This window comes from Anomaloglossus baeobatrachus, chromosome 1, assembly GCF_048569485.1.
Source record: "Anomaloglossus baeobatrachus isolate aAnoBae1 chromosome 1, aAnoBae1.hap1, whole genome shotgun sequence".
Taxonomy (NCBI): domain Eukaryota; kingdom Metazoa; phylum Chordata; class Amphibia; order Anura; family Aromobatidae; genus Anomaloglossus; species Anomaloglossus baeobatrachus.
In genome coordinates this window covers 766629205-766701293 of record NC_134353.1, presented here as the reverse complement: position 1 = coordinate 766701293, position 72089 = coordinate 766629205, and positions in this window count along the sequence as shown.

Here is a 72089-nt window from a genome sequence, read left to right as displayed (position 1 = left end):
TTTCCCGCCTCCAGGACTGTGAACTCCTCGGTGGGTGGGGCCAACCGCCTGGCCCACCCCCTGGTGTGAACATCAGCCCCTGGAGGGAGGCAACAAGGGTTTGTGTCTGACTTCGGTGTGCCTGACCGGGAGTGTGGGGTGTATAGGTGTTGTTCTCTGTGGCCCCTGGCTTGTCCAGGGAGCCACACTAGCACCGACTCATGATGAATACATCTGTCATAGGACAGCAGGGCTAGGCTCACACTTGCATTTTGAGCTTTTCTCAGTTCTGGTAAAGACTGTACAGGTAACAGATGTGTCTTATGACTGATTGGCACAAATGCAGCCCAACACTGCACTGACTAAAATAGGGACCACTTGGTTTCCTTCAGGCTGGCATTTTAAAAAAAATGAAAAAAAAAAAATAAAACCTACAATAGAACGAAGCCTAAAGGCCGCTTTACACACAACGATATTGTTAGCAATCTCGTTAGCGATGTGACACGCCCAGATCGTTGCTAAGATTTGTCGAGATTTGCACTTTTTCAAAATGCTACTCAGCACTTTATACACCGAGACACCTTCATGCAACTTTGTATCAAACTTCTGGTAATTTTTTTTTCTAAAAAAATCCATTAAAAATTATATTAATGACGCAAACAAAGAGCAACTGCTCTCCACAGATTATATATATATATATATATATATATATATATACACACACATAGCGGCACGGTGGTGGCTCAGTGGTTAGCACTGCAGTCTTGCAGCGCTGGGGTCCTAGGTTCAAATCCCTCTCACACTACAAGAACATACTCCTAAGGAAGGTAGATTGTGTGTCCCAATGGAGACAGTGTTGCCAATGTATGTAAAGCACTGTGGAATTAATAGCGCTATATAAATGTATACATTTTATTATTATATTATATAGTGTAAATCTCGGTAATTGAAGTAATTAATGATGTGATGTGATTATCGCACTGCACTCGGATATTATCTGTGTGCAGTCCGATGTTTAACTCAAACTTATAGATTTGTATGGGTGCAAGTGACACATCTCTCGCAGACAATCGCAGCATGTTGCAACTTTTCTCACATCCACAATTTGAATGAGAAAAAAGCTGACCATCTGCTCTGACTCATTGTATAACATTGGTCCGAGTGCAATGCGAGATTTTCTCACATTGTACTAGTCCGATTCATACAATCGTGTGAGACAGACATGCCGGCTAGTGTGGATAACGTCAGACGCGTAATGTACCCAGGCTTCAGAACAAGGAGGACAAAGATGGCCAAAAGAGGAGGCTCCGGTACCGGAGAATGGAGACACCCATCCGACCATATAAGTAGGAAGAGATTGAGGAATTCACCAGCACAAAACTCCAGGTATCTTGTTCTTTAAAATGAAAATTCTTTATTTACTCATCATTAAAAAGTCCATGCTATAGTGGTCAAGCCCATGTTAGAGAGGACGCGTTTCGAACATCCAGTTCTTATTCAGAGAGACTGAATAAGAACTGGATGTTCGAAACGCGTCCTCTCTAACATGGGCTTGACCACTATAGCATGGACTTTTTAATGATGAGTAAATAAAGAATTTTCATTTTAAAGAACAAGATACCTGGAGTTTTGTGCTGGTGAATTCCTCAATCTCTTCCTACTTATATGGATTGGCTCTCCAATTTTTCCTCCGTGCACAGTCCAGGACTTTTGGCTTCCATCACATAGGTGAGCTGGGCAGAAACTTTTTACTTTACCCATCCGACCAGTCTGCAACACACCGCCCCTTAGGTGAGTATTATAAAGTGATTTTTACATTCTACACAGCGGCCTGGGCTGTTATATGAAGCATGTTAAAATGCTGTATATAAGAGCCCACTGGTGGTGGCCACAGCTTATAGTCGCCAAATCTGGTGACAGGTTCCCTTTAATTCACTGGTAAAATCTGTCTTCAGGGAATGCAGACTTTTCAATTTCTGAGATACTGTAGATGGCAGTTGGTGCTCATCAAGTTCTAAAGAGAACTGTAACTGTGGTTTGCAGAGAACTTACAGCAGAATGTCTGTCTGCCTCTGGCTCCTTCCCTTCCATACAATTAATAAGCACTAACTGTCATCTGCTATCTCAGTAGTGGGAACTTCTTCACCTACAGATTATACCTGTGTATTGAGAGTAAAAGATCAATCCTGAAGTAGAAAGAAGTTCATTTCTGTAATAAGATATGTTACAAAGATGCTTATCTTCATGTGTACTACTGATTTATGAAATAAAAATTTAAATAACAGTTAGGGTACGTGCCCACAATCAGTATTTGCAGTGGTTTGGATGAAGCCTACCTCAGCTGCGTCCAAACCGCTGTGGTGTACAGTACAAGCATAGTGGACGGGATTCCTAGAAATCCTGTGCCCACTGTGCTTTTTTTTTCCGCAGCAAACACTGACCTGCGGAGCGTCTTTCTAAAGCGTCTTTATAGACCGCAGTATGTCAATTGTTTGCTGCGGAATCGCATGCGTCCTCCATAGGGAGAACACAAGCGAGAGACTGCACTGCACTGAACCCTGATCGTGGGTATCAGCAGCCATGTTCTCCTGCGGAGGAGACATGCGGCTCCCCCGGTCAGGACTCGCTGCGTTCTGAACGCAGCGAGTTCTGATTGGGAGTACATACCCTTACTCTTTAAAATGAGCCCTTGATCACTGCTGTAGCTGCGATCCAGGCTGAGAAATGGCGTTTAGTAGCAGGTCATACCTCATACGTCCTTAACCCACCGAGTTGCCACTCTTTAGATATGTATGATATACATCCCTGGTGGGAAAATTTTTAAACTAATAGAAAGATCTCTGGAAATGGAAAACATCTCTTACCATAGTACCAGACATAAACTTGTTAAGTCTGGCTCGTGGAGCTGCCTAAATAAAAAGAGCTGAATTTCATTTATTCAAGACCTTGAAAATGTTCAAGTCTGTACTTGAAAGTCGATTCTATTGTTTTAAATGTACGTTGCAAACTTCCAGAACACAAATCCTCTACATCTAGGAAACTTGTAAAAAATGACTAAAGAGAAACAATAATGGAAGGGTGGTGCCATCTGCTGTACTAAAGTGGTATTGCGGAAAAAATCCCTTGCCTTGTCATAAACCTTTTTTTTACCAAGTAATAATAATATAATATTATTTATTCACGGATATAGCGCTATTAATTCCATAGCTCTATACATACACCTGCAACACTGTCCCTACTAGGGCTCACAATCTAAATTTCCTATCAGTATGTATTTGGAGTGTGGGAGGAAACCTGAGATCCCAGAGGAAATCCACACAAACACGGGGAGAACATACCAACTCCTTGCAGATGTAAATATGTGCATATTTATGCGAACTGTAGTGTGTCTGTAATAATATCATTGTGGTGACACGAGGGTCACTGGGTGCTCTTGTCCGCTGGCCTGACTGCATGGACAAGGGATCATCTGACTGAAGGCTTGCACTCCTTCCCCATGGGCAGAACACTACGCAGACAACAAAGAGGGTGAGGGAACCACACATTGATAAGACTTTATTGGTTCACCAGCAGGCAAAAACATATTGTACATTCCCAGCAAGAACACAAGATGGTACAAGCGACAGAGTCTCACCCTTCCGCTGGCTCACCATGGATTAGAATATTCATGACTTCGGGGCTTCCAGGGCCAACTTTCCCAGCTAGCAGCACCCTGATTTTGGAGGGAACCCACTGAGAGAAGATAGCGGCAAGCAGGGCCGGACTGGAAATAAAATTCAGCCCTGGCAATAGGGGGTGCACAGGCCCACTTGTCACGTGGTGAATGTGTAATATCTTTGTGCACTTGTAATAATAATAATAATAATAATTTTATTCATTTATATAGCGCTATTAATTCCACAGCGCTTTACATACATTTACAACACTGTCCCCATTGGGGCTCACAATCTAAAGTCCCTATCTGTATGTCTTTGGAGTGTGGGAGGAAACCGGAGTACCCGGAGGAAACCCACGCAAACACGGGGAGAACATACAAACTCCTTGCAGATGGTGTCCTTGGTGGGATTTGAACCCAGGACCCCAGCGCTGCAAGACTGCAGTGCTAACCACTGAGCCACCGTGCCGCCCTTGTAGGTTGTGTAACACGACCATATAACATGTAGTCACAGCTGCATTCAGTATTACAGCTCAGGCCTATTTATTGCTCTTAGTAGCAGGACCTGGTGAAGCCACTATTTTCCCTACAGAGCTCATAGATAATGAAGAGGATGTTGCCCTCCATAGTGCTGTGACCTCGTCATATTGCTGATGGGCAGGGATGCAAAATCAGATATTTTCTTCATAAACCATAACTTCAGACCCATAACTTTGCTTTTTTTTGTAGAGAGGGAATGGAAGGAAGCTGTAGTTTTCACTGGTGCTAACTTAGGGCACATGCCACTTAGGGAATGTGCAATTACATTTTTGGGGTCAGATCCCACCATGGATACCACTATGAAAAATCCTCAAATGAATGACCATATACAGTTAGGTCCAGAAATATTTGGACAGTGACACAATTTTCGCGAGTTGGGCTCTGCATGCCACCACATTGGATTTGAAATGAAACCTCTACAACAGAATTCAAGTGCAGATTGTAACGTTTAATTTGAAGGTTTGAACAAAAATATCTGATAGAAATTGTAGGAATTGTACACATTTCTTTACAAACACTCCACATTTTAGGAGGTCAAAAGTAATTGGACAAATAAACCAAACCCAAACAAAATATTTTTATTTTCAATATTTTGTTGTGAATCCTTTGCAGGCAATCACTGCCTTAAGTCTGGAACCCATGGACATCACCAAACGCTGGGTTTCCTCCTTCTTAATGCTTTTCCAGGCCTTTACAGCCGCAGCCTTCAGGTCTTGCTTGTTTGTGGGTCTTTCCGTCTTAAGTCTGGATTTGAGCAAGTGAAATGCATGCTCAATTGGGTTAAGATCTGTTGATTGACTTGGCCATTGCAGAATGTTCCACTTTTTTGCACTCATGAACTCCTGGGTAGCTTTGGCTGTATGCTTGGGGTCATTGTCCATCTGTACTATGAAGCGCCGTCCGATCAACTTTGCGGCATTTGGCTGAATCTGGGCTGAAAGTATATCCCGGTACACTTCAGAATTCATCCGGCTACTCTTGTCTGCTGTTATGTCATCAATAAACACAAAGCCATGCATGCCCATGCCATCACGTTGCCTCCACCATGTTTTACAGAGGATGTGGTGTGCCTTGGATCATGTGCCGTTCCCTTTCTTCTCCAAACTTTTTTCTTCCCATCATTCTGGTACAGGTTGATCTTTGTCTCATCTGTCCATAGAATACTTTTCCAGAACTGAGCTGGCTTCATGAGGTGTTTTTCAGCAAATTTAACTCTGGCCTGTCTATTTTTGGAATTGATGAATGGTTTGCATCTAGATGTGAACCCTTTGTATTTACTTTCATGGAGTCTTCTCTTTACTGTTGACTTAGAGACAGATACACCTACTGCACTGAGAGTGTTCTGGACTTCAGTTGATGTTGTGAATGGGTTCTTCTTCACCAAAGAAAGTATTCGGCGATCATCCACCACTGTTTTCATCCGTGGACGCCCAGGCCTTTTTGAGTTCCCAAGCTCACCAGTCAATTCCTTTTTTCTCAGAATGTACCCGACTGTTGATTTTGCTACTCCAAGCATGTCTGCTATCTCTCTGATGGATTTTTTCTTTTTCTTCAGCCTCAGGATGTTCTGCTTCACCTCAATTGAGAGTTCCTTAGACCGCATGTTGTCTGGTCACAGCAACAGCTTCCAAATGCAAAACCACACACCTGTAATCAACCCCAGACCTTTTAACTACTTCATTGATTACAGGTTAACGAGGGAGACACCTTCAGAGTTAATTGCAGCCCTTAGAGTCCCTTGTCCAATTACTTTTGGTCCCTTGAAAAAGAGGAGGCTATGCATTACAGAGCTATGATTCCTAAACCCTTTCTCCGATTTGGATGTGAAAACTCTCATATTGCAGCTGGGAGTGTGCACTTTCAGCCCATATTATATATATAATTGTATTTCTGAACATGTTTTTGTAAACAGCTAAAATAACAAAACTTGTGTCACTGTCCAAATATTTCTGGACCTAACTGTACCTCTCCTCGCTGTGCACAGGTTCAGGCTTTTGAGCATCTTTTAACCACTTCAGGTTTCTAAAACCACCAAGCAGTTAAAAGAAGTGATCACCCCATTCTTCTGGTGTTTGTCACTCGGAAGATGCTCTGTACTTTACTATGCAGGTCAATAGGAAGGCTTGAAAGATGCCCGGACGTCTTTTGTTGTGTTTTACCATCACTTATTCTTAAAAGCACAGTAAAAACTATGTGACAAAAACAATAGGAAAACACTAAAAAAAACAAAGATGGTCAAAAACAGGAAAAAAATGGCTAGGAAACTACTGTAAAACTACACAGGAGATAGGTCAGGAAAATAACACCATGGTTGTCAGCATCTTCTACTTCATAAACTTGGCGGTTTTGCTTGAGTTTAAAATACCCTGTGTGCACATACCCTTAAAGTGGTTTTCCGGTTTTGGAAACATATTCCTTGCATTGTTTGTTTAAAAACAAACAAACTGCTTTATTCACTCTCCCCAGCTCTGCTATTGTCTGCAACGCTGATGTCACGTAACAATGACAGCGCTGTAAACAATCAATTATAGACACCAGCACAACAGCAGTTTCTAATTTTTATAACAAAAAGGACACATTAGACATCAAGAGGATGTGAGCAGTTAGTATCATGTAAGAGGTACTTACATGAACATATCACTAGAGCCAAGTTTTGAGGATTTAATGATGATTTGGTGAGATTCTGCTAAAAATAAAATAGAAAAAAATAAATATGAACATACGGTAATTTACACCGTTTTTGTATCAGAATCTCGCCAAATTCTCCTCATAATCTCAAAACAAAGTTTTGAGGATTTTTACATTTTAACTTAGAAATTAAGCTTGTTAAATGTGTACAAGATCAGATCCACTGTCATTACATAAATGCAGCACCATAACCACTATTCATACATGAATGCAGCACCAGAACCAGCGTCAGTATATGAATGCAGCGCAAGAACCACCATCAGTACATGAATGCACCATCAGAAAAACCATAAGCACATGAATGCACCACCAGAACCACGATAAGCCCATGTATGCACCACCAGAACCACCGTTAGCACATGAATGCAAAGCAATAACCAAGATCAGCACATGAATCCAATGCCAGAACCACTGTCAGCACATGAGTGTAGTGCCAGAACCACAGTCAGCTCATGACTGCAGCGCCAGAACTATCAGCACATGAATGCAGAGTCAGAACTACGGTCAGTACATGAATAAATGACCATGCTTAGCCCCATGTACAATTGTATTGAACAAACCTTCAACTCCCAGGTTGTCCTAAAGAATGGTAAGGAGATAGTGGGAGTTGTTATCAGTCATCATCAGACTGTGGACCATATAGGAAAAACACTACTGATGAGACTCAGGCAGTATCACAAATATTTACATGCAGGTACCTTATAGGTGATGTCATCTCAGATCGGAGTTGTTGCTGTGCCTTTTGCCTCCATAAAATACAGACGCCATGATGAGATTTCGCGCCTAGAGCTCAGCAGCACTTCCCAGCATGGTTCTGAATAAAAATAAAAATATCATTATACTGCCTCATAAATGTCTACCATACTGCTCCCCTGAAAAAATAATTGCAGTGCTTCCTTCACAAAATATCCACCCCATAAAACTGCCCCTCTCCATCAAATTCCCCCCCAGGTTGCCACTCTCCATCATATCCCCCCTCCCAGGCTGACACACACACACACACACACACACACAGACACACACATACACACTTCACTGCTCCAGTACAAAATCCCCCCCCTTCTTACAGACACACATTGCCCATCAGTATAAAGTACTACCTCCACTTTCTCTCGCAAAGCTGTGCCCCCTTTAACCCATCTTGTGTCCTAATACCCTCCCCAATCATACACATTGATCAAACTTTTCATCTTCGGCTCTTCCGTGGAGCTCTTACTGATACCCGACGTGTCTCTGTGCGCCAGCAACAGTGTGATGACGTCACCAATATACTGACACCCTCACGCTGCTGCACTTCAGAGCCCAGTCACAGTGCTACACTGAACAGTAAGGAGGGAGCAGCGCCACATCTCGCCGGCCTGATAGAGGCTCGATCTACAGCCACTGTCTAATCAGCAGGACCAGGCACGGAACAGCACAGTACGCTGCCCTCTGGTTCAGCTGATTTTAGCTGTGCAGTGTAACTCAAGGCATACTAATGCTGTCTGCCGTGCATGCTGCAGAAGAGAGAGTGGCATTAGATTGAGCGGCCCACTTGAGGGACCGGCCCTTCTGGCATTTGCCAGAATTGCCCTATGGCCTATCCGTCCCTGGCGGCAAGCTTAGAAAGCTGACTATACATGAACGGCATGTCTCAGTATCTCAGCAGCCCAGCAGGCATCTGATTCCCAGTCCAGGCATGACAGTGAGGAATATTCAGCAGATGCCCAGAGCAGCAGAGCGTAGACCCAAAACTGGGACTTTCCTGCTATTTCTGGAACAGTTCGGATTAGAGCTGAGCAGATCGATTCTTGAGACTTCAGTCCATTGTCACAGTCAGTGGTACCTGGCTGTGGAACCACTGATTTGGTACCACTCTAAACTTCTGGATTCCCGGGCGTGACAGACTTGACAAATGAAACACCACATCAGGGATGCCAGAAGGTAAGAGATTTGTGGGCCTCCCGTCCAGCCGCCGGTACCACTGACCTGGACCAGAATCCTGAGAGTCAATCTGTTCATCTCTAAATGGAATCTATGGATTTTTATTTTCTTCATTCATTCATTCATTCATAGTTGTAGCAGCCATAACGTTCTCATTTTTACATAAGCATCACATTGTAATGTGCCGCCTCTGCGTCTGCAGCTAGGCTGCTCGGATCCGGATCCGCAATGGCTCGAGGGGTCTGCGGACCCGGGAGTCGGGGTCACGCGGCCACTCGACTAAAAGGGGGATATTTACATGGGATGGGATGGTTGAAGTTCGTGACGCCACCCGTGGGGCGTGGTAAGATGAAGTACCACCGCTGTGATTAGGAGTACCCGGGGGCGAAGGTGTGGGCAGCTAGGTGTTTAACTCCTCCACGGATAGGGGGGATGCCCTGGGACTCGGTGATGGTGATGGGGAGGTGCCGTTGGGACGGTAAGGGTCACTTGTGTACTCACTCAGTCCAATAACACTGACACCGACAACTGTGGTAAACCAAAGTTCTGGACACCGCTGCCGCTTAGAGGGAGCATGCCTGGATCTCGTGCCCATTGGTATTGCCTGTTAGTCTGTGACCTTTGCCTTGGCACCTAGTCTTCTAGTTGGTCCCTTTAGCCTGAAACTAATCGGGTCCCGCTCACCAGTATGGCTAACTGGGTGACCTTGCTCTTAGGGTTCACGCTTGGGATTTTCTGGACTGTGTAGTGGGAAAGTCCTATACCCCTCGTTGCGCTAGTACCCCGATTTTGGAGCGGGTGAAGAACAGATCTTGAAGGCTCCGTCCTCATCGGGTAAATTGTCAGGACGCCTGAAGCTCCTTCCTGACCTAGGGTCCACGTACCTGCCACCTTCCCAGTGACGGCACAAGGCTGCCAGCTGTCCTCCTCGACAGTCCGTGTCCCTTGTCACGATCCCCTGCGACTGGGGTCCAGCTCCTACCAGGCCTTGACCAATGTCTGTCACCTAGCAGTCTCAAGGAGCCCAGCTCCTGACCTCTCCTCTCTAGAGTCACCACTCAACTCACTGTCTCCTAACACTCCTGATCTCCCCTAAACCAACCCCTCAAGTGGGCGACCCTATTCCCTTCAGGTCAGCCACTGGTATGTCTGGTGGGTGTGGTGCAGAGTGTTCCTAGGATTTTGATTAGCTTCTTCTTGGCAACACCAAAGGTCAGGGACCCGTAACCAAGGAGAAGGTGGATATTGTACAGAAGGGCAGATTGCACAATACCCTGTGACGACCTGATAGGCCAGGGCATCACATTCCCCCTTGGTTAAACGTAGCTCGTCCCCGAGCTACAGGACATCAGAGGTTTATTTATTTATTTATTTTTTCAAACTGTAGAAAAAGGTAAGAAGGGTTAACATTTTTATTCACACTTTCATCCCACATCAGGGAGGCTTGTCACTTCAACGTTACCAAACATTATTAAGAGTTCATCTAATCAACGATGGGACGCTACTGGTTTCAGTGGTATGGGGTGGCTCAACCTGCTCCGTTGCAGCCTCTACCCACGACAGTCCAGTCCCAATGTCCCGGATCCCGTTAACCCGCGACCCAAACAACCTGACCCGCTGCATACCTATGGTGGGTCCGTGACCAGGTTAAGGTCCCGGGCGTTGTGTTAGACGACTCTGGTGTGCACATGAGGTGCAACTATATACAAAACACAAGTTCATGTTGGTCACGCCAGTCCTGTGACCGTGGTCCATTTTTATTATATAAAAACTTAACAGAGTCCATGTACCGGGTGTACACACTGTAAAGAATCTTGATGCAAATCAGATAACTTCTCCGTTCATTAAACCCTTGTTGACTATGCATTTAGCTACTAACATTTTCTATATGGAAAATAACAAACTGTGAAAAACAATAAACGAAAGCACCGATACCTAACAGTTCTATGGCATCCTTAAACCACTGATATTTTCAAAACTCTTCTCTGTACCGCTCACTGGGAGGCTGGTAGTGAACAGCGGCAGCTGGCACAACTTGCTCATTCACCATAGCAAGCCGTTTCACATCTAGGGCATACAAGCCCTGCTTGCTCCAGTGCCGCGTGTATGTGACCACCTCCCCTGGCTCCAGGTTACGGCCCGGGTGATCCCTCGGGAGATGCTGCTCGATATCTCTTCGAGCTACAAACACCTCATCAGGGAGACTTGCTTCCCAGAGTAAACGCCAACCCTTTTCAGGGTCGAAGCGCCGCACAAGGCCCCTTCGTTGCGGCCCTCGAACACGAAAGGTGGCTTTCCTCAAATTTTCTCTCTCCCTCCGTGTACGGGCAACGATCTCCCGCTGCCGCTGGTCTGGAGTTGTCATCTCTGGTTTCAGCTTTCTCTGGTATCGTTCCCAGTAGGGGCGTCAGCGTCCGGCCCCGGCTCCCTAACTGGCTCTGGCTTTAAATGAACTCTTGCGGCCCCAACAGCCGTCGCGATGCTGCGCGTCAGTGAAACCGGGAGATCTTTAGGCTCCACTTCCGCATCTGCAGACTGAAGAACCGACTGCTCTGCAGCCGGGGTTGCAGGGTCCGGGTGCTCCACCTCTGAGGACGGGCCCGGTGATGCAGCCGGGTCTGGTCTGGCCGGTGTCCGGATGACAGCTGGCGTGACTGGAACAAGGGACACAACCGGAGTTGCTGCAGCTGGGGCGTCATATGAAGACACTGTAGGTTCCGCTGCCGGGGTTGTAGTGGGCAGCTCAGCATCCGCCAAGGACGGCGTAGGTGACGGTGGAGTGCTCACCGTGAGCGGGGGCGGTCCGGAACCCTCAGCCGCTGTGGCCAGATTTGGGCACTCAGTAAGGACTGGGTAACCGCTTACCCTCTCTTCACGTGGGATTTCTATCTCACGGGCTCACACCGCTACCGCCAGGCTCCTCATCTCTTCCCTCCAATGATTCAAGATGAACAGGAACTGCATCCACATTCTCCTGCACAGCTGCTCCGTCTCTTCCTCGATCCATGTCGCGGTCTTGGGAACAGCACGTTCCGGTTACCAGCTCCACTCCGCCATCTTTCCTCTGCGTTGTCCAGGAATCTTATGGCACAGTCCTGGCGTCCCTGCTTCTCTTAGGCTGTGGTTACATTGCAGCACGCCCCCTCGGTTTTCACTCAGCACTCCTTCGCGTGCTGTGGCCCTCTGGGAACTTCCGGTTCCGGCTTCACACTCAGGACGAAGGGCGGGGCTTCTGCTTCGTGCGCTTTCACGGGGAAGATGGCGTTTTGGTGTGAAAAGATTGCGGAAGATGGCGGAATTGGCGGGAAAAGGAATTTTGACTCGCAGTTTTCGGCTCTAAGGCGCACGTCACCCAGGTAAGTTGGTCCTGCTCGGATCCTGTTCATGACGCCAAGATTTCCAAGGTGTGCCGCCCCAGCGTCTGCAGCTAGGCTGCTCGGCTCCAGATCCGCGGTGGCTCGAGGGGTCTCCGAACCCGGGAGTCGGGGTCGCGCAGCCACTCGGATAAAAGGGGGATATTTGCATGGGATGGTATGGTTGAAGTTCGTGATGCCACCCGTGGTTCGTGGTAAGTTGGAGTACAACCGCTGTGATTAGGAGTACCCTGGGGCGATGGTGTGGGAAGCTAGGTGTTTAACCCCTCCACAGGTAGGGGGAATGCCCTGGGACTCGGTGATGGTGACGGGGAGGTGCCATTGGGATGGTAAGGGTCACTTGTGTACTCACTCATTCCAATAACGCTGACACCAACAACTGTTGTAAACCAAAGTTCTGGACACCGCTGCCGCTTAGAGGGAGCTCGCCTGAATCCCGTGCCCGTTGGTGTTGCTTGTTAGTCTTCTAGTTGGTCCCTTTAGCCTGAAACTAATCGGGTCCCGCTCACCAGTATGGCTAACTGGGTGAGCTTGCTCTTAGGGTTCACGCTTGGGATTTTCTGGACCGTGTAGTGGGAAAGTCCTATCCCCCTCGTTGAGCTAGTACCCCGATTTTTGGAGTGGGTGGAGAATGGATCTTGAAGGTTCCATCCTCGTCGGGTAAATTGTCAGGACGCCTGAATCTCTTTCCTGACCTAGGGTCCACATACCCTGTCGTGCCCTGGCCCCTGCCCGGTGATGGCACAAGGCCACTGACTGTCCTCCTAGACAGTCTTCCCCTTGTCACGATCCCCTGCGACCGGGGTCCAGCTCCTACCAGGCCCAGACCAACGTCTGCCACCTAGTAGTCTCAAGGAGCCCAGCTCCTGACTTCTCCTCTCGAGAGTTACCACTCAACTCACTGTCTCCGAATACTCCTGACCTCCCCTAAACCAACCCCCCAAGTGGGCAACCCTATTCCCTTCAGGTCAGCCACTGGTGTGTCTGGTGGGTGTGGTGCAGAGTGTTCCTAGGATTTTGATTAGCTTGTTCTTGGCAACACCAAAGGTCAGGGACTCGTAACCAAGGAGAAGGTGGATATTGTACAGAAGGGCAGATTGCACAATACCCTGTGACGACCTTATAGGCCAGGGCATCACAATAACACTTTGCTTTTTTTGTGTCTGTAAAGGCCCCGCTACACGCTATGATTTATCTGACGATATGTCGTCGGGGTCACGGTTTTAGTGACGCACTTCCGTCGTCGTTAGCGATGTCGTTGCGAGTGACACCTTCCAGCGACTCCAAACGATCTTAAAAATAGCGAAAATCGTTGATCGTTGACACGTCGTTCAGTTTCAAAATATTGTTTGTCGTTTCGAACACAGCAGACATATTGCTACGTTTGACACCCTGCCAACGACGAACGACATCGTTAGTGCGTCCGTCATCAGCGACGTGGGCATGTCGTTATGAGCAATGCTCCACGCCTCCTCTGCTCTGATTTGTGGTACCAACTGCGTTCTGATTTGGCAGGCATGGTTGATAAGGCGGACATAAATCATAGGAGATTCTCACAGTATGGAAGTTGGGGGCGTATAGAGGGCGAGGCAATCACACACCAGGGTGTATGCTATGGACAATTATACGCCTCTGTCATAGCCGGAATCGTTGGGAGGAATGCTGTTTGACGGTGTCCACACGACTACCTTGGTCAAACAATATATCGCTGAACGATGTTGCGTCATTTGTGAGATGGGTACATGTGACCGTTACAAAACGACCTATGAGCAAACTCGTCAGATCTTAGCAACAATCTGGGCGTGTCACATCGCTAATGAGATTGCTAGCGATATCGTTGTATGTAAAGGGGCCTTTAGGCCATTTTCACACATTTCATAAATACTGTGTTTTTTGGTTTCCGCACGTTTTCTGCAAGTGTCTGCACCAAACTACACTAACAATCTTTTCCGACTATAGCATTTTTTACTGCATTTTTATGAGTTTCCCGATTATTTTATGTTTTTTTTTGTAGATTTAAAAAAGCATTTAAATGTGTATTTTATAGTACAGAAAGGCTCCACATAAAAGCTTACAAATAAAAAATGCATAAAAACCACACACTTCACTGTAAATAATCTCTTCTCTGCATTGTACTGGCTGTTATGATTACAGGGATACAAGGTATATGTGTGTTATTTGCTGATTTGTGATGTTTATTATAAAACAAAATGTACATTAAAATGACATTATCGTAATGTTTTTCATTATTTTTTAGTAATTTTATACAGGGCCATAGAAATATACTGCTATGTGCAGATGTATCTCTATGTACCATTACAATCTGCCTATGATTTCAGCAACTAAGGTATATTGCACATTCAAGTAAAGAAAATCCTGTCATTCTTGCTGCTGCACGATGTGACTTACAGCTTTTGTTACTGACAACAATGATGCAGGTTGTGGGCTCGAATCCCGGTAACATCAGATAATAAGAAAATAGAGATAATTGATTAATTAATATAAATATGCACAGAACAGTGAGATGCCGCTCCCCCTTGAGAAAGAGGAACTACAGAGCAATGAAGATGCTGGATAGAAGATACTGCATGGAGTAAAATGAGGCTAGGACACAACCCTGACCTGGTGGGGCAGTAGGTCTGCTCCCTCAAATCTGGACAGTCCATCTGGAATGGTTGGGAGCTACATTATATGCACACCTACTGCCTCTTTCTCTTGGTTCCAGCACCACTTCAGTCCTCTTCTGAGTGACATCACTGCTCTTTAGACTTTCCGGATCACACAGAAAGCATAGAATGAGCTAAAGAGTCTGAAGAGGAGACTGAAGACTCTTTTACAATGTAGGCCTATGGAGCCTTGTAAGGCTCCATAGACTTGCATTGTAAAAACTACTTCAAAGTCACACAGAGGACAGTGTGACCCAGAGAACCTTAAGAGCAGGGACATCACTGAGAAGAGGATTGGAGTGGTGCTAGATCCCAAAGAACACCACTGAGTGAGTATATTAACACCCATACACTACATTACGTATACATACAGTCTGTCCACCCATATCCTGTCCACCGCCATTAACTTGAGAACGGCGGCAGCTATAGGCATAGAAGTGGTGTCTAGGTATAGTAACGTAGCCATGTGCTACGCAATGAAACCACCTATTGGTGCAATAGGTGGTTTTATTGCCTGGTGGAAAACAAAGGAGTTATCATTTTTATTTTGAAAATGGAACGAGATAGAGAAAAAAAGTGAATTACAAAGTGTAGGGCTTCATGAATTCAATACGAATCGACACCTTGCACACAGAAATGCTATGATTAGAACATGTAAAACTCACAAGGCTGCGGACGTGAAGCGATACCTCATGGAGACCTTCCTACAAGTCATTTGGTATGGTAGCTGCGTGGAGTGGCCTCCACGTCCACCTGACCTGACCCCATTGGACTTCTTTCTGTGAGGTCACATCAAACAGCAGGTGTATGCGACCCCTCCACCAACATTGCAGGACGTACGACAACATATCACAGATGCTTCTGCAAACGTGTCACCTACCATATTGCACAATGTGCAGCAAGATACAGTATGCTGTCCAGAGTCCAGATGTGCATTGTAGCTGAAGGTGGCTACTTTGAGCATCAAAGTTAAATGAGCGCCATATGCGTGACCAGCATTCAATGTTTTGGGGGGGTCATGGGTTTCATATCATAGCATTTCTGTATGCAAGGTGTCGATTCATATTGAATTGATGATGCCCTACAATTTTTTAATTCACTTTTTTCTCTATCTCGTTCTGTTTTCAAGATAAAAATGCTAACTCCGTTGTTTTCCACCAGGTGGCGCAATAGGTGGTTTCATTGTCTAGCGCATGGCTACTTTACTATACCTAGACACAACTTCTATGCCTATAGCTGCCGCCGTTCTTAGGTTAATGGCGGTGGACAGGATATGGGTGGACACACAGTTTACACAAACTTAGAGAATAAACGTTCATGGGAGGTATTCTTTAAATATCAGCACTTTAAAACTCAGATGTCGTATGTAAAAGCTATAAACGACATTACACAGCAATACATTGATCAGTAAACAATCAAGAGGAGTGAGGGACATGCTCACAAGCTTACCATCTATAAGGAAGTAGGAGACACAAAAGGTAAAAAAATGCTTGCTGTGTATGGTCCAGCCATCAGTTTAATAAAGGCATTCAAATAAAGCTGCATCAACCAGTTATGAGCCACTACAGATGGAAAAATTACTATTTGACACTACTGATTTTGCAAGTTTTCCCACATACAAAGAATGGAGAGGTCAGTAATTTGTATCAGAGGTATACTTCAACTCTGACAGACAGAATACCCCCCAAAAAAATCCAGAAAATCACAATCACATTGTATGATTTTTAAATAATTAATTTGCATTTTATTCCATTATATACAGTATTTGATCACCTAACAACCAGCAAGAATTCTGTCTCTCACAGACCTGTTATTTTTTAGTTGAGAAGCCCTCCTACTGTGCACTCATTACCGGTATTAAATTGCACCTGTTTGAACCCATAACCTGTATAATATACAATTGTCCACACACTCAATCACACTCCAACCTCTCCACCATGGCCAAAACCAAAGAGCTGTCTAAGGACACCAGGGAAAAATTGTAGACCTGCTCAAGGCTTGGATGGGCTACATGACAATAGGCAAGTGTCATAGAATTTCCTCTGTTGCAGATTTTGGTGACAGGTTCTGAGTCTGAGTCTCACTTTAATTTGTGGGACTCTGTTTTGTTTATTAAATAGATTCCCTTTCCTTTGGGGAGGAGTTAATGCCAGTTTTCCTTCTAGCAGCTCCTGACTGCAGGTCAGATGTTTCCAGTTGGGACCATGCCCAGATCCTATAAATATCCTCAACTTCCACCAGAGGGTGCCATTTGTTTTTTATTGATTTGGAAGCTTGGCCAGGAGGAGGAAGGAGCTGAAACTTTATTTTATAAAAAAGTACAGAACAAAGACATATTTACAATAAAAGTTACAAAAATGCATAACATAAATCTTTCAGAAAATAAACCAAGAAGTCTAGGAAGAAGGAGCTGGAGTAACCCTCTCTGTAACTTTCCTTGTTGGCTGCAGCATTGGTGCTTCCTGCAACATTTCTAGGTGTACTGGTTCTATGGTATTATTGTGGCCCAGTAGTCAGTTGTCCTACCACTCCTTTTATGGTTCCGCTCCTGTACTTTTACTGGCTCCTTCGTGTGTGGTTGCCGTGTGTAAAGGGTGCTTTACACGTTGCGACATCGCTAGCGATATCGCGTGCGATAGCCCCCGCCCCGTCGGTGGCACAATATGTGGTGATCGCTGCTGTAGCGAACATTATCGCTACGGCAGCGTCACACACACATACCTGTGCAGCGACGTCGCTTCAAGGGGGGGTGCGTTCAGCGTCACAGCGACGTCACCGCGACATCACAAAGCGGCCGGCCAATAGAAGCGGAGGGGCGGAGATGAGCCGGACGTAACATCCCGCCCACCTCCTTCCTTCCGCATTGCTGGTGGAGGCAGGTAAGGAGATGTTCGTCGTTCCTGCGGTGTCACACATAGCGATGTGTGGTTCCGCAGGAGAGACAAACAACATCGTACCTGCTGCAGCAACGATATTAAGGAAATGAGCGACGTGTCAACGAGCAACGATTTTTCACGTTTTTGCGATCGTTGATCGTCGCTCATTTGAGTTACACGCTGCGATGTCGGTAACGGCGCCGGATGTGCGTCACTAACGACCTGACCCCAACGATATATCGTTACCGATATCGCAGCGTGTAAAGCACCCTTAAGAGTTGTTGTAGTTGCTACCCAAGTTCTGTCCTTTTTTATTTGTGCGGTGTTTACTTCTGTTCTTGCCCTTTCCCCCAGGTGGTGAGTTATGGAGGGGGATCTTGTCATCAGGGACAAGGACAGGAGATAGGGCCTAGGTTGGAAGCCTGGACCTCCCTACCTTTAAGGGTACCTCCGGGTGTTAGGGTGAGCGCAGGGGCCCCAGCTTTGGAGCTAATATAGGCTACCCTGGTGTTCCCCTAGACACTCCGTGACAGCAAATAACTTGGTGAGAAGGCAATAACTGTTATTAGTAAATGGAAGAACCACAAGATAACTATCAATTTTACTTGGTCTGGGGCGCTATGCAAGATCTCGCCTTGTGGGGTAAGGATAATTCTGAGAAAGGTCAGGAATCAGCCCAGAACTACATGGAAGGACCTGGAAAATTACCTGAAGAAGAGAGCTGGGACCATAGTATCAAAGATAACCATTAGTAATACACTACACTGTCATAAATGAAAATGCTGCAGGGCACGCAACGTCCCCCTAATCATGCCAGCACGTGTCCAGGCCTATTTGACGTTCACCAATGACCATCAGGATGATCCAGAGGAGGCATGGGAGAATGTCTTGTGGTCAGATGAGACCAAAATAGCTTTTGGTATCAACTCCACTCTCTGTGTTTGGAAAAAGAAGAAGGATGAATACAATCTCAAGGACACAGTGAAAACCATGAAATATGAGAGAGGAAACACCATACTTTGGGGGGGGGGGGGGGGGAACTGCAAAGGGCACAGGACAACAGCACCATATTAAAGTTAGGATGAATGGGGTTATAAATAGCGAGATTTTGGCCAACAACCTCCTTTCTTTAGTAAGAGCACTGAAGATGTGTCGTTGTCGGATCTTCCAGTATGACAATGCTCCAAAATACACAGCCAGGGTAACTAAGGAGTGGCTCCATAAGAAGCATTTTCAAGGACTTGGAGTGGCCTAGCCAGTCTCCAGATCTGTAGCCAATAGAAAATCTTTGGAGGGAGGTGAAACGCAATGTTGCCCAGCAACAGCCCTAAAACCTGAAAGATCTGGAAAAGATCTGTATGGAGGAGTGAGCCAAAATCCCTGCTGCAGTGTGTGCAAAATTAGTCAAGAAAGATGGTAAAAGGGAACAGATTCTGATGAAAAATTATGAAGGGAGAATATTGAATAGCTAGTTTAGTAAGGTAAGGTGATAAGTTGGTCTAAAGAAATGTGTTTTTAGTGAACACTTAAAACTGGGGGTACTTTGAGTTAACCAGATTGTCTGGAGTAGTGCATTCCAAAGACCTGGCATAGAAGTCCTGAAGATGGGAGTGGGAGGTTTGTATTATAGAGGATGACAGTATTAACTGTGGATAGATTTGTGTGTGAATGTTATAAGTTTATATTGAACTCTGTAGTGAATGGGCAGCCAGTACAATGACTGCCACTGAGTGGAGGCATTAGTGTAGTGGGTGAACAGAAATATGACCATGGCTGTTGCATTCAGGATTGAATGGAGTGGGGAGAGTTTAGTAAGTGGGAGACCAACAGTAAATGTTTTTGCAGTGTCAAAGGCAAGAAAAGGATGTTGTCACGCAGTGACTACTGTGGTTCTGCCAGGAATAAGGGAACCCCCAGTGAGCGCCATCATAAGCAGGGTACACCGGGAACTTGAGACAACGGTCTGCCCTGGCGCTAGGTGGATGAGAGCAAGGTCACCTGCTGCACTCACCTGAGGCTTTTCCCTGCACTCCCTAATGTCCCTATATGGGTTCTTTCACCCTGTCGCCAATGACGTGCCTACACCCTCCCTTGCCCTGAACGTATCCTGGCTAGTGAGAAGGCCGGCATGAGCACTAGTCCGACCACTGCAACAATCCAACACAAGGGTAGGAAGACAGACAGTGGGAAATAGACACAAAAGGAAGACACTTCAAGCAACTCTAATGCAGCTAATAACACAGCTCCAATTGTCAGCTTCTTCCAAAGCCAGGCTCCTTTCAAAGTGGACATTTAGATATGAAAATTTATAACCAACATCAGATGTTAAGACATGTGACTATTTATTGAAAAGTAGAGTGGTCACAAAAGAGCTGCACCTGGGATTAAGGCTACAAAGGATAGCCAGATAGGAAAGAGTCTCTACAGCACCAAAGGAAAGCAAATACTTTTAAAGACAAGATGAAGACGTGTTCAAAATAAGGCTCTGTGACCTTCTGATTCCCGATTCACCAGAGATACCCCCAAAGCGGGGCACACCCATGACTTTCATGAGGGGCCTCTGGACAGGGCCTGTCTGGATGAGATGCATGGAATGAAAGCATTAATTTAGCGGCGTTCACTTCAGATGTCAGTACCTATCTATTTTTTCAGTGCCATAACCCCTCCAGGCCACCAAGTATTGCAAAGAACTGCAAACAAGGCGAAAATCTAGAATTCTTGCGCCCGAAACACTAAGTTCTCATCAAGAATAACGGAAGGCTGCAGTAAAGGTGATGGCTCTACAGACATACTTCTTGTGTAACGACCTATGAAAAACATGTATTTTAAGCGCTGGAGGTAGCTCAAGCCGAAAGGCCACAGGGTTAATGACGGCGATCACTTTATATGGACCGATAAACCTAGGAACCCAGTTTCAGATCACCTTGACTAAGTCTCCAAACTTTGAATTAAGCATTCAGTCTACCTGTTGGATTTACAATGTAATTCTGAGGAAAAAGACAGATGTACACCCAGACGAGAAAAAAACGCTTTTCAAAATTTAGAGGCAAACTGGGTCCCCTTATCTAACACCACATTGGAGGGAACCCCCGTGAAGCTTCACGATCTGGGAACCAAACACATGGGCTAATCTCATAGACACTTCCCATTACTAATCTAGTGATTAGCAACAGCAGTGGGCTGCCATTAAAAACAACACCTTATTACCCCGATTGCCACCACACAAGGGCAATCGGTAATAGCTGGGTAAAGTTCTGGAATTGTCACATCTAATGGATGCAACAATCCTGAGTGGATGCAGGCTGCTATTTTTAGGCTGGGGGCCCAATAAGAATGGGTCTTCCCAGCCTGAGAATACCAACCCCCAAATGTTGGGCTTTAGCATGGCTGGGTATCAAAATTAGGGGGAACTGCAAGCTGTTTATTTAAAAAAAATATTTAGTTAAATAATTAAAAAAAAGCCTAATGCGGTTCCTCTTATTTTGATACAAAGCCAAGACAAGCGCACAGCTGTGGCTGCAGCCTATAGCCGTAGGCTTTATCTGTGCTGTTATCAATACATAGGGGAATTTTTTAATTTATGTATTTATTTTAACCCCTTCATGACCATGGACGGATATATCCGTCATGGAGCGTGTCCCGTTAAGCCCCGACCCCTGCCGCGGCCAGGCGGTGTTGATCGGCACCCATATCAGCTGTTTTCAACAGCTTACATGTGTGCCTGCATGTTACGAGTGGAATCGCATTCCACCCGTAACATTAACCCCTTACATCTCACTGCCAAAGTCTGGCAGTGAGATGTATATACGCGCGGTGAAGATTTTCACTTACCGCCACCCCCACCGGAAGTCACGTGAGTAATCACGTGACTTTCAGTGGTTGCCATGGTAGCACAGGGTCATGTGATGACGCCTGCAGCTATGAGGTTTCACTTTCATTTTCACCCGGCCCGGAGGCCAGGGAAGCAGGAAGTGACTGTATCTGCTGTTTACAGCTGTATAGCTGTGATCAGCAGATAGATAAGAGCGATCAGATTGCTGATTGCTATAGCTCCCTAGGGGGATTAGTAAAATAAAAAAAAAAAGTAAAAAAAAGTTTTAAAAAAAACCTAAAAATTCAAATCACCCCCCTTTCCCACCATTGATAATTAAAGGGTTAAAAAATAAATAATTATACACATATTTGGTATCGCCGCGTTCAGAAATGCCCGATCTATCAAAATATAAAATCAATTAATCTGATTGGTAAACGGCGTAGTGGCAAAAAAATTCCAAACGCCAAAATTACGTTTTTTGGTCGCCGCAAGTTTTACGCAAAATGCAATTACAGGCGATCAAAACATAGCATCTGCGCAAAAATGGTACTATTAGAAACGTCAGCTTGAGACACAAAAAATAAGCCGTCACTGAGCCAGAGATCCCAAAAAATTCTACGGGTTTCGGAAAATGGCGCAAAACGTACGCCACTTTTATTGGACAAGCTTGTGAATTTTTTTAACCCCTTAGATACAATTAAACCTATGTTGGTGTCTACAAACTCGCACTCACCTCAGGCATCATACCCACACATCACTTTTACCATATAGTGAACACGGTGAATAAAACATCCCAAAAACTATTGTGCCATCACACTTTTTTTGCAGTTTTTCCACACTTTGAATTTTTTTGCTGTTTTCCAGTACACCATATGGTAAAACTTATGGTTTCATTTAAAAGTACAACTTGTCCCGCAAAAAAACAAGCCCTCATATGGCAAGATTGACGGAAAAATAAAAAAGTTACGGCTCTCGGAATAAGGGGAGCAAAAACCAAAAACGCAAAAACGGAAAGTGCCCCGGGGCTGACGGGGTTAAACCAGTATAACGCTGTCAGAGAGGGTGGGGGCGTGGTCTGACTGCAGCCAATCAGAGATGCCGGTGGGAGAGGAAAGCTGTGAATACGTATGAAGGATAATTAGCGGACCCGGAAGTAACATTGCAGCCACGGGGAGACTCGGTAAGTATGTCCTGCTTTATTCCTTCCTTATTTTCTTTCTTTTGCAGGCTCCCTACACTCTTTGCAGCCCCTACACCCTTCTATAACACATAAGTTTTGCCTCCCATTGAATCCAATCTATGATCGTCGATCGTTTCATTGATCTGATGGGCAAACCCAGGCAGGTTTGGCGATCCTGACCTGATCCAATTCTAGGCAGGATCGCTCATCTCTACTCTGGACCTCTCTGGAAACCAGCAGATGACACCAGGAAGGCCAAAAATTGCACCTCTCGCATGGCGAATACACACTTTTCCAGTTTGGTATACAGTTTATTATCACGCATTATGTTGTGTTTTGAGGTTGGCGAGTAAATCAAAAGGTCATCTTGATATACCACCACAAACCTTCCCACCAAGTGACTGAAAATGTCATTGACAAAAACTGTCTTTTATCACTGTAATCGCACTGACCTGAGGAATAAAGCTGCCTAATCACTTATACAGCACGGTGTAAAAAATAAAGTGAATTCTTCAGTTGTTCTTTACCCCTAAATTGCCACCAAATAGCATTCAACTCAACCTACAAAAAAAAGTCCCCAGTCAGGTCTGTCATCTGTTAATGGATTTATAGGGGACATCCACATTACTGGTAGCACAAAGTTTTAGGAAAAATGCTATATCCCTCTTAAAAAAGAAATCCAGCAAAATTCTTCGCTCCCAAACCCAAATGCCCCTTTCCCTTCTGAACCCCCAATGTGCTTAAACCATAGTTAAACAAAAACCAGGATAATTGTGGTATACTCCGCGCTGTTGTACAAAGAAAGACTCCAAAAAATAAAAGCTATGTGGATGGGTTATTCTACGCGTTTTGAAGAGATATCTCCTCTTCTTCCTCAGGAAAATCCACGGATCTGAGGAAGAAGAGGGGATATCTTTTCGAAACACATAGAATAAACCATCCACATTGCTTTTAATTTTTGGATTGTTTCTTTTTACAGCAGCGTAGAGTATACCATAATTATCCTGGTTTTTGTTTTGCTTCTGCCTTTGGCATGTGGGATCGGCTGCAGCTGTTATATGTCTCTATACTGGTTGTGAGTCTCACAACCATTCCAGGTGAGCGGTTTTCCTATTAAAAAGTCACCATCTTTTACACTGGTAAGAACCTATTGTGCTCTTTATATCCACAGCTTGTTTCCTGTCTATACCACAGTTTATATTTATGTAGTGAGGAGAGCCCACCTAATTTACAGGGTGAAGATTTCCAGAAGCTCAAGCTGGGCACAATGTACAGGTACTACAATGTACTGGGCATGACAAGAGCTTATTTGCAATTTTTAATTCTGCAACATTCACAGCGTTTGTCACCATGGGTGTTTTCCAGAGGCTAAATCGTCACTACACTGGTAGATGAACTCCAAGAGGGGTGTAATTTCAAAATTTGGTCACTTGAGAACTTCTCTGTTGTTCTAGCACTTAGGGGCTCGGCAAATGGATGCTGTAAACTATTTTAGAAAAATCTGTGCTCCAAAAATCAAAGGGCGCTCCTTCTCTCATGAGCCCTGTGGTGTGGCCAAACAGTACTGTATAATTAATCACATTTGAGGTAATGCCATATTCCGGAGAAATTGTCTAGCACATTATGAAAGCCTTTTTTTACCTATTCTGCTTGTGAAAATTGGAAATTTGGGGTTAAAACAACATTTTAGTGGTAAAAATGTAATTATTTTTCACCGCCCAATAGAGTAACATTTTGTGGCGCACCTGTAGTGTCAATATGCTCACTGCACCGCTAGATGAATTTATTGATGGGTGCAGTTTGTAAAAAGGGGTCACTTGTGGGGGATTCTCAGGGTCTCTGCCAATGTGACATGGCACCCGCAAACCATTCCAATTAAATTTGAACTCAAATATGGCACTTCTTTCCTTCTCACTTTGTATGGCGCCTCAAAAGTAGTTTTAAATCACATATGGGGTATTGGCATATTCAGGAAAAGTTGCACAATAAATTGCATGGTCCATTACCTCTAGTTAACCTAATGAAGGGAATGGAGTTAAAGCAACATTTTTGTGGTTAGAAATATATTTTTATTTTCATGGTCTAACATTAACAATTTCTGTGAAGCACCTGGGGGTTCAAAATCCTCACCAAACAGCTAGATAAATTCCTTAAGGGGGCTAGTTTCCAAAAACGGGTCACTTGTGGGGGAACTCCACTGTTTAGGCACCTCAGGGGCTTTGCCAATGTGACATGGCACCTACAAACAATTCCAACTAAATCTTAACTCAAATATGGGGCTTCTTCCCTTCTTCACTTTGTACTGTCAGTCTCTAGTAAGCGTATACTCCCGAAAATGGTGCACAATAGAGCACACGTTGACTCCGTCTACATCATTATAGTCAATTGCCCCATCAGCGCATACGTCCAAATCCTGTTTTGTGGGGGGTTCGGATGGAAGCTTTGATGGGGCAACTGAATGTGGAGAGGAATGCAGTGTGAAAGCGGCCTTAGAAAAATGAGAATTTGATGATAAACTTTGAACCCTTCTAACTGTCTAAAAAAAAATGATGTTTCAAAAATGGTGCCAATGTAAAGTAAACATGTGGGAAATGTTATTTATTAACTATTTTGTGTGACACAACTCTCTGGTTTAAGGGCATAAAAATGCAAAGTTTGATCTTTGCAAAAATTTCAAAATTTTCTCTAAATTTTGACTATTTCTCCAAATATACGCAAAAAATATACTCTTAAATTTACCACTATAATGAAGTACAATATGTCACCAGAAAACATTCTCAGACTCACCGGGATCTGCTGAAGTGTTCCAGAGTTATACCTCATACAGCGACACTGGTTAGAATTGAAAAAAAAAATGGCCTCGTCATGAAGGTGAAAACCAACTTGGGGGAAAAGGGGTTAATGGTGCACTAGTCGCATACAGTTACTGCCCATATGCCTGCTTTAATCTAAGCTCTCCTTCCTAGATCAACTCTCCCTGAACTGGTTCCAGAAGAGTGTGTGCCAAGCCACCAAGGTCCTATATAAGACCCGATGACGCGATGCGGCAAGCCAATCACAATAATTCCAGTAGCCAACATGGCTATGAGATTGCCGTGTATGGCGGCAATCCACACATGTTGATTAGCTGTCTAACAGTGGCAACACATGTGGGGTGGGGTCTTGAATATCGCGCTCTAGCTCCTGTGATTCTCGATCTAGTAACATGCGTACCCGAGCACCCTGATGCTCGATCGATTATGGAGCAGTGGTGAGCATGCTCACTCATCACTAATGCTCAACCAAAAGTCTGTTATTGAGCCCAGCTTTTCTCTTGTTTTGCCTATGCACAGGTCTCACCTCCTTAGATTGTGAATGTTTTAAAATGCTAAGCAAGACATATTTAATATCTACAATATCATAAAACCGTATGGAATAAAGTTATTATGTTATTTTTGGCAGATAGTGCATATTATTAAAAAAAAACAATGAAAAAAGTAAGTTTGAAATTAAAAGAAGATTTTGTTTTGGGCAAGCTGCTCCCTGAAGGCTTAAGATGAACTGACTATTTTTATATGAAAATATATTGTGGGCCCCCAAAGTGACCTTTACTGACAAGCCGCTGGCATCTAGTCCAACACTGCCCAATTATAAAGTGACTACTCAGTTATATAGTAGGGAGTGGGGAAAACGAAGTATTTGATAAACTGCTGATTTTGCAAGTTTTCCCCACCTACAAAAAATTGAGACATCTGTATTTTTTATTGTAGGTACACTTCTACTGTGACAGACAGTACCCCCCCCCCAAAAAAAAATCCAGAAAATCACATTGTATGATTTTTAAATAATTAATTTGCATTTTATTGCATGAAATAAGTACTTGATCACCTACCAACTTGCAAGAATTCTGGCTCTCATAGACAAGTATTTTTTTCTTTAAAAATCCCTCATACTCTGAATTCATTACCTGTATTAATTGCACTTGTTTTAACCCGTTACTTGTATAATAGTCACCTGTCCACACACTCAATCACATCCCAACCTCTCCACCATGGCCAAGACCAAAGAGCAGTGTAAGGACACCAGGGACAAAATTGTAGAACTGCACAAGCTGGGATGGTCTACAGCACAATAGGCAAGCAGCTTGGTGAGAAGGCTACAACTGTTGGCGCAAATATTAGAAAATGGAAGAAACACAATATGACTGTCAATCTTACTCGATCTGGGGCTCCATGCAAGATCTTGCCTTGTAGGATAAGAATGATTCTGAGAAAGGTCAGGAATCAGCCCAGAACTACACATGAGAACCTGGTCAATGACCTGAATAGAGCTGGAACCACAGTCTCAAAGATTACAGTTAGTAGCACACTACGCCGTCGTGGATTAAAATCCTGCAGGGCACGCAAGGTCCCCCTACTCACACCAGCGCATGTCCAGGTCCATTTGAAGTTCATCAATGACCATCTGGATGATCCACAGGAGGCATGTGGTCAGATGAGACCAAAATAGAACTTTTTGGTATCAACTTCACTTGCCGTGTTTGGAGGAAGAAAAAGAATGAGTACAACCCCAAGAACAGATATTCCAACTATGAAGCATGGGGGTGGAAACATCATACTTTATGGGTGCTTTTCTACAAAAGAGACAGGATGACAGCACCGTATTGAAGGGAGGATGGATGGGGTTATGTATCAACCTACTTCCCTCAATAAGAGCATTGAAGATGAGTCTTCCAGCATGACAATGATCAAAAGCACACAGCCAGGGCAACAAAGGAGTGGCTCCCTAAGAAGCTTTTCAATGTCCTGGAGTGGCTTAACTAGTCTTCAGAGCTGAACCCAATAGAAAATCTTTGAAATGAGCTGAAACTCAATGTTGCCAGTGACCGTCCCAAAACCTATCTTGAGAAGATCTGTATGACGGAGTGGGCCAAAATCTCTGCTGCAGTGTGTGCAAACTTGGTCAAGAATTACAGGAAATGTCTGACTTCTATAATTGCAAACAAATTTTCTGTAACAAGTATTAATCTCTGTTTTTCTATTGTATAAAATACTTATTTTATGCAATAAAATGCAAATTAATTATTTAAAAATCATACAATGTGATTTTCTGGATTTTTTTATATTCTGTCTGTCACAGGTGAAGTGTACCTAGCACAATAAAAATACAGATCTCTCTACTCTTTGTAGGTGGGAAAACGTGCAAAATCGACAGTGTATCAAATACTTATTTTCCTCACTGTATGTTCCTCCTCACAATATAGTTTTGGGAATCTCCTCACGTGTGTTTCTAGTTCCCAATTGGGGGCTAGTTCATGATTATAAGTCTGACAAGTTTTAGTTAAAATTTGAATACCGTATATTATTTTGTTCTGTTTCTTGCAGGTAGGAAATGTAATAGTCTCAATAGACTTCAAAGACGCCCCTCTTCATGTGTTTATTAATCTACTTTTTTGTAAGTATCTCTTTTCTGTAAGTAGTCTATTGTGGTTCCAATTAGCTATTTCAATGATTGATGCCTTCAGAAAAGCAGAAACATCCATAAAACATTTTAGATTTTTATCTCTTGTTTTTATCAAGGAATCATCTTGCAGTCCTAATGTTACATCTCTGACTCAACAACAGTGAGAACCAGCATGTCCTATAACAAAGACATCAGTGGCCCCAAATCTGGCATCTGCCTCTTCCTCCTGCTTTGGACACTAGAAAACGTGGCTTCCTAGCAAATGGTGTCCTGTATGTCGGAGGCAAGGGGTCATCTCATTCTGAGAACAAAGCTCAGGCCTTTCATAATCCTTACTACTCTAGATGGATAACAAGATACCGCGTGGCAAGAGATGTAGAAGATAATGGAAACATAAAATGATGGGGAGAAGCTTTTTATATTGATCAGTGAGCTAACTACAGAAATTTTAATAAAATAAATATATGTATCACCGGTGTCCCTGCAGGGGCGCCGCCTTACCGCCGGGTCGTGTCCTCCCTTGCACTTCCCTGAACTTACTCCCCCGGCTGACCATGTGTAGTGCTGTCCTCTCCCCCAGGCCTGTGCACACCATACAGGCTCCCTAGGAATGTGCTTAGGACGCACACACACTGGCCCTCCTCTTAAAGGGTCGAGGTGCCATTTCCCAGAAATGCACCCCAGCCGTTTCCAGTATTTAAGTGACCTTCAAATTAGGGGAACTGTCTGCACAACACTCATAGTTAGTTAGTCTTCCAGTCTGATAGCTAGTTATCAAGTGCTCGTGCTTCTATCCTGTCACCTATACCTGTGTCTGTTTTCCCATACATATCTGTCCCTGCAATGCCCACTAGTCCTGTCCATACTCACCTGCTTGTCTGCCACAGCTATGCCACCTGTACCTGCCTATTCCTTAGTCTGTCTCTTGTCCTGGGGGTCACCGGCCACAGTCCCGATCACTGCACTTGGAGTGGTACCTGGCATCTGCATCGCAGCAGGCGCTTAATTCAGCCCCTCCCACTAAAAGGTAAGCCCAGGTCCCCACTGTGGTCTAGTGGGTCTACTCCAGCATTACAATAATGGTTTTTGCCCAGATTATCCTGAAATTGTTCAAATATGAGGCACAAACAAACCAAGGTAATATTGTTGCTTCATATCTGAAGGACAACTCAAGGACTGTTCTTTTGTAACCATAAAAGTATAGACAAGAAGTAATGTAATCCTCTCTTTTGCTTCCTTTGGGATATATCACTGGGTTATGGTAGTTTCAATGACTTCGCCTTTGTTGTAATAAGTCCTTTCTTTTTTTATAATTGTGTCTATAATGAACCCTTTATACTATAATTTCTCCACAGTGTACACATAAAAGCGTTCATTCTTCATTGGTGTAGCAGGTATCAACAGGAATATTAATCAAGATTAGATCTGCACTGTAGTGATATCTCCTTTTGAATAAAAGTGGAATATTCAGTCATTTTATCATAAAATTATACAGCTTTCCTTGAGAATGCGATTCTGATCATCCTCAAGAGCAGCAAAATGAATGAATTGAAAGAAAATCTCACTAGATGTGAGGAAAATGCAGGTAGAATATCTAAAAAAAACATTAACTCATGAGTAAACTTTAATCAAAATCTTGTGCTTCTTTTGGAAATTAATTTTATCTGCTCCCCGACATATTTGGGACACTCCCAAAGCAGAGGAATTAGACTGCACTCTTGGAACAGGTGGAAAGTCTTCGGAGAAGCTGGAAATCTGTCCATCATAACCTAAGAAGGTTTCACACGTCTGACATTCACAATTCAAGAATGGGCCATGAAGCCTTCAAACCTGAACTTAATATCTTCATAGGCATTTATCAAGTTGTTGGGCCGGAGATTTGTGGCTAGTCTGAATATTGAGGTCTGTCCTCAAACCCATGAATGTCATATGTGTGAAAATGGCCTAAAAGTGCCAAAATGGAATAACTTTGAGCAAACCAAAAATGTATACTATATTGTGATGATAATAATAATAATAATAATAATACTAATAAAGTCTACCAAGGATATATAGTACATACAATGCATGCTCACATCCTAGCAGCCAGGGGGCTCAAATTAAGTTCCCCCATCCTGTCTTCCCATGAATATTATAAACCAGCACAAAGTTTCATCTCCACCTATAAATAAGATAAGAAAGCACACCCTAAATAACCCTACGGTAAGTAATGGGTAGGGGGAATATCAACCCCCCCCCCCCCAACATTCCTGGTGCAGTTATAAGGATTTTATTGCAATAAGAAAAGGCACGAGGATGTGGACCTATTTTGATTTTGCTGAGGGGCACATTCAGTCATACCCAGTTTTCTACAATTGCGTTATAGGATCTGGCTGAAAAATGAATAATGGTAATAAGTATAACTCTAATGGTTAATATCATACCCCCACTTATGACCTTTGTGTTGTATACTGTATTTACATTTATGAAGCATATGGATCATTATGTTATTTAACACTATAAGCACAGCATTCAGCTGGTCTGAGTCTTTGAAAATCAATGGGATTGTGTAAAAGGTACTAAAACTGAATTTAAACCATTTATACATTTATATAGGGGGCTTAGCTCCTATAATATTCTTACTTATAGTACAGATTTTTCTTATTTAATGGAAAAACAATATTATTACATATGTAAATAGGATGTTTCAGTGCACCCTTGGTGGAGCCAAATACTTGGTACATCATTCCACCCACCTCAACTACCATACTGTGCTCCTCTCTTTATGATGATTGACAGCACTCCAAGGAGCACTATCTGTATTTAATCTTCAGCCCTAGACTGACTTTGATGGAGCAGAGAGCTGAGTGTGTACAAACACCCTCTGATGCCGTTGTCCTATATGCAGTGGCCATTTGCTGCACACAGGATCACAGTGTAGGGCATAGTCGATGCTGAGAGTAGAGGTAATTGTGAGTCAATACTTGCAGGGCTTAGGATTTAATATAGGCAGCGCTCCTTGGAATGCTGTCAATCATCATAAGGGAAGGAACAAAGGCTGTTAGTTGAGGGGGCAAGGAGGTGCGCTGAGGACTTGGCCACACTGACAGTGCTCCGAGGACCCTTCATTTACTTATGTAATAAAACTGTTTTTACATAAAGTAAAATCTATACCATAAGTATGATTTATAATAGTGGCTAAGTCCCCTATATGAATGTATAAATGGCTTAATTTCACTTTTGGAGGTGACAGATTCCCTTTAAAAGGTACTTTGTGCCCATAAAAAGAGCCTTTTTACACCAAGTGAACATGAAAGGAGGAGAGGTGGCAGCTTCATTATGTGCTGCATTTAGAGGCATTTATTAATGCATATGATCAGGAAAACTGCGGACTGGTCATTTGTCAAAATTATCCTAGCCAAAGTCATAATAAGAAAGAAGAAAAGCATTAGTGCAAACGCAAACAGTTTTTGCTGATTTTGAGAAAAGTGTTTGGGAATCCAAACCCGAATGGGCAAAACTTTTGCTGAATTTTAGAATTGCGAACTTTTGCGGACAAGTTTGCTCATCTCTACTGTGGACAGCAGAGTAGAAAAAAGACAGAATTGGGGGAAGGTATGAAGGGGAAATGTGAGATAAGAGAACCGCATTGAGACTGGGAAGTGTGTGTGGGTGCACAGTGTGAGGAGACAGCATAGGGGGACAGTATTGAAAGGTTGTAGAGTGGATGGACAATGATAGGGCACTGCATAGAAAGGACAGCACGCAAAGGGAGAAAAAGTATGATGGAAACTGGGCAGTATTGGGGAGGACTCGTTGTGAGGATACAGTATGGGGCACAGTATAGAGAGAGGGCAGCAAGGGCGCACAATGTGAAGGCGCAGTATGTGAAGCAGTGTGTAGAGGGAGAAAAGTGTGTGGAGGCACTGTATAGAAACTGATGAGGACCCCTTGAGACTGTTTGGGACATCTGGAAAAATGACTGTCAGGAGAATAAAAGATATATGTCGCAATGATTCCTGTATAATGCAATACAATATATCCTGAGACCGTTCATATAATGGGTTACTTTTTATCCTAGGGAGTGGGCTCACTCACAATTTTGCCTAAGAACACTTCTATGAAAAAGTATTGGTATCTAAACATCCTCCAAGAGAATATTCACCCAATGATCCAGGAGCAATTTGATGTTCAACAATGCTTTTTCAAGAAAAATGGAGCAGCATGTCACAAGCCAAAAGTGATAACTAAGTGACTCAGTAAATAAAACATTAGGTCGATGGCCAAAAATGGCCCCAGATCTCAATCCTTAACTTACCTCCCACACTCAGACTCCATACGAAAACCTAAGTCTTTGCAGGGGAAAATGGGGGGGGGGGGGGGGGGAAGGGGACAGTGTCCCTGTATTCATTTGTATTAGCATCCTTAAGTTGTTAATACAAATGAACCTCTCTACCTTTGTGCTCACCGCCACTTCGGGATTCAGTGGAAGTCTAGTCTGCTTCCTGACCCGACATGCAGTGGTGTGCCCTGGCTCCTGACATTGTTGGGCTCTCTCCAGCCCAAAAATAGTTGCTTGTAGCTGCCCCAGAATTGTCACATCCATTAGATGTGCCAATCCTGGTGCTTTATCCGGCTCATCCAAATTGCCCTGTAATGGTGGCAGTCGTGGTAATATAAGGGGTTAATGACAGCTGTGATTTGTCATAAAATCACAGCTGTCATCAAGCCAAAGGTAAGTAATGGGGAGGGGTCTATGATATGAGACCCTTATTACTAATCATGTAAGTAGTAAGTAAAAATAAATAAACACAAAACATAGAGAAAAATCCTTTATTTAAAAAAAAACCAAAACACCCTCATTCTACAACTTATTTAACCTGCAAACACTCCTGTTGGTCCATCGTAATCCACACAAGGTCACACGATGATCTTGCCTTTACTACATGCTGAGGTCACAGTGCGCGGTCACATTAAGAAACGTGATCGATCACTGTGGCCTACAGGACACACTGACAGAGATGCAGCTGTGAGAGCAGTGATGTCAGTGAGTTCACTTGAGGTCACAGTTGTTGGTTCCCATGGTACCCCAGCTGTGAGCTCAGGTTAACTGACCTGAGGTGCACGCATTGAACTCAGTGACCTCCCCTCAGGTGCAGCCATTGAACTCAATGCCCAACTACCAGATTAGGCAATGTATGCATATTGAATATTTGGCTGCAGACATTTCTGCCCCAAATTTGCATCTTGTGTCAAACATGCACCAAAATCACATCAAAAATGCATGCAGTTTTTGTGCGTTTTTTTTTTGCCAGGAGATGCAAATTTGGTTTCAGAAATATCTGCAACCAAATACGCAATGTGCGCACATAGCCTAAGCCATTATTCTGGCATTGAGTTCAATTACTTCACCTTAGGTCACAGCTGGGGTTCCCAAAGTACCCCAGCTTTGACCTCAGGTAAACTGACCTGAGGTGAACTCATTGAACTCAGTGACCTTACCTCATAAATATATATTTTTATAGTATAATTAAGTGGTGTGTGTGTGTTGATATATAAGTTTTAAATTTGCAGTCATGCCATATTCCTTCCATTTTTGGATGATGGATTGAACAGTGCTCTGTGAGATGTTCAGTGCTAGGGCTAATTTTTTTTATTATAACCTAACGCTACTTTACTCTACTAAACAGCTTTAGGCTCTGTGCGCACTGGGAAATGAAATTTCCTTGAGAGAATTCCGCATGCTCTCAAAGATTACCGCACCCGCGGTAAAAAACCGCGGGAAACCGCACCCGAAAACCGCATGCGGTTTGCCGCGGTTTTACCGCGGTATTATTCGCGGTATTGACGCGGTTTTGCCGCGTGCGGGTTGGGATGTGCTTTATTGCATTCAATGCAATAAAGCACATTGAAGAAAAAAAAAAAAATACATTTAATTCTGATAGTAGATAGACAGAAGAATAGATAGAGGGATAGATAGATAGACAGACAGATAGATAGAGGGATAGATAGAGGACAGATCGCTGCATTTCCCACGGTCGGCAGTGAGTTCACATTACCGGCCGTGGGAAATGACCGGTAATTACCTCTGCTGTCTGCTGCTTTCATTCAGCGCTGTGTCTGTGACACATCGCGGCTGGATGTCAGCAGCACAGGACGCAGGAGCCGGAGCTGTGTGGATTACGCCGGAGCTTTGTTTGGGGGGGTTAATAAAATGGTGAACGAGGCTTGTTGGTTTTATTTAAAATAAAGGATTTTTGGTGTCTGTTTTTTCACTTTACTTACGGGTTGATCATGTCAGCTGTCTCATAGACGCTGCCATGATCAAGCCTGGGGTTAATGGCGGTGGTCCCCCACCAACATTAACCCCTTGTATTACCTTGCCACCACTGCTACACGGTGGCAAGAAGAGCCGAGGACACGCCGGTGCTGCCGCATATTGCATGCGACAGTGCCGGGGCAGCTGCGGCTGATATTCTCGGCTGCGGGAGGGGGAGTGAGGCGGGGGACATTACCCCTGCCCCTCTCCCTCCCCAGCCTGAGAATACCGGGCCGCCGCTGTGTGCTTACCTCGGCTGGAAGGTGAATATGCAGCGGAGCCCACGTTCTTTTTTTCCTATATTTCCGTTTGCTTTCTATGTGTGTTCTATGTGTCTGTGTCTATGTGTTCTATGTCTGTGATGTGTGTGTGTGTGTGATCTGTGTGTGTGTTTACTCTGCACGGCTTCCTCTTCCTGTAATGACATCACTTCCCTGCAAAACCGCAGACAGGCGATGCACATTACCGGAGGTAAACCGCGAAATACCGCAGGGAATAACGCAGGAAAACGCAGTGAACCGCACAGAATTTGCTGCCTGCGTTATTCCCTGCGGGATTTCATGATTAACATTGAGTCAATGGAGTGAAATCCCGCAGCGATGTGCGGAAAAGAAGTGACATGCAATTGTTTTTGCTGCGGGATTCCCGCAGCAAAACATGCAGCTGTCAAATTCCGCCCAGTGCGCACAGGATTTTTTTTCTCCATAGGATTTGCTGGTGATTCACTGCAGAGATGTTATGAACATTTTCTGCAGCGAAACATGCAGCAAATCCGCGGAAAATCCGCGGCAAAATCCGGTAAGTGCGCACATAGCCTTAGGCTTCACCTGTTTGGTGTGTTCCTTGGTTTTCATGATGCTATTTAATCTCTAATGTTCTCAATAACTCCCTGAAGCCTTCAAAGAACAGTTATACTGAGAATAAATTCTACACAGGAGGACTCAATTTACTAATGATGTGACTTCTAGAGGCAATTGGTCACTGAGATTTTATTTAAGGGTATCAGACTACAGGGGGCTGAAAACAAATGCTTGTCATAATTTTTAGATTCATTTTAGATTCATATTTTTAAAACGGTCCAGAAAATCCCATGCGTGAGCCCTGAGAGCAAGCTCCCACACTTAGCCACAGTGGTGAGCGGGGACCCAGCAAGTTCCATACTACCGGGCCATCATGTTGAAGTTAAACTTAGTGCCAGGAGGCATGTCACGGATCACCAGGCAACACTATAGGGGACGGGACCTGGACGAGCTCCCCTCAGCGGTAGAGAATTGGTTTACCCGGTTGTCAGCGTCTGCTTATGAACTGAGTGAGTACGAGAGTGACCCCTGTATCCCATGGCACCCCCACACCGAGTCCCGGTGCATTCTCCCTACCCGTGGAGGGCTACGACACCTTGCTGCCCCACTTCATCACCCTGGGTACTCCCAACGGCAGCTGCGGTACTCCCAAATTACCGTACACAACGGGTGGCGTCACGAACTATACATCAACTCCCCTGTAAATACCCCTTTCATTTGAGTAGCCGCACGACCCCCGGGTCTGGAGACTCTCGAGCCACAGCGAACCCGGATCCGAGCAGCTCGGCTGCTGCCACGGGGGCGGCACACTGAGCCAAGTGCATAGCCCAGGTAGAGGCTGGGTTTTTCTGAGGTCTACAATGAAGCTCAGGCTATTATTCTGACCAAATTGAAGATACTTTTTGGTTTAGCACCTAGAACATGATTATATCTCTTACAGATACTTCAGATACAGTATGACAACCTGACCAGTTATGTACGAGCCTTATTTAACTGCCTTTATAGTGTGATAAATGGGTGTATTCTCCAATTCCAGATCCTAAATCAGTGCCACTAGCACATGGTCTTAAAGGGAAGGTGTCGTAAAAAAAAAAAAAATTTCAATAACTGAAAAAATGTAAAGTATTAATGTTATGTTTAAATAAAATTATTTGTTTTTAATTGAGAAAAATATAAAAACAAAAATTACAGTTTGATATATTCCACTCTTAAATACTAGGGGGAGCAGCTGCTTAAATCCAACTGTTGAAGTACTGTAGAAATATCTAAAGTGTCACTAATGCCTGCTTTACACGCTTCAATAAATCTTTCAATCTGTCGTCGGGGTCAAGTTGTGAGTGACGCACATCCGGCATCATTCGTGACGTATTTGCGTGTGACACCTACGTGCGATCAAGATTGAACGCAAATACGGTGATCGCATACACGTCGTTTATTCCTCATACATTGGACCTTTTGTTGTACGAACCTAGTCAATTGAAACGTGTGACATCCCTCATACGATTTTGATGTCTGAGGTTATGTGCGCAGGTGTGCGCTCTGCACCGCAGCTTAAAAAAGGTCCGCTTCAGAGCGCTGCTCCGGCGGCTATTACTATTTTGAAAAAGCCGGCCGCCCATTAAACAATCTCGTATTCCCTGCTTTCCCCGCCCACTGGCGCCTATGATTGGTTGCAGTGAGACACGCCCCCACGCTGAGTGACAGGTGTCTCACTGCACCCAATCACAGCAGCCAATGGGTGTGTCTATACTGTGCAGTGAAATAAATAATTAAATAAATAAAAAAAACGGCGTGCGGTCCTCCCCAATTTTAAAACCAGCCAGATAAAGCCATACGGCTGAAGGCTGGTATTCTCAGGATGGGGAGCTCCACGTTATGGGGATCCCCCCAGCCTAACAATATCAGCCAGCAGCCGCCCAGAATTGCCGCATACATTAGATGCGACAGTTCTGGGACTGTACCAGGCTCTTTCCGATTTGCCCTGGTGCGTTGGCAAAATCGGGGTAATAAGGAGTTAATGGCAGCCCATAGCTGCCACTAAATCCTAGATTAATCATGTCAGGCGTCTACCCGAGATACCTTCCATGATTAATCTGTAAGTGACAGTAAATAAACACACACACACCCGAAAAATCCTTTATTAGAAATAAAAAAACACAAACATATACCCTGGTTCACCACTTTAATAAGCCCGAAAAAGCCCTCCATGTCCGGCGTAGTCCATGGACCTCCAGCGTCGCATCCAGCTCTGCTGCATGAAGGTGACAGGAGCTGCAGAAGACACAGCCACTCCTGTGAGCTCCACGCAGCAACTGAGGTGAGTAGCGCGATCAGCTGAGCTGTCACTGAGGTTACCCGCGGCCACCGCTGGATCCAGTGACAGCGGGTAACCTTAGTGACAGCTCAGCTGATCGCGCGGCTGTCTTCAGTTGCTGTGTGGAGCTGACAGGAGCGGCGGTGTCTTCTGCAGCTCCTGTCACCTCCATGCAGCAGAGCTGGAAGCGACGCTTGAGCATCCTGGATTACGCCGGACATGGAGGGCTTTTTCGGGCGCATTAAAGTGGTGAACCAGGGTATATGTTTGTGTTTTTTATTTCTAATAAAGGATTTTTCGGGTGTGTGTGTTTATTTACTGTCACTTACAGATTAATCATGGAAGGTATCTCGGGGAGACGCCTGACATGATTAATCTAGGATTTATTGGCAGCTATGGGCTGCCAATAACTCCTTATTACCCCGATTTGCCAACGCACCAGGGCAAATCGGGAAGAGCCGGGCACAGTCCCAGAACTGTCGCATCTAATGTACGCGGCAATTCTGGGCGGCTGCTGGCTGATATTGTTAGGCTAGGGGGCTCCCCATAACGTGAAGCTCCCCATCCTGAGAATACCAGCCTTCAGCCGTATGGCTCTATCTGGCTGGTATTAAAATTGGGGGGGAACGCACGCCGTTTTTTTTATTTATTTAATTATTTATTTCACTGCACAGTATAGACACGCCCACCGGCTGCTGTGATTGGGGGCGTGTCTCACTGCAACCAATCATAGGCGCCGGTGGGCGTGGAAAGCAGGGAATACGAGATTGTTTAATGAGCGGCCGGCTTTTTCAAAATAGTAAAAGCCGCCGGAGCAGTGTGAATGCCGTGCAGCGCCGCACCGGGGATCGGGGATCGGTGAGTATGAGAGAGGGCTGCTCAATTCAGTTACTCAGGAGATTAGCGGTCACCGGTGAGTCCTTCATGGGTGACCGCTAATCAGGACGTGACACAGACAGAGCCGCGGCATGACAATGAAGTCGGGTGAAGTTAACCCGAGTTCATTCTGATCGTGCGGCTCTTTCTGTGTCTGCTGTCATCTGCCATTCAGCTCTGCTACATGGCTGTCTGTGTCTGCTGTTAGCGGCCATGTAGCAGAGCTGAATGGCAGATGACATAGTAAAAACGCATCCCTACACATTACACACGCTTGGCAAGTCAATATATAAAAAAAAAAAAAAAAAAAGGGTGCCCAATGCATACGTCACAGAACACATGATCTAAAAGATCGCACACTAAATTGATCAATTTAACATAGACCACTAACGCACGTGTGACAGCAAATAAACGACCTACATGCGATCTCATTAAATCGCATATGCGACCTGGGCGTGTCACATCGCATACGAGATCGCACACCTAATTGTAAGGTGTAAAGCTGGCTTTAGGCCAGCTGCATAGTGCTCCACTGTATCCCGCGCCGCACTGTATCCCTTTGCCCCCACACTGCCTACTGACTGTTTCCCAATGCCCCCACACTGCCTACTGACTGTATCCCATTGCCCCCCCCCACACTGCCTACTGACTGTTTCCCAATGCCTCACAATGCCTACTGACTGTTTCCTAGTGCCCCGCTCAGCTCGCTGACTGTATCCCAATGCCACATGCACTCACCTCAGACCTGCACCTCGGCAGCCTGTCCTGTCAGACATCACAGTACGAGCAGCGGAGGCCCGAAGTGAGCACATGCTGGGAGGGGGGGGTAGCGTCATAGTGCGAGGGAGGGGGGGATTGCAGCATAGTGCAGGGGAGGGGGGGATCGCGGCATAATGCGGGGGAAGGGGGGATCACGGCACAGTGCGGGGGATGAGGGGGACACAGCAGAGTGGGGAGCAGCGCGCCAGGATCAGTTACAGTGCAACCACAGTTGCCCGGCATCGGTACTCACCTCATCCATCCCGGTGGGTGACAGGGGTAAAGTGCAGCACACAGCATAGCTGTGTACTCACAAAGATGGCACTGATCTCCTCCCTCTGCTGTGATCTGGACAGCCCAGGGGGCACGTCCATTTTACAGCAGACGCCTTCTGTATGTAACTAGATGGGGTCGGATTCCGACCACTGTCCTCTATGCCCTGGGGGCTGCCATAAAGGAGGTAACTGTCATTACAAACATCAAATCCAAGATGGCAGCCCCCAGTGCTTCAGTAAAACTAGAATTAAATAAAAACTAAATAAACAGTGAGTTTAATTTTGTATTAAAAATACTTGATTTCATAATCCCTATTATTAATACAAAAATAAAAAACCGCGACACCCTTCCTTTAAATGAGGAGACTGGGTGATCCTAAAAAGACAAGTGAGAAAGAGCCATGAGTCAAGATCAGGTGGGCCGATCCAGCTTCTCATAACCACAGCAACTTCCATGAAGCTTGAGGGATACCCCATCTGGATACAACAGCCGCTATAAAGAGTCATCGTACCAGCAGAATGAGGGTCACAACACACGTAGTGCTGGACTATTTCACATAGGACCTTATGGAAAAAATTATAGATTGGGGGTGATACATGGGAAATTGCCAAGATAAGGGAACAATGGTCACAGGAACATTACACAAATAAGGACTCATGGTGGGAAAAACATTTTCTGACCTGACCCAACCAATTAGTTTAGGGTTTAATTGACTTTCAAGGATAACACACACTTGTATATAACTGATATTGTCTTATTTGTTGGTATATGTAGCCATAAAAGTGCTACTCTGTGCTACTGAAGGTAATCAGATCCATGTGTAAGGAAAAATCCCTCTGATGACCTCATGGACCAACCCACTGATCAGCCCATGGACCAACCCAATGACCAATGGACACATCCGGGCATGCCCACTGCTGAGCTGGCCACGCCCCTTTTCCTAGTTTATATAAGTCAAAGCTCTGTTGAAATAAAGTTCTCTTGGAGCCGTACCATTCTCTGATGAAGGAGAGGTTACATACGACTCTGTCTGATGTCATTCTTTCATGCATACACTTGATGCATACCAATTAGGTCAGGAGCAGGCAACTAGTGAACATTTCAAAGTGTTCACCCTAACAGTTATGACTACTTTTTCAAGGCATTGTATTTGCAGTGTTATAATTAAAAAACAGTGGAGTAGCAAGTATTAATGGTGCCCGATAGACAAACATTAGTTATTAAATAATACCCCTATAACATAACCAAATATTACAGCATAGTTATTAAATATTATCTCTTTGGTTATATAACAAGACACTATACAAACATCAACATTTTCAATGATTAAAGTTCACAAATTCTACACAGAGTCTCTGTAGACTGTATAACAGAAGCCAGTATTGTTACTTCCAGTCACTTAGAGATGACATTTTCTCTTTCTAAACTTTATTTTTTGTCCTTTTTGGGTCAAATTCTGGCTTTGACTGTAGATGTTCTCTTTTCTTGAATTATTCATCTTGCAGAAGTCGTCATGAGATTTTCCTCCAGCTTTCACTTATGCCTGCAGAGTTTCCTGCACATCACTATTCTAGCACCTTCACTAACTTTTTATTACATACACAAACTCCCCATCATAATGCCACACCCAATTCTGTGCTGGTTAGGTCTACATTTCTCCTATTATTGTAATTGCTCTGTTGGGCCTACAAATACTGTAGTTAGGAAATAATGATGTCATGATTGTTGTTACCCCACAAAATTGTTTCATCTATTTATACTGTATAAGAGCCGTTGTGATTACTCGTGGTTACTCGCTAATCCCTCCCCTCCATGTGACGTCATCACAGCCGAGCCATCCCACACATAAATTCGCATGCACCGCCACCTGGGCAGGTATTTATGTGCAGTCATCACCCCCACAAAGAGGAAGTTAGTGTCCCGGGGGAAGTCGTCCTTGCTGCCCGGCTCCAGCGCTCCATTGTACGGGGCTTGCAGATCTCGCCAGCTTAGGTCCGTCCTGCTCCCGAGCTGCCCCACACAGCCTGTCGCCAGTCCTCCTGCGGCTGTTCCGGTGCAGGTAGATGGCCCAGGGGATGATGAGGCGGGAGGCCATGAGGAAGCGCAGCACCAGCAGCACATAGAGCCACGAGTGGCAGCCCTGAGCGGTCATCTGTGCGCAGGACGTGACCCTCAGTCCCTGTGTATGAGATCAGCGCCTACAGCCCACTTCCTGTCAGGTACCCAGAGCCGTCACCTGCCCCACATGCGGTCATCTACGTGTGTGCCCCAGCGCCGCTCCCCACAGCCTGCCATGACACCTTCTGCAGGTCAGCCGCCACTTCCTCTGCAGCTCTGCTTCTGCACACTCAGGCCTGGGAGATCTGTGTCAGGGTCGCGGCCCTCCTCTCCTGTTGCTGCCCGTCCTCCAGCTAAACTGCCAGCCTACTGGGAAAGCCTTTGGGGGAAGGACAGCTGTATACCATTGGGGGAGGGGAGCTGTATACCCTTGGGGGAGAGTTTTAAACTCTTGAGGGGAGATCTGTATACCAGGGATGTGAGCTCCATACCCTTGGGGGGAAAGCTGTATACCCTTGGGGGGAGGGGAGCTGTATACCCTTGGGGGAGAGGAGCTGTATACCCTTGGGGGGAGGGGAGCTGTATACCCTTGGGGGGAAGAGAGCTGTATACCCTTGGTCGAGGGGAGCTGTATACCCTTGAAGGGAGATCTGTATACCATTTGGGGGAAGGACACCTGTATACTCTTGGAGGCAGAATAGTTGTATACCTTTGGGGGAGCTATCGACCAAGCAGGTGAGCTGTGTACCCTTGGGAAGGAGAGCTGTATACCCTTGAGGATGAGAGCTGTATACCTTTGGCGGGGAGCTATATACCAGGGAGGTGATCTGTATACCCTTGTGGGGGAAGAGAGCTGTATACCCTTGGGGAGGAGAGCTGTAGACCCTTGGGGAGGAGAGCTGTATACCCTTGGGGAAGAGATCTGTATACCCTTAAGGAGGAGAGCTGTATACCCTTGGGGAGGATAGCTGTATACCCCTGGGGTGGAGAGCTGTATACCCCTGGGGAGGAAAGCTGTATACCCTTGGGGAGGGGAGCTGTATACCCTTGGGAAAGGGGAGCTCTATACCCTTGAGGGGAGGGGAGCTGTATACCCTTGGCGGAGAGGAGTTGTATACTCTTGGGGGAAGGGAGATGTTTACCCTTGGGAGGAGAGCTGTATACCCTTTTGGGGAAGGACAGTTGTATACCCTTGGGGGAGGACAGATGTATACCTTTGGGGGAGCTATATACCAGGGAGGTGAGCTGTATACCCTTTGGGGGGAAAAGAGCTGTATACCCTTGAGCCGAGTGTTAGCTGTCTGAGAACAGCTAGTAGCGTATAAGGTTGAACGTAGATTTAAATCCATCAAGTTCAAACCATGACCAAACCTAACATGTTGATCCAGAGGAAGTGAAAAACCCATGTCACAGACAGTAAGCGCCACATTAGGGGAAAAAATTCCTACCCGACTCCACATATTGCAATCAAACGAGTTCCCTGGATCATCGTCCATCACAGAATCTAGTGCACATAACCAGTAATATTATATTTTTCAAGAAAGACATCCAGGGATCTCTTAAATTTTAGTAGATGTAGTAGATTTTAGCAATGTAGAGTCAGTATGGTTAAATGTACATGGGGAGGGCAATAATGGAAAGCTGCTAATTGGAGTTTGTTATAAGCCTCCTAACATACCTGAACAAGTAGAGGATGAAATGCTGCAACAAATTGAAAAGGCAGCAAAATAATCAGGGCTGTGGAATTGGAAAGCAAAACCTCCGACTCCAACTCCTCAATCTCCCTGATTCTGATTCCAACTCCACGACTCCAACTCAGACTCCCTTATACATGACTCATGTTTGTGATAAATTTACAGAAGTAAAATGGTAAAATCAGGCTTTTAATCATCATTATGATGCAATCATCAAGCTGTTTAAGCCCACTTTACACGTTGCAATTAGTTGTACAATCGCATTTGCGATGTGACACGCCCAGGTTGCATACGGGATCTTATGAGATCACACGTAGGTCGTTCATTTGCTGTCACACGTGCGTTAGTAGTCTATGTTAAATTGATCAATTTTGTGTGCGATCCTTTAGATCATGTGTTCTGTGACGTATGCATTGGGCACCTTTTTTTTTTTTTTTATTTATTGACTTGCCAAGCGTGTGTAATGTGTAGGGATGCGTTTTTACTATGTCATCTGCCGTTCAGCTCTGCTACATGGCCGCTAACAGCAGACACAGACAGCCATGTAGCAGAGCTGAATGGCAGATGACAGCAGACACAGACAGAGACGCACTGTCAGAATGAACTCGGGTGAACTTCACCCGACTTCACGGTCATGCTGCGGCTCTGTCTGTGTCGCGCCCTGATTAGCGGTCACCTGTGAAGGGCTCACCGGTGACCGCTAATCTCCTAAGTGACTGAAGTTAGCAGCCCTCTCTCATATACTCACCGATCCCCGATCACCGGCGCTGCACGGCATTCACACTGCTCCGGCAGCTTTTACTGTTTTGAAAAAGCTGGCCGCCCATTAAACAATCTCGTATTCCCTGCTTTCCCCGCCTACCGGCGCCTATGATTGGTTACAGTGAGACACGCCCCCACGCTGAGTGACAGGTGTCACACTGCACCCAATCACAGCAGCCGGTGGGCGTGTCTATACTGTGTAGTGAAATAAATAATTAAATAATTAAAAAAAACGGCGTGCGGTCCCCCCCAATTTTAAAACCAGCCAGATAAAGCCATACGGCTGAAGGCTGGTATTCTCAGGATGGGGAGCTCCACGTTATGGGGAGCCCCCCAGCCTAACAATATCAGCCAACAGCCGCCCAGAATTGTCGCATACATTATATGCGACAGTTCTGGGACTGTACCCGGCTCTTCCCGATTTGCCCTGGTGTGTTGGCAAATCGGGGTAATAAGGAGTTATTGGCAGCCCATAGCTGCCAATAAGTCCTAGATTAATCATGTCAGGCGTCTATGAGACACCTTCCATGATTAATCTGTAAATTACAGTAAATAATCACACACACCCGAAAAAAATCCTTTATTAGAAATAAAAAACACAAACATATACCCTGGTTCACCACTTTAATCAGCCCCAAAAAGCCCTCCATGTCCGGCGTAATCCAGGATGCTCCAGCGTCGCTTCCAGCGCTGCTGCATGGAGGTGACTGGAGCTGCAGCAGACACAGCCGCTCCGGTCACCTCCACGCAGCTAATGAAGACAGCCGTGCGATCAGCTGAGCTGTCAGTGAGGTTACCCGCTGTCACTGGATCCAGCGGTGGCCATGGGTAACCTCAGTGACAGCTCAGCTGATCGCGCTACTCACCGCCGCTCCTATCACCTCCACGCAGCAACTGAGGTGAGTAGCGTGATCAGCTGAGATGTCACTGAGGTTACCCGCGGCCACCGCTGGATCCAGTGACAGCGGGTAACCTCACTGACAGCTCAGCTGATCGCGCGGCTGTCTTCAGTTGCTGTGTGGAGCTGACAGGAGCGGCGGTGTCTTCTGCAGCTCCTGTCACCTCCATGCAGCAGAGCTGGAAGCGACGCTGGAGCATCCTGGATTACGCTGGACATGGAGGGCTTTTTCGGGCGCATTAAAGTGGTGAACCAGGGTATATGTTTGTGTTTTTTATTTCTAATAAAGGATTTTTTGGGTGTGTGTGTTTATTTACTGTCACTTACAGATTAATCATGGAAGGTATCTCGGGGAGACGCCTGACATGATTAATCTAGGATTTATTGGCAGCTATGGGCTGCCAATAACTCCTTATTACCCCGATTTGCCAACGCACCAGGGCAAATCGGGAAGAGCCGGGTACAGTCCCAGAACTGTCGCATCTAATGTATGCGGCAATTCTGGGCGGCTGCTGGCTGATATTGTTAGGCTGGGGGGCTCCCCATAACGTGGAGCTCCCCATCCTGAGAATACCAGCCTTCAGCCGTATGGCTTTATCTGGCTGGTTTTAAAATTGGGGGGGACCACACGCCGTTTTTTTTAATTAATTATTTATTTCACTACACAGTATAGACACGCCCACCGGCTGCTGTGATTGGGTGCAGTGTGACACCTGTCACTCAGCGTGGGGGCGTGTCTCACTGTAACCAATCATAGGCGCCGGTGGGCGGGGAAAGCAGGGAATACGAGATTGTTTAATGGGCGGCCGGCTTTTTCAAAACAGTAAAAGCCGCCGGAGCAGTGTGAACGCCGTGCAGCGCCGGGGATCGGGGATCGGTGAGTATATGAGAGAGGGGGATAGACTGACATGGACAGAGAGTGAGGGACAGAGATAGTGACCGACTGACAGAGATTAGTGAATGACAGACATTGTGAGGCGCTTCAGAACGCAGCTTTTCAGCTGCGCTCTGAAGCGGACCTTTTTTAGGCTGCGGTGCAGAGCGCACACCTGCGCACATAGCATCAGACACCAAAATCGTATGAGGGATGTCACACGTTACAATTGACTAGGTTCGTGCAACAAAACGCTCAATTCTAGAGAAAGATACGATGTGTTTGCGATCAACGGTTTTGCGTTCAATCCTGATCGCACGTAGCTGTCACACGCAGATACCTCACAAACGATGCCGGATGTGCGTCACTTACAACGTGACCCTAACGACGGATTGTGAGATATATTGAAGCGTGTAAAGCTGGCTTTAGATAGAACATAAAATATATCTATTGGAATACAAGTTTACAATACAAAAAACTTTAATAAATTGTAAATATGTAATACACTGTGTAGTAAGTGGGAAAAAAACAGTTTTCAAGAAAAATGTACGGAATAACATTTGTGCAGTTTATGAATTTGTTCTGAGAAATAATATTGCCTTGACCAAATCCTCCTTCGTAGATGACCTCCAATCTGACCTAGTTATTTTAAGGCTAGTGAACAACCTCTCCGCTAATTTGGGTTAGTGGCAAAGTGGTGACCACAAGGGCAAAATCTCTAACAATTTCCGGGTAGAAAGGAATTGCCTCATGCACAGTCAGTTCTGATGAACAGTTGAACTCTTCTACTTCTTTGAGAGTAAGTGAATAATTTTCTTGAAATATGGGCAATCTGTTTGCTATGGGAGTGGAATCTTATTCCCTGCGGCAACACTTTGCCTGCTCCATGTCGTCCAAATACTTTTCAAAATTTAACTTCCCATCTGATGAGGCTGAAGATACTACAGCAGTAGCACTGGCAGGATCCAAGTCCTCTTGCTCTTGGCAGTCCTATAGCCCACTCATCCTAACTGCTACCTCTGTCAGAGCTTCTTTTCGTTTACTAAGCTGTTGATCATCAAACAATATATGATGACTTGGATCCATATACACAGCTGCCAGAAGAATTTTATTTTCTAATAGCAGTGTCTCTCTCCGATTCATTGAAGAAACAATGCAATCTGTGATTAAACCTCTTCTTTGAGACAGTCAAAACAGCATGTTGTTCCACTGCTTTATGAAATATTAACAAGAGACGAGATGAGTAATAATGCTCAAAAATGATTTATTAATAGTGAAGATTATACATACAAATATTTAATAAGGTCAAAAAAGGCCTATATATAGCAGCTTGGCACAGCCAGAGGAAAAGGTAAAAAGGCTAAACAGGCCTGCTATACACAATATGAAGTCAATACATGATATGCATTTTGGTAATAGCACAATTTAATGATGTCCTAAGACTTGATATCAGTATGCCTAAATCAATAGGTTAAACGGTCAAGAATAAGCTATGCTGATTCAAATGTAGCATGTCTCAGTGATTCTGTTAAACAGAATAACAGAGCATTGGAGGAAAAACTTCAGCTACCAATATCATGCCTAAAACCTGATAACAATATACTAAAATCAATAGATTAAATCGTCAAAAATAGGCAATATTGGTTCAAAGGTAGAATGTCCCTATATTTGTGTTAAACAGACAATTACACATAACTAGAGCAATGAATACAGCTGCCACTAACATACCGATATAGTTAGAAAAGTGCTCAAGAAAGTGCAGGCAGGCCAGGAATGATGAGGAGAGTCTTCCTCTTCAAAGACCCCAATGTACGTTTCACAGAAGTGTGGTTTCTTGCTTCATCAGGGAGTAGATGTGCTCAAAATACGGCTAGTTTAAGTAGCAGATGGTAATGCTGAATGCAGCTGTGTCTTGTGATCAATTTGTAATGGCGCATGCGCATACAGCGCCACAACACCCGGAATCACCCACAAGGCGTCACGGCATCCGCGCATGTGTGGGAGCAGGAACGCGTCTACATAGCTCCCGGGCATGCACAGACGCCGGCCATACACAGCCGGAGAGAGCAGGGTGAGTGGCACGATGCACACATGCGCACATCGATCAGCTGACATTCAAACTGGAGACCAGATAAGAAAGGAAAAGCAAGGGGATAATGCAGAGAATAGCATATATAAATACATATATGGATACTTATATGGATTCAGCAGTTACACTAGTATAAATATACAACAAGTTGTGCCATGTAATTCTTGACATAGGCCACATCCCGCTATAGCAGTCCTTAGTTGTTCTGGTCTCCACACATATTTCCAGAATATAATTCCAAGAATGATTTTCCACAGTACGTCCATGATATTATGAATGATGGTAACATGGAGCATCATAGCTGCATAAAGTGAGCACAAAAAAGAGGAAAAAAAGTAATAAATGTAAAAATTAATTTATATACATATAAACAATTGAAGTCTCAATTTAAAAAAATCCCCTATAAAGGAGAACAAGAAATACAAAAGGAAGTGATGTCACAAAAAAGAAGCAAAGCTCAACACCTCGTTGAGACCAGAGGGGGCCACTGTTCCAAGTGTCATCATCCATCTGGTCTCGCGCTGAGCCAACCTTCTCTTTATGTTGCCTCCCCTAATACCACCATGGATGACTTCAATACCCTGCACCGATAGTGTTTCCGGGTCGCATCCATGGTGTATTTTATAATGACGAGGCAACGTTTTGAAGGAGGCAATGTCATCCACTGTACGGGCTGAGGCAATGTCCCTCTCATACGAATTTGCAGTTCGCGAGATGTCAGGCCAATATATATGAAAGAACATCCACAGACGGAAAATACACATTTGATGTCCCACATGAGATATAATCTCCAATGTGGAATTCATGTTTGCCGTCTGCCGATGGAAAAACTGAACTGCGAAGGACATTGCTGCAGGCAAAACAATAGCCACATGGGAAACAGCCAACACGGGGAGTCACAGAACCGAAAAGACTTGACATGGGAGGAACATAATGGCTTCTGACAAGCATATCCTAAATTAGAGGATCTTCTAGCAGTCATTAGAGGATAGTCAGAGAGCGAATTCCTGAGAGTGGGATCAGTTTTTAAAATGGACCTGTGTTTATTCAGAATAGCCCTGAGGTTGCACCGTTCATGATTAAATGTCGTAATGAATCTAATTCCTGGTCCATCAGACGTATCCCTATGCCTAAATAAGAGAATTTGGGATCTAGGAGTATTCTTGGCCCTAAGGTAGCCCCTTTTTATACTGCGATAACCCCTTCCACGGAACCTTGACATGAGATCTACAGCTTGTTCTTCAAATTTTGTTTCGGACGAACAAATCCTCCTCATCCTCCGCATCCTCAGAAACTGTCTGGTAGAGACAGCGCGCACAGTAGAAATGTTATGGGCCGAAGAGGAGCAAAGTAATGAATTGACAGATGTGGATTTATGAAAGAGATCCATCTGAATTTGGTTGTTGTCATCAACCTCAGTGAGTATATCTAGAAAATCCATTTGTTTTGTGTCGTATTTATAGGTCAATTTGATGTTAAACGGATTCATGTCTAGTCGGTCTATAAATAAATTAAGCTGCTCCGCTGTACCCTGCCAAAAATTAACAAATCATCAATATACCTGACCCAGCACTGCACATGGGATACGGCCTGCCCGCCCTTGTTGCCAACGATTGATCTCTCACAGAATTCTAGGAAGAGATTAGTGTACGAGGGCACGCAGGCCGCACCCATCACAGTGCCACGCTGCTGTAGGTAGAACGAGTTTTTAAAAGTAAAAAAAAATATGCGTTAGGATAAAGCAGAGCAGCTGAAGTATTAAATCACACATTTTGCTGTCCAGACCAGAGGCTCCGAGGAAGAAGTGGACCGCTGCAAGTCCATCCTCATGGCGGATACAGGTATATAAAGATTCTATATCCGCGGTCACAATCATCATGTCAAGTTCCATTTGGATGCCATCAATCCTGTTGAGCACGTCCGTTGTGTTTTTTAGGTAGGAGGGAAGTATTTCCACTAAGTGTTTTAGATAAAAATCAATGAATTTACACACCGGATCACACATTCCCTGCCACCCAGACACAATCGGATGGCCCGGTGGGTTGATGGCATCCTTATGACTTTTGGGGAGCAAGTATAAAGTGGGAACCTTAGGATATTTAACAAGAAGACCCTCAAGGACCTTCTTGGTAATAAGATCCATATCCAGCGCTCACTAAAGGATCACCAAAAGCTCCCTGGAGAAGGTATTAGTGGGATTATAGTCCAATCTTCTGTATGTGTCTTTGTCTCTCAATTGATGAACTGCTTCTTTCTCATATCTGTCAATGGGCCATTCCAGATCAGCTGGTTTGAAAACAACATCCTTCCAGCTTTCAAGTTGCATTGAAGCCATTCTCTGCTGATAACTGAGATTGTCTGTTTGACATCTAGACGACAATTGAGTAAAATCTTCCAGCACTAAGTTCGTGAATATATCAAAAGATGGACTCAAAGACAAGGGTGGAAATCTCATGATTTAGGCATGATTATAGATGGAAACATACCTGCACTGCCAGGGGACAGTTCAGACTGAAGCTCCTTCAAGATGGCAAGGGCCTCCCTCTCTGCCCGACTATCCAAGCCATATGTTGGTGCATCTCGGGCTATGTAATTTCTTAAGCACCAATTTTCTAGAAAAAATGTACAGATATCTCATGGCTGTAAAGAAATCAAATGAATTAGTCGGGGAGAAGGAGAGGCCCCTGGATAAAACTTCAGCCTGGGCTCCAGACAGTGTATGTGTAGATAAATTGATTACCTGAAGGACTCTGCTATCCTTTTTGGATTTTTTTATGTGAAGCCTGTTTGGTAGCCTTCAGTCTTGTTGTCATACCAAAGGGCGTGGGATCAACTCTTGTATTGTCCCCATCATTTTACCCCGGAGGTCCTATTTCGTCCGAAGAGAGGCCAGACACAACAGAAGTGGATCGTGATCCTGATTTGGATAGAAACTTAAGCCCGCTTTACACGCTTCAATATACCTCACAATCCGTCGTTGGGGTCAAGTTGTAAGTGACGCACATCCGGCATCGTTTGTGAGGTATCTGCGTGTGACATCTACCTGCGATCAGGATTGAACGCAAAACCGTTGATCGCAAACACATCGTATCTTTCTCTAGAATTGAGCGTTTTGTTGCACGAACCTAGTCAATTGTAACTTGTGACATCCCTCATACGATTTTGGTGTCTGAGGCTATGTGCGCAGGTGTGCGCTCTGCACCGCAGCTTAAAAAAGGTCCGCTTCAGAGCGCAGCTGAAAAGCTGCGTTCTGAAGCGCCTCACAATGTCTGTCATTCACTAATCTCTGTCAGTCGATCACTATCTCTGTCCCTCTCTCTCTGTCCATGTCAGTCTATCCTCCTCTCTCATATACTCACCGATCCCCGATCCCCGGCGCTGCACGGCATTCACACTGCTCCGGCGGCTTTTACTGTTTTGAAAAAGCCGGCCGCCCATTAAACAATCTCGTATTCCCTGCTTTCCCCGCCTACCGGCGCCTATGATTGGTTACAGTGAGACACGCCCCCACGCTGAGTGACAGGTGTCACACTGCACCCAATCACAGCAGCCGGTGGGCGTGTCTATACTGTGTAGTGAAATAAATAATTAAATAATTAAAAAAAACGGCGTGCGGTCCCCCCCAATTTTAAAACCAGCCAGATAAAGCCATACGGCTGAAGGCTGGTATTCTCAGGATGGAGAGCTCCACGTTTTGGGGAGCCCCCCAGCCTAACAATATCAGCCAACAGCCGCCCAGAATTGTCGCATACATTATATGCGACAGTTCTGGGACTGTACCCGGCTCTTCCCGATTTGCCCTGGTGCGTTGGCAAATCGGGGTAATAAGGAGTTATTGGCAGCCCATAGCTGCCAATAAGGGGAGATAAGGTATGCACACCAGTGACTATGGAAGGGGAATACATGGAATAGCAGAAACTGCTGTGTGAATACTGACATGAAAAATTCAATAGCTATTTGTTAGAATGAAATGTGAAAAATGGAACCTGCATTACTGCCATGAATATATGAATAAAGAGAAATTTAGCTACTGAATTGATCAATGCAGAAGAGCCCCAACACTACGCCAAAGTATTTCTCTACGTTGGGGTCCCTAGCTTGTGTGTGTCCTCTCATGCAGTTAAAAATACTTTGGCGTAGTGTTGGGGCTCTTCTGCATTGATCAATTCAGTAGCTAAATTTCTCTTTATTCATATATTCATGGCAGTAATGCAGGTTCCATTTTTCACATTTCATTCTAACAAATAGCTATTGAATTTTTCATGTCAGTATTCACACAGCAGTTTCTGCTATTCCATGTATTCCCCTTCCATAGTCACTGGTGTGCATACCTTATCTCCCCATAGTGATGTTTTTTAGGTTTTTTGCACCCAGTTCAGACATAGAATGGAGTTCCAAACGTTATTCCTTAATGTTAGTAGTTTTTTCGTTTGTGAACCCTCCCCATACACACCTATTGCCAATCCACATTATACGCATATATAGCCTGGGTCTCAGCGTCCCATACACGGTAAGTTTTTTAACTGCATGAGAGGACACACACAAGCTAGGGACCCCAACGTAGAGAAATACTTTGGCGTAGTGTTGGGGCTCTTCTGCATTGATCAATTCAGTAGCTAAATTTCTCTTTATTCATATATTCATGGCAGTAATGCAGGTTCCATTTTTCACATTTCATTCTAACAAATAGCTATTGAATTTTTCATGTCAGTATTCACACAGCAGTTTCTGCTATTCCATGTATTCCCCTTCCATAGTCACTGGTGTGCATACCTTATCTCCCCATAGTGATGTTTTTTAGGTTTTTTGCACCCAGTTCAGACATAGAATGGAGTTCCAAACGTTATTCCTTAATGTTAGTAGTTTTTTCGTTTGTGAACCCTCCCCATACACACCTATTGCCAATCCACATTATACGCATATATAGCCTGGGTCTCAGCGTCCCATACACGGTAAGTTTTTTAACTGCATGAGAGGACACACACAAGCTAGGGACCCCAACGTAGAGAAATACTTTGGCGTAGTGTTGGGGCTCTTCTGCATTGATCAATTCAGTAGCTAAATTTCTCTTTATTCATATATTCATGGCAGTAATGCAGGTTCCATTTTTCACATTTCATTCTAACAAATAGCTATTGAATTTTTCATGTCAGTATTCACACAGCAGTTTCTGCTATTCCATGTATTCCCCTTCCATAGTCACTGGTGTGCATACCTTATCTCCCCATAGTGATGTTTTTTAGGTTTTTTGCACCCAGTTCAGACATAGAATGGAGTTCCAAACGTTATTCCTTAATGTTAGTAGTTTTTTCGTTTGTGAACCCTCCCCATACACACCTATTGCCAATCCACATTATACGCATATATAGCCTGGGTCTCAGCGTCCCATACACGGTAAGTTTTTTAACTGCATGAGAGGACACACACAAGCTAGGGACCCCAACGTAGAGAAATACTTTGGCGTAGTGTTGGGGCTCTTCTGCATTGATCAATTCAGTAGCTAAATTTCTCTTTATTCATATATTCATGGCAGTAATGCAGGTTCCATTTTTCACATTTCATTCTAACAAATAGCTATTGAATTTTTCATGTCAGTATTCACACAGCAGTTTCTGCTATTCCATGTATTCCCCTTCCATAGTCACTGGTGTGCATACCTTATCTCCCCATAGTGATGTTTTTTAGGTTTTTTGCACCCAGTTCAGACATAGAATGGAGTTCCAAACGTTATTCCTTAATGTTAGTAGTTTTTTCGTTTGTGAACCCTCCCCATACACACCTATTGCCAATCCACATTATACGCATATATAGCCTGGGTCTCAGCGTCCCATACACGGTAAGTTTTTTAACTGCATGAGAGGACACACACAAGCTAGGGACCCCAACGTAGAGAAATACTTTGGCGTAGTGTTGGGGCTCTTCTGCATTGATCAATTCAGTAGCTAAATTTCTCTTTATTCATATATTCATGGCAGTAATGCAGGTTCCATTTTTCACATTTCATTCTAACAAATAGCTATTGAATTTTTCATGTCAGTATTCACACAGCAGTTTCTGCTATTCCATGTATTCCCCTTCCATAGTCACTGGTGTGCATACCTTATCTCCCCATAGTGATGTTTTTTAGGTTTTTTGCACCCAGTTCAGACATAGAATGGAGTTCCAAACGTTATTCCTTAATGTTAGTAGTTTTTTCGTTTGTGAACCCTCCCCATACACACCTATTGCCAATCCACATTATACGCATATATAGCCTGGGTCTCAGCGTGCCATACACGGTAAGTTTTTTAACTGCATGAGAGGACACACACAAGCTAGGGACCCCAACGTAGAGAAATACTTTGGCGTAGTGTTGGGGCTCTTCTGCATTGATCAATTCAGTAGCTAAATTTCTCTTTATTCATATATTCATGGCAGTAATGCAGGTTCCATTTTTCACATTTCATTCTAACAAATAGCTATTGAATTTTTCATGTCAGTATTCACACAGCAGTTTCTGCTATTCCATGTATTCCCCTTCCATAGTCACTGGTGTGCATACCTTATCTCCCCATAGTGATGTTTTTTAGGTTTTTTGCACCCAGTTCAGACATAGAATGGAGTTCCAAACGTTATTCCTTAATCATAGCTGCCAATAAGTCCTAGATTAATCATGTCAGGCGTCTATGAGACACCTTCCATGATTAATCTGTAAATTACAGTAAATAAACACACACACACCCGAAAAAAATCCTTGATTAGAAATAAAAAACACAAACATATACCCTGGTTCACCACTTTAATCAGCCCAAAAAAGCCCTCAATGTCCGGCGTAATCCAGGATGCTCCAGCGTCGCTTCCAGCGCTGCTGCATGGAGGTGACCGGAGCTGCAGCAGACACAGCCGCTCCGGTCACCTCCACGCAGCTAATGAAGACAGCCGCGCGATCAGCTGAGCTGTCAGTGAGGTTACCCGCTGTCACTGGATCCAGCGGTGGCCGTGGGTAACCTCAGTGACAGCTCAGCTGATCGCGCTACTCACCGCCGCTCCTATCACCTCCACGCAGCAACTGAGGTGAGTAGCGCGATTAGCTGAGCTGTCACTGAGGTTACCCGCGGCCACCGCTGGATCCAGTGACAGCGGGTAACCTCACTGACAGCTCAGCTGATCGCGCGGCTGTCTTCAGTTGCTGTGTGGAGCTGACAGGAGCAGCGGTGTCTTCTGCAGCTCCTGTCACCTCCATGCAGCAGAGCTGGAAGCGACGCTGGAGCATCCTGGATTACGCCGGACATGGAGGGCTTTTTCGGGCGCATTAAAGTGGTGAACCAGGGTATATGTTTGTGTTTTTTATTTCTAATAAAGGATTTTTCGGGTGTGTGTGTTTATTTACTGTCACTTACAGATTAATCATGGAAGGTATCTCGGGGAGACGCCTGACATGATTAATCTAGGATTTATTGGCAGCTATGGGCTGCCAATAACTCCTTATTACCCCGATTTGCCAACGCACCAGGGCAAATCGGGAAGAGCCGGTTACAGTCCCAGAACTGTCGCATCTAATGTATGCGGCAATTCTGGGCGGCTGCTGGCTGATATTGTTAGGCTGGGGGGCTCCCCATAACGTGGAGCTCCCCATCCTGAGAATACCAGCCTTCAGCCGTATGGCTTTATCTGGCTGGTTTTAAAATTGGGGGGACCGCACGCCGTTTTTTTTAATTATTTAATTATTTATTTCACTACACAGTATAGACACGCCCACCGGCTGCTGTGATTGGGTGCAGTGTGACACCTGTCACTCAGCGTGGGGGCGTGTCTCACTGTAACCAATCATAGGCGCCGGTGGGCGGGGAAAGCAGGGAATACGAGATTGTTTAATGGGCGGCCGGCTTTTTCAAAACAGTAAAAGCCGCCGGAGCAGTGTGAACGCCGTGCAGCGCCGGGGATCGGGGATCGGTGAGTATATGAGAGAGGGGGATAGACTGACATGGACAGAGAGTGAGGGACAGAGATAGTGACCGACTGACAGAGATTAGTGAATGACAGATATTGTGAGGCGCTTCAGAACGCAGCTTTTCAGCTGCGCTCTGAAGCGGACCTTTTTTAAGCTGCGGTGCAGAGCGCACACCTGCGCACATAGCATCAGACACCAAAATCGTATGAGGGATGTCACACGTTACAATTGACTAGGTTCGTGCAACAAAACGCTCAATTCTAGAGAAAGATACGATGTGTTTGCGATCAACGGTTTTGCGTTCAATCCTGATCGCACGTAGCTGTCACACGCAGATACCTCACAAACGATGCCGGATGTGCGTCACTTACAACTTGACCCCAACGACGGATTGTGAGATATATTGAAGTGTGTAAAGCGGGCTTTAGATAGAACATAAAATATATCTATTGGAATACAAGTTTACAATACAAAAAACTTTAATAAATTGTAAATATGTAATACACTGTGTAGTAAGTGGGAAAAAAACAGTTTTCAAGAAAAATGTACGGAATAACATTTGTGCAGTTTATGAATTTGTTCTGAGAAATAATATTGCCTTGACCAAATCCTCCTTCGTAGATGACCTCCAATCTGACCTAGTTATTTTAAGGCTAGTGAACAACCTCTCCGCTAATTTGGGTTAGTGGCAAAGTGGTGACCACAAGGGCAAAATCTCTAACAATTTCCGGGTAGAAAGGAATTGCCTCATGCACAGTCAGTTCTGATGAACAGTTGAACTCTTCTACTTCTTTGCGAGTAAGTGAATAATTTTCTTGAAATATGGGCAATCTGTTTGCTATGGGAGTGGAATCTTATTCCCTGCGGCAACACTTTGCCTGCTCCATGTCGTCCAAATACTTTTCAAAATTTAACTTCCCATCTGATGAGGCTGAAGATACTACAGCAGTAGCACTGGCAGGATCCAAGTCCTCTTGCTCTTGGCAGTCCTATAGCCCACTCATCCTAACTGCTACCTCTGTCAGAGCTTCTTTTCGTTTACTAAGCTGTTGATCATCAAACAATATATGATGACTTGGATCCATATACACAGCTGCCAGAAGAATTTTATTTTCTAATAGCAGTGTCTCTCTCCGATTCATTGAAGAAACAATGCAATCTGTGATTAAACCTCTTCTTTGAGACAGTCAAAACAGCATGTTGTTCCACTGCTTTATGAAATATTAACAAGAGACGAGATGAGTAATAATGCTTAAAAATGATTTATTAATAGTGAAGATTATACATACAAATATTTAATAAGGTCAAAAAAGGCCTATATATAGCAGCTTGGCACAGCCAGAGGAAAAGGTAAAAAGGCTAAACAGGCCTGCTATACACAATATGAAGTCAATACATGATATGCATTTTGGTAATAGCACAATTTAATGATGTCCTAAGACTTGATATCAGTATGCCTAAATCAATAGGTTAAACGGTCAAGAATAAGCTATGCTGATTCAAATGTAGCATGTCTCAGTGATTCTGTTAAACAGAATAACAGAGCATTGGAGGAAAAACTTCAGCTACCAATATCATGCCTAAAACCTGATAACAATATACTAAAATCAATAGATTAAATCGTCAAAAATAGGCAATATTGGTTCAAAGGTAGAATGTCCCTATATTTGTGTTAAACAGACAATTACACATAACTAGAGCAATGAATACAGCTGCCACTAACATACCGATATAGTTAGAAAAGTGCTCAAGAAAGTGCAGGCAGGCCAGGAATGATGAGGAGAGTCTTCCTCTTCAAAGACCCCAATGTACGTTTCACAGAAGTGTGGTTTCTTGCTTCATCAGGGAGTAGATGTGCTCAAAATACGGCTAGTTTAAGTAGCAGATGGTAATGCTGAATGCAGCTGTGTCTTGTGATCAATTTGTAATGGCGCATGCGCATACAGCGCCACAACACCCGGAATCACCCACAAGGCGTCACGGCATCCGCGCATGTGTGGGAGCAGGAACGCGTCTACATAGCTCCCGGGCATGCACAGACGCCGGCCATACACAGCCGGAGAGAGCAGGGTGAGTGGCACGACGCACGCATGCGCACATCGATCAGCTGACATTCAAACTGGAGACCAGATAAGAAAGGAAAAGCAAGGGGATAATGCAGAGAATAGCATATATAAATACATATATGGATACTTATATGGATTCAGCAGTTACACTAGTATAAATATACAACAAGTTGTGCCATGTAATTCTTGACATAGGCCACATCCCGCTATAGCAGTCCTTAGTTGTTCCGGTCTCCACACATATTTCCAGAATATAATTCCAAGAATGATTTTCCACAGTACGTCCATGATATTATGAATGATGGTAACATGGAGCATCATAGCTGCATAAAGTGAGCACAAAAAAGAGGAAAAAAAGTAATAAATGTAAAAATTAATTTATATACATATAAACAATTGAAGACTCAATTTAAAAAAATCCCCTATAAAGGAGAACAAGAAATAAAAAAGGAAGTGATGTCACAAAAAAGAAGCAAAGCTCAACACCTCGTTGAGACCAGAGGGGGCCACTGTTCCAAGTGTCACCATCCATCTGGTCTCGCGCTGAGCCAACCTTCTCTTTATGTTGCCTCCCCTAATACCACCATGGATGACTTCAATACCCTGCACCGATAGTGTTTCCGGGTCGCATCCATGGTGTATTTTATAATGACGAGGCAACGTTTTGAAGGAGGCAATGTCATCCACTGTACGGGCTGCAGCAATGTCCCTCTCATACGAATTTGCAGTTCGCGAGATGTCAGGCCAATATATATGAAAGAACATCCACAGACGGCAAATACACATTTGATGTCCCACATGAGATATAATCTCCAATGTGGAATTCATGTTTGCCGTCTGCCGATGGAAAAACTGAACTGCGAAGGACATTGCTGCAGGCAAAACAATAGCCACATGGGAAACAGCCAACACGGGGAGTCACAGAACCGAAAAGACTTGACATGGGAGGAACATAATGGCTTCTGACAAGCATATCCTAAATTAGAGGATCTTCTAGCAGTCATTAGAGGATAGTCAGAGAGCGAATTCCTGAGAGTGGGATCAGTTTTTAAAATGGACCTGTGTTTATTCAGAATAGCCCTGAGGTTGCACCGTTCATGATTAAATGTCGTAATGAATCTAATTCCTGGTCCATCAGACGTATCCCTATGCCTAAATAAGAGAATTTGGGATCTAGGAGTATTTTTGGCCCTAAGGTAGCCCCTTTTTATACTGCGATAACCCCTTCCACGGAACCTTGACATGAGATCTACAGCTTGTTCTTCAAATTTTGTTTCGGACGAACAAATCCTCCTCATCCTCCTCATCCTCAGAAACTGTCTGGTAGAGACAGCGCGCACAGTAGAAATGTTATGGGCCGAGGAGGAGCAAAGTAATGAATTGACAGATGTGGATTTATGAAAGAGATCCATCTGAATTTGGTTGTTGTCATCAACCTCAGTGAGTATATCTAGAAAATCAATTTGTTTTGTGTCGTATTTATAGGTCAATTTGATGTTAAACGGATTCATGTCTAGTCGGTCTATAAATAAATTAAGCTGCTCCGCTGTACCCTGCCAAAAATTAACAAATCATCAATATACCTGACCCAGCACTGCACATGGGATACGGCCTGCCCGCTCTTGTTGCCAACGATTGATCTCTCACAGAATTCTAGGAAGAGATTAGTGTACGAGGGCACGCAGGCCGCACCCATCACAGTGCCACGCTGCTGTAGGTAGAACGAGTTTTTAAAAGTAAAAAAAAATATGCGTTAGGATAAAGCAGAGCAGCTGAAGTATTAAATCACACATTTTGCTGTCCAGACCGGAGGCTCCAAGGAAGAAGTGGACTGCTGCAAGTCCATCCTCATGGCGGATACAGGTATATAAAGATTCTATATCCGCGGTCACAATCATCATGTCAAGTTCCATTTGGATGCCATCAATCCTGTTGAGCACGTCCGTTGTGTTTTTTAGGTAGAAGGGAAGTGTTTCCACTAAGTGTTTTAGATAAAAATCAATGAATTTACACACCGGATCACACATTCCCTGCAACCCAGACACAATCGGATGGCCCGGTGGGTTGATGGCATCCTTATGACTTTTGGGGAGCAAGTATAAAGTGGGAACCTTAGGATATTTAACAAGAAGACCCTCAAGGACCTTCTTGGTAATAAGATCCATATCCAGCGCTCACTAAAGGATCACCAAAAGCTCCCTGGAGAAGGTATTAGTGGGATTATAGTCCAATCTTCTGTATGTGTCTTTGTCTCTCAATTGATGAACTGCTTCTTTCTCATATCTGTCAATGGGCCATTCCAGATCAGCTGGTTTGAAAACAACATCCTTCCAGCTTTCAAGTTGCATTGAAGCCATTCTCTGCTGATAACTGAGATTGTCTGTTTGACATCTAGACGACAATTGAGTAAAATCTTCCAGCACTAAGTTCGTGAATATATCAAAAGATGGACTCAAAGACAAGGGTGGAAATCTCATGATTTAGGCATGATTATAGATGGAAACATACCTGCACTGCCAGGGGACAGTTCAGACTGAAGCTCCTTCAAGATGGCAAGGGCCTCCCTCTCTGCCCGACTATCCAAGCCATATGTTGGTGCATCTCGGGCTATGTAATTTCTTAAGCACCAATTTTCTAGAAAAAATGTACAGATATCTCATGGCTGTAAAGAAATCAAATGAATTAGTCGGGGAGAAGGAGAGGCCCCTGGATAAAACCTCAGCCTGGGCTCCAGACAGTGTATGTGTAGATAAATTGATTACCTGAAGGACTCTGCTATCCTTTTTGGATTTTTTTATGTGAAGCCTGTTTGGTAGCCTTCAGTCTTGTTGCCTTCCCAAGGGCGTGGGATCAACTCTTGTATTGTCCCCATCATTTTACCCCGGAGGTCCTATTTCGTCCGAAGAGAGGCCAGACACAACAGAAGTGGATCGTGATCCTGATTTGGATAGAAACTTAAGCCCGCTTTACACGCTTCAATATATCTCACAATCCGTCGTTGGGGTCAAGTTGTCAAATGTTATTCCGTACATTTTTCTTGAAAACTGTTTTTTTCCCACTTACTACACAGTGTATTACATATTTACAATTTATTAAAGTTTTTTGTATTGTAAACTTGTATTCCAATAGATATATTTTATGTTCTATCTAAAGCCCGCTTTACACGCTTCAATATATCTCACAATCCGTCGTTGGGGTCAAGTTGTAAGTGACGCACATCCGGCATCGTTTGTGAGGTATCTGCGTGTGACAGCTACGTGCGATCAGGATTGAACGCAAAACCGTTGATCGCAAACACATCGTATCTTTCTCTAGAATTGAGCGTTTTGTTGCACGAACCTAGTCAATTGTAACGTGTGACATCCCTCATACGATTTTGGTGTCTGAGGCTATGTGCGCAGGTGTGCGCTCTGCACCGCAGCTTAAAAAAGGTCCGCTTCAGAGCGCAGCTGAAAAGCTGCGTTCTGAAGCGCCTTACAATGTCTGTCATTCACTAATCTCTGTCAGTCGATCACTATCTCTGTCCCTCTCTCTCTGTCCATGTCAGTCTATCCTCCTCTCTCATATACTCACCGATCCCCGATCCCCGGCGCTGCAGGGCATTCACACTGCTCCGGCGGCTTTTACTGTTTTGAAAAAGCCGGCCGCCCATTAAACAATCTCGTATTCCCTGCTATCCCCGCCCACCGGCGCCTATGATTGGTTACAGTGAGACACGCCCCCACGCTGAGTGACAGGTGTTACACTGCACCCAATCACAGCAGCCGGTGGGCGTGTCTATACTGTGCAGTGAAATAAATAATTAAATAATTAAAAAAAACGGCGTGCGGTCCCCCCAATTTTAAAACCAGCCAGATAAAGCCATACGGCTGAAGGCTGGTATTCTCAGGATGGGGAGCTCCACGTTATGGGGAGCCCCCCAGCCTAACAATATCAGCCAGCAGCCGCCCAGAATTGCCGCATACATTAGATGCGACAGTTCTGGGACTGTACCCGGCTCTTCCCGATTTGCCCTGGTGCGTTGGCAAATCGGGTTAATAAGGAGTTATTGGCAGCCCATAGCTGCCAATAAGTCCGAGATTAATCATGTCAGGCGTCTATGAGACACCTTCCATGATTAATCTGTAAATTACAGTAAATAAACACACACACACGAAAAAATCCTTTATTAGAAATAAAAAACACAAACATATACCCTGGTTAACCACTTTAATCAGCCCAAAAAAGCCCTCCATGTCCGGCGTAATCCAGGATGCTCCAGCGTCGCTTCCAGCGCAGCTGCATGGAGGTGACCGGAGCTGCAGAATACACCGCCGCTCCTGTCACCTCCACGCAGCTAATGAAGGCAATAGCGCGATCAGCTGAGCTGTCACTGAGCTTACCCGCTGTAACTGGATGCAGCGGTGGCCGCGGGTAACCTCAGTGACTGCTCAGCTGATCGCGCTACTCACCTCAGTTGCTGCGTGGAGGTGAGAGGAGCGGCGGTGAGTAGCGCGATCAGCTGAGCAGTCACTGAGGTTACCCGCGGCCACCACTGCATCCACCGCTGGATCCAGTGACAGCGGGTAACCTCAGTGACAGCTCAGCCGATCGCGCTATTGTCTTCATTAGCTGCGTGGAGGTGACAGGAGCGGATGTGTCTTCTGCTGCTCCGGTCACCTCCATGCAGCTGCGCTGGAAGCGACGCTGGAGCATCCTGGATTACGCCGGACATGGAGGGCTTTTTTGGGCTGATTAAAGTGGTTAACCAGGGTATATGTTTGTGTTTTTTATTTCTAATAAAGGATTTTTCGGGCGTGTGTGTGTTTATTTACTGTAATTTACAGATTAATCATGGAGGGTGTCTCATAGACGCCTGACATGATTAATCTAGGACTTATTGTCAGCTATGGGCTGCCAATATCTCCTTATTACCCCGATTTGCCAACGCACCAGGGCAAATCGGGAAGAGCCGGGTACAGTCCCAGAACTGTCGCATCTAATGTATGCGGCAATTCTGGGCGGCTGTTGGCTGATATTGTTAGGCTGGGGGGCTCCCCATAACGTGGAGCTCCCCATCCTGAGAATACCAGCCTTCAGCCGTATGGCTTTATCTGGCTGGTATTAAAATTGGGGGGGACCGCACGCCGTTTTTTTTAATTATTTAATTATTTATTTCACTACACAGTATAGACACGCCCACCGGCTGCTGTGATTGGGTGCAGTGTGACACTTGTCACTCAGCGTGGGGGCGTGTCTCACTGTAACCAATCATAGGCGCCGGTGGGCGGGGATAGCAGGGAATACGAGATTGTTTAATGGGCGGCCGGCTTTTTCAAAACAGTAAAAGCCGCCGGAGCAGTGTGAACGCCATGCAGTGCCGGGGATCGGGGATCGGTGAGTATATGAGAGAGAGCTGCTAACTTCAGTCACTTAGGAGATTAGCGGTCACCGGTGAGTCCTTCACTGGTGACCGCTAATCAGGACGCGACACAGACAGAGCCGCAGCATGACAATGAAGTCGGGTGAGGTTCACCCGAGTTCATTCTGACAGTGCGGCTCTGTCTGTGTCTGCTGTCATCTGCCATTCAGCTCTGCTACATGGCTGTCTGTGTCTGCTGTCAGCAGCAGAGCTGAATGGCAGATGACATAGTAAAAACGCATCCCTACACATTACACACGCTTGTCAAGTCAATAAATAAAAAAAAAAAAAAAAAAAAGGTGCCCAATGCATACGTCACAGAACACATGATCTAAAGGATCGCACATAAAATTGATCAATTTAACATAGACCACTAACGCTCGTGTGACAGCAAATGAATGACCTATGTGCAATCTCATAAGATCCCGTATGCATCCTGGGCATGTCACATCGCAAATGAGATTGTACAACTAATTGCAACGTGTAAAGCAGGCTTTAGGCCATTATCTATAAGATGTTTGTTGCCACCGCTACACATGATTCATCTGCTGATCACGTAAATCACTCTGGAATTTTTTAATCTTGAAAGATTGAATTTCCGTCTCCATTTTTCCCATTTCGTGATCAATATCAATATTGAACTTGGACAAGGCCTCTGCCTATAGTTTAGATTTAATCAAATAGAGAAATTCTTCCATCTCCTTTTCCATTTCTCCAATTGATCTGCCATTAAGCTCACTAAGGAGCTGTAGGTGCCCCCTAGAGCAGACACTGGATAATTCCTCCCATTGAGCTTTGAAGGACATCATGAAATTGTGCTATTAACAAAATGCATATCATGTATGGACTTCATAATGTGTATAGCAGGCCTGTTTTGCCTTTTTACATCTTCTCCTCTGTCTGTGCCAATCTGCTATATATAGGCCTTTTTGACCTTATTAAATATTTGTATGTGTCACGCTCCCCGGGTCCTCACCCCCGCTCCCCGGCTCACCTGCCACGCTGCCCGCTCCTCAGCCCCCGGATTCCGTCCGTCCCAGGCCCCCTGGTCCCCGATCCCGGCGCCCGACGGCTTCCCAGGACCTGGCCGGCTCTCCTGCGTCCTCCTCTCAGCCTCCTTCCCTGGCTTCTGGCACCCGGGCGGCGCGCATGCGCGTTAGGGCGCGCGCGCGCGGTCACTGACCCTCTCTTAAAGGGCCAGCGTCCATTAACAGGAAATGAGGTTGAACAGGTACTGGGTATAAAGGGGGTTATTGTCCAAGGGGGCGGGGCCTGATCTTCGTGTTCCCTGAGCTAGGAGTCAGGTCTCCTGGTGTTTATGTGCCTGTACTCACCTATCTCTCTTTGTAGAGCCGTACCTGCCTCGCCATCCAGTCTGCCGTATCCTGAACCCCGCACACTGTCCGTCTGCCATCTGACAGTCCGTACCATCTCGGATCCCTGCGGTGACCCGTCATCTCGCTCCTGAGGTTCCGGACCCCGCCTGATATCATCTCGGCTTCCGAACCTGAGCTACGTCACCAGGACTACCATCTGTGACTCCGTGGTCCCAGGGACTCCTCCGCTGCCTTCACTTGCACGGACTGTTCTGCTGCCCATCAGTGCTTCAGCTGCCGGACTCCCTACCACCATCTTCGAGTTCGGTCCAGTGGATCCACCTCCTGGGTCTGCCCGACCGCCCGGCCGTGACAGTAAGATCAGGCCATGGATCCCGCTGCAGCACTAGCGGCCTTGCAAGAGGAACTCCAACGTCAGCATGAAGTCCAGACCCGCATGTTGCAATTTATGACCTCCGTGGACACCCGCCTGTACACGTTACAAGCATCAATGACGCCTGCGGCACCCAGGTCCCCAGCTAGGCAAGCCATGGCTCCCGCACCAGTGGCAGCCTCTTCAGATGCTTCCCGTCTCCGTTTGGCGTCACCACCTCGTTATGCTGGAGATCCCAAGACCTGCAGGGGCTTCATAAACCAGTGTTCCCTTCATTTCACGCAGCTGCCACATCTGTTCGCCTCTGACCAAGCCAAGGTCGCCTTTATAATGTCTCATCTGGAGGGCGAGGCGCTGGCGTGGATGAACCCCTTGTGGGAGAAGGAGGACCCCATGACCAAGAACCTTCAAGAGTTCCTGCAGGCCTTTCGCAGCACCTTCGACGAGCCGGGACGCGCCTCTGCGTCTGCTTCATCCCTCCTCCGCCTACGTCAAGGAACACTGACGGTGGGCCAATATGCCATCCGTTTCCGTACTTTGGCTTCTGAACTCGGGTGGAATAATGAGGCCCTGACAGCCGCCTTCTGGGAAGGACTCTCGAGTCGCATCAAGGATGAGTTGGCGGGTCGTGACGTGCCCTCCACCCTAGATGCCCTGATTGCCCTAGCCACTCGAGTGGACATTCGTTTCCAGGAACGCTCCAAAGAGCTGTATCGTGAGAGACGTGCAGTACGGCACTCCCCTCCTCCACAGAAGTCCTCTGTGCCTCACTCATCAACAGCTGGGATTCCTGTCCACGAGCCCATGCAGGTTGACCGAGTACGACAGTCTGACCAACGTAGAGCAGAGCGGCTCGCCAAAGGCCTCTGCTTTTACTGCGGAGAGGGCACTCATCTCTTACGCTCCTGTCCGGAAAGGCCGGGAAACTCCAAAGCCTAGGGTTGGTAGGAGAGGCCACCCTAGGTGCTGGGACTCTCTCAGACCCAGTTATGTGGACGGTACAAGTGTCAACAGGAGAGACGCGCTTCACGGCTGAGGCATACCTCGACTCCGGAGCAGCAGGCAATTTTATCCAGCAGGCCACGGTGGACAAGTACCAGCTGCCTGTTACTCCACTCGATAAGCCCCTAGTGATTGCCTCGGTGGATGGGAGACCCCTCTCTGATACCATCTCCTGGATCACCAAGCCGGTGGAATTGCGTATAGGTGCTCTGCACACCGAGAACATCGCTCTCTACGTCCTTCCACACATGTCCCATCAAATCCTGCTGGGACTTCCTTGGTTGCGGACACACGAACCATCAGTCAGCTGGGGTACTGGCGAAATCACTCGTTGGGGCTCTGCCTGTCATGAGAGATGTCTAAAGTCCCTACAACCAATCCGACGTCCCCCGGCTCCAGAGAACCTACCGGAACTGCCCTCGGCCTATTGGTCCTTCGCGGACGTTTTTGACAAGAAGGAGTCTGAGGTACTTCCGCCACACCGTCCCTACGATTGCGCCATCGACCTGCTCCCAGGAACAACACCACCTCGAGGACGGATATATCCGTTGTCTCCAGCTGAAACCAGGGCCATGTCCACATACATCACGGAAAGCCTGGCAAAGGGATTCATCCGGAGATCCTCCTCTCCTGCGGGAGCAGGCTTCTTCTTCGTTAAGAAGAAAGAGGGTGACCTTCGCCCATGCATTGACTACCGGGGCTTGAATCAGATCACCATAAAAAACAAGTACCCCCTACCGCTCATCCCCGAATTGTTCGACCGGCTCAGAGGAGCCCGTGTGTTCACCAAACTGGATCTTCGGGGTGCCTACAACCTAGTTCGTATCCGCTCTGGGGACGAATGGAAGACCGCATTTAATACTCGCGACGGGCACTACGAATACTGCGTGATGCCCTTCGGTCTGTGTAACGCTCCTGCCGTATTCCAAGAACTGGTGAACGACATTTTCCGGGACCTCCTCTACCTCTGTGTAGTAGTTTATCTGGATGACATCCTTGTCTTCTCTCCGGACCTCCAGACCCACAGAGAGAACGTAAAGCTGGTTCTACAAAGACTGAGAGAGAATCGTCTCTACGCCAAATATGAGAAGTGCGTCTTTGAGCAGTCTTCTCTCCCTTTCCTGGGATACATCATCTCGGGTACTGGGTTGCAGATGGATCCAAAGAAGGTCTCCTCCATACTCAACTGGCCTCCTCCTTCTGGACTGAAGGCAATCCAACGGTTCCTGGGATTCGCCAACTACTACCGCCAGTTTATCCCGCACTTCTCCGCCCTGACTGCTCCTCTCTCCGCTTTGACCAAAAAGGAGGCTAAACCAAAGGACTGGTCACCTGCGGCCGACGCCGCGTTTTGCTCTTTGAAGCGAGCTTTCGCCTCCTCTCCTGTACTCCACCGACCGGAGTTAAACCGCCAGTTCACCTTGGAGGTGGATGCCTCCTCCTCAGGAGCCGGAGCAGTGCTCATGCAAAAATCCTCCTCCGGGAAGATGGTGACTTGCGGTTTCTTTTCTAAGAGCTTCTCAGCACCTGAACGGAATCACACCATCGGTGACCGAGAATTATTGGCGGTCAAACTAGCTCTGGAGGAGTGGCGCTACCTCCTGGAAGGAGCAGTGTACCCCGTGACCATCTACACGGACCACAAGAACCTGGAATACCTGCGGTCCGCTCAGCGACTGAACCCACGGCAAGCCAGGTGGTCCTTATTCTTTGCCAGGTTTGACTTCCAGCTCCACTTCCGACCCGCGGACAAGAATGTACGCGCCGATGCCTTGTCTAGGTCCCTCATGCCCATGGAGCAGGAGGAAGAGACTACCCAACCTATCATCCCTCCTAGCAAGATTGTTCCGGTGGCTCCCGTCACTCTGGCCCAAATACCACCCGGGAAGACCTATGTCTCGGAGACCGACAGGCTAAAAGTGTTACACTGGGGTCATGCCTCAAAAACAGCCGGCCATGCAGGCCAGAAGAGAACATGGGGTGCGATTGTACGCCATTACTGGTGGCCATCCCTTCGCACTGACGTCGCCGCCTTTGTCTCTGCCTGCTCCTCTTGTGCCAGGAACAAGACGCCCAAACACCTGCCCTATGGCCGTCTTCTGCCTCTACCGATACCCTCAGTTCCGTGGCAACACATAGCTATGGACTTTATTACGGACTTGCCATTGTCATCCGGACACACAGTCATATGGGTCGTGGTGGATCGGTTCTCTAAAATGGCCCATTTCGTCCCTATGGCTGGACTGCCCTCTGCTCAGGAACTCGCGGACGCCTATATACAACACATCTTCCGCTTGCATGGCTTTCCATTACACATCGTATCAGACAGAGGAACTCAGTTCACTTCCCGCTTCTGGAGGGCTCTCTGTAACCATCTGGGAGTGACTCTGGACTTTTCATCTGCATACCATCCTCAGTCTAATGGCCAGGTAGAGAGGGTCAATCAAATCTTGACCTCTTTCTTACGTCACTACGTCAATGCCCATCATGACGACTGGTCCGCCCTTCTACCTTGGGCTGAATTCTCCCACAACCACCACTTCAGTGAGTCGTCCTCCAGCTCTCCCTTCCATGTTGTTTACGGGCTTCAGCCTTCCATCCCATTGCCTGTATCCCCCTCTTCGGATGTCCCTGCTGCAGATACAGTAGCCCGTGACTTTGCAAACATTTGGGACTCTGTCAAATCGTCCCTTGGGCGTGCTTCCCTGCGGATGAAAAGACACGCCGACAAGAGACGTCTGGACCCTCCGTGTTTCTCTCCTGGAGACCTCGTCTGGCTTGCTTCCCAGTACGTCCGCCTGAAGATACCATCATACAAGCTGGGTCCTCGCTACATTGGGCCGTTTAAAGTCCTCAGCAAGATCAATGAGGTTTCCTACAAGCTACAGCTCCCGGCCACGATGAGGATACCCAACTCATTCCACGTCTCCCTGCTCAAGCCGGTTATCCTTGGTCCCTTCTCCGATGCTGCCAGTCCGGCCCCTCCACCTATTGCCGATGACGACATCTATGCGGTAAGGGATATCGTGGCCATGAAGACCGTACGAGGTCGGCAGTTCTTCCTGGTGGACTGGGAAGGGTATGGTCCTGAGGATAGGTCTTGGGAGCCCAGGGAGAACGTGGGCACTCCTCTTATCCGTGCCTTCATGTCCCGGTTGCGGGGTGGGGGGCGTGGGGGGGGGGGGTACTGTCACGCTCCCCGGGTCCTCACCCCCGCTCCCCGGCTCACCTGCCACGCTGCCCGCTCCTCAGCCCCCGGATTCCGTCCGTCCCAGGCCCCCTGGTCCCCGATCCCGGCGCCCGACGGCTTCCCAGGACCTGGCCGGCTCTCCTGCGTCCTCCTCTCAGCCTCCTTCCCTGGCTTCTGGCACCCGGGCGGCGCGCATGCGCGTTAGGGCGCGCGCGCGGTCACTGACCCTCTCTTAAAGGGCCAGCGTCCATTAACAGGAAATGAGGTTGAACAGGTACTGGGTATAAAGGGGGTTATTGTCCAAGGGGGCGGGGCCTGATCTTCGTGTTCCCTGAGCTAGGAGTCAGGTCTCCTGGTGTTTATGTGCCTGTACTCACCTATCTCTCTTTGTAGAGCCGTACCTGCCTCGCCATCCAGTCTGCCGTATCCTGAACCCCGCACACTGTCCGTCTGCCATCTGACAGTCCGTACCATCTCGGATCCCTGCGGTGACCCGTCATCTCGCTCCTGAGGTTCCGGACCCCGCCTGATATCATCTCGGCTTCCGAACCTGAGCTACGTCACCAGGACTACCATCTGTGACTCCGTGGTCCCAGGGACTCCTCCGCTGCCTTCACTTGCACGGACTGTTCTGCTGCCCATCAGTGCTTCAGCTGCCGGACTCCCTACCACCATCTTCGAGTTCGGTCCAGTGGATCCACCTCCTGGGTCTGCCCGACCGCCCGGCCGTGACAGTATGTATAATCTTCACTATTAATAAATAATTTTTTGAGCATTATTACTCATCTCTTCTCTTGTTCAATATGCTATCTGAGTAGCTCATCAGCTAGAATTGATCCCTGTTTAGGATCTTCTTGGCTGTTTGTGGACTTTATGTGTCTAATTGCTTTATGAAAATCACTGGAGTTATATCCTCAGCTTGTCATTTTTTAGTCACTGTAAATGGGCGATGAAGCAATTTCTTCAATTCAGCCACCTGTGTCCATTGACCTTCATTCAGTGTTACCTGAGGGTTGGCCAAGTCTACAAGAAAGGGTTTCGGCCCAAGCAATCACTCAATCATTAAATAAGTGCTGCCGCACTGAGTGGCTTGATCGACAATTGCCCTTTTCCTCACTTTACCAATCAGAGTTCCAGAATGTCCCTCTTGCAGACGATCTCTTATTGCCAGCTACAGCGTGTGCACAATACAGCATGTGATAAATAGGAGAGGGCTGTGAAGCAGCTTCAACAAAATCCTCTAATTCTAAAGGATCATTTTGATGTTTAAACAAAGTTTAAACTTTCTTTAACCCTACTCTCCTGTCTACTCTAGAGTCTCTAGCAGTTCTGAGATGATTGTGTCTTTGTTTTTACCCTTATCTGTAGAGGAGAGGCTTCACTACTTATATCATGTAGCTGAAGTGCAGCACAGATTCATCTCAAATAAAAGCTGAGATCCTTTGATCACGAATAGAACAGACATTGATAGGACATTTCATAACTTTCCCAAATTCTTATGAAAAAATATTCATCACATACTGCATTGAACCGCTGTACCTAATTTATTATATATTTTAGGAGTCGGAGTTGGTCCATTTTATACCGACTCCGACTCCAGCAAAATGGACACCGACTTCAACTCCACGACTCCAACTCCGACTTCACAGCCCTGCAAGTAATAATGAAAATTGTGTCTTTATTATAGGGGATTTTAACTATCCAGACATTCAGTGGGACATAAAATCTCCGGGTTGTGCTAAAACCTACAAGTTCTTACTTACAATTCAAGACAATTACCTCTCTCAGATAGTAGATGAATCAACCAGGGGAAATAATTTGCTGGATTTGGTCCTGTCAAGTAGACCAGATATAATTTCAGATGTAAAGGTCTGGGATCACTTGGGCAGCAGTGACCATAACATGGTAAGTTTCAATGTAACATTCAATAGAACATTTACAAGGGGGAATGCTAAAACCTGGAATTTTAGGAAAGCTGATTTCAACAAATAAAGGGAAAAACTTAATTGTGTAGATTTCAACAAATTAAGGGAAGAGTTTAATAGTGTAGATTGGGACAATGTCATGGTAACTGGGGATACCATAAATGGAGCAAGCTTAAGGATATACTATTAGAATCCTGTAAAAAATGTATACCCCATGGTAATAAAATGTCCAGAAATAAAAAGAAACCAGAAAATAAACTGATATGGATAAATAAGACAGTACAAAGTATAATAAAACAAAGGGAATTTAAAACCTTGAAGTCTGAGAAATCAAGCTAGCAAAATTAGCTACTGAAACAAAAAAACACCAAAGACATTAAAATAAACCCCAATATTTTTTTTAAATACATCAATGACAAAAGGAAAAAAAAAGCATAATTATAGAGTACAAAGAAAAGGCTGCAATATTAAACAGGCACTTCTCATCCGTGTTCACCAAGGAACTGACTGGGATCATTCAACAAGGCAAAAATCAAAGTCCTCTCTTGTTAAAACTAATGTAACACAAGAAGAAGTACGCCTGCGTCTGAGTAAAATAAACATTGACAAATTCCACGGGCGAGATGGCATTCATCCACGGATATTGAGGGTATTGAGCTCATTAATTGATAGACCACTGTATCTTATCTTCTTAGACTCTCTTATAGCAGAATTGGTACCTCAGGATTGGAGAATGGCTGACATGGTACCGATATTTAAGAAAGGTAAGAGGGTGGATCCAGGCAACTCTTATCCGGTAAGTCGGACATCAGTGGTGTGCAAGGTTTTTGAGGGCATTTTAAGAGATGTCATGCAACAATATATTAGAGAGAATAATATTATAATTAATAACCAGCATGGATTCATGAAAGATAAGTTGTGGCTAACCAACATGTTGGGTTTCTATGAGGCAGTACATGCAAATCTTGATATTGGTAATGCAGCTGATGTGATTTATTTGGACTTTGCAAACGCATTTGATACTGTACCA